Source organism: Mytilus californianus, unplaced genomic scaffold (genome assembly GCF_021869535.1).
Source record: "Mytilus californianus isolate M0D057914Y unplaced genomic scaffold, xbMytCali1.0.p SCAF_6, whole genome shotgun sequence".
Taxonomy (NCBI): domain Eukaryota; kingdom Metazoa; phylum Mollusca; class Bivalvia; order Mytilida; family Mytilidae; genus Mytilus; species Mytilus californianus.
The window spans coordinates 12,187,947-12,260,035 of NW_026262712.1; the positions used below are offsets into that span (position 1 = coordinate 12,187,947).

Consider the following 72,089-nt stretch of genomic DNA (forward strand, 5'->3'; position numbering starts at 1 on the left):
GCCTGAACAGACATGGATAAATAGATATGCCTGATATACTTTTATTATGTTTTTATATGCTATCCTCTTGTACACGTTGAAGTGTAATAATTAAATCAATGAAGTACTATGCATATATACAAAAATTGGTTTAGTGGAATTCATGACATCTATTTTATGTTTTATCTCCTTGTTTTCTAGATCTGATGAACAGGAACCACCACAAAAAAACAGCTGATGATGTCTACAGTTTGCAGTGTCAAGTTTTGGAGAGAAAATTAATTAAAACAAACCTCCAAATTCAGTTGTACGAAAGACTACACATCAAGCTCGATGACAATCTTACTACTGGGTTGCTGTCTTTCATGGAGCAGTAGAATATAAAGATTCTATTTCTAATGTTAACCTGTTGTTTTTTTGTTTTGTTTATCTTAAATATAAATATATATATATTTATATGTTGACTCTTTGTCTGGTTTATTTTTATTTTCCACTGGCAAAAACATTCATAAACAGGAGTGCCCACACTGATATGTTCAACTGGTTTTCGAGGCTGATCACAATTCAATTTATGCAGAAAGTTTTTAAGATAAAATTATAACTACAAATATCACAAACACTTTATAAATGAGTCGACTATACGGTATATGTTTTATTCTTAGGTGAGGTCATGTGAACCATGTATTGGTGGCCTTCGGCTGTTGTCCGCTCTATTGTCGGGTTGTTGTCTCTTTGACACATTTCCCATTTTCATTCTCAATTTTACTTATTGATATGAAACCTAGCAATAATTTAATAGACCAAAAACTGTCTAACCTATAAATAATGATTGAAAAATTCACATGACAGCAAAAAACTAAACTGTTTTAGGCCTTCGCTGAACCATGAAATTGAGGTCGATGAGAAAAGTCATAAGACAGATTGAAACTTCGTAACATAAAGTATCTATATACAATTTATGAAGGAAGCAGAACTTCTTCCTTTTGAAAAATAAAGAGAGACAAAATTAAAAACCAATTGTTCAGAGAACAATTGAAGGTCTTTCCACATCAAAGACATTTTGAAAAGAAGATAGTTAATTTATTTTGATGCGATACATAAGTGGTTTCGATATACTTTTGAGTGAAATAAGGGAGATCATTTGCTACTTCCGGTAAATTAAATGTCACTTCAGGTCTCATATGATAGCCTTTTTCACACTGATTCCAAAAAATATATAGTTAGTATATACTTTTGCCTGTAAACCAGGAGATAATTGGCCACTTCCTGTTTATCGAAAGTCACTTCTAGTCTTTAGTGATACGTTAATGTATCTACAATACAAAATATATGAATTCCGAGTACTTTTTCATGAACAAAGTGCAAAAAATGCTACTTCCGGTTTTCTCAAAGTCATTTCCGGTTGTCATTTTTTAAGGTCATATGTCACCCAACCTTTTGTTAAAGGTCATATGGCTAATAATGAACCAAGTTGAAGTAATAATCAATTAACCTTATAATTAGACATTTCAGGGGCACTTACTCCTATAAGATGTCATTAGATTGTATCAGATCAAATGTAACATATCTTCATTACCATAAAGCAAACATTTTGAACTTGTTCTTATATATATATCTTTAAAAGTGTTTGAGAAAATGCAAAAATAAGCAAAAGTCAAAATTTAGAACTTGACCTTGACATTTGATCTTGACCTCATTTTCTAAGTTAGGACCTAGGGACCTCAAATAAAAAAGGTTCAAGGGTTATACGGTTAAAGGTTTATGAGTTAAAAAAACATACCGACAAATTTATTTCGTAAAGGTAGATAACTCCTATAAAATTTCATCGAATCGCTTCGATCCAAATTAGTAAAAAATTTCTGAGGATGTAACGAACAATTTAGAATAGGAATGTTGTCGATATCTTTTTTGTTACGAAGGAGATGCACACACTTGAAAAGAAAAGTGGAAAGACCAAATAATAATCAGAACAAATACAATAGGTCTTTCCAGAGAAAAGTGGAAAGACCTAATTATAATAATCAGAACAAATACAATAGGTCTTTCCACAGAAAAGTGGAAAGACCTAACAAAGTGGAAAGGTAATTAAGAATTTAATGTGCGAATTTAATGTGTGAAGTACATCTGAGTGATGTGATCCATAATTCTTCTTCCATCATTGGCTTCATTGTACACTGCATCTATATTAGGTATCTCCTCGTCTTGATCTTCTGGCAGTTCAGGCTCATTCATCCACAAAGCTATATTGTGCAGAATGGCACAAGCCATGATAATGCTACATACCCTTTCAGGTTTCATACGAATCTATAAAAGTAAAAAAAAATATTAAATTTATTAAAAACAGTATGAACCTATGACATTAGCAGTCTTATTGACACTCTTCCCAAATCTTTATTAAACCTTTTGTTCAGTGGTTGTCGAGTGTTGATGTTGTTCTTAGGTTTTTCCTTTTTTATTCTTTTTTTTTCTGTAGATTAAACTTGGTTTCCTTTTTGAACTGATTTACACTAGTCATTTTGGTCCCTTAACAGCTTGCTGTTCAGTGTTATACAAGGCTCCGTGTTGAATGACGTATAATTGACCTATACTTCTTAACTTTTTATACAGTGGCGGATCCAGAAATTTTCATAAGTCGGTGCCCATTGACTGCCTAAGAGGGAGCCCGCTCCGGTCATGCTTCAGTGATTTGCTATATAATCAACCATTTTTTTCCAGAAAAGGGGAGGCCTGGGCCCGCTAGCCCCCTCTAAATCCGCCTCTGTTATACATTGTGACTTGGTTGCAGAGTTGTCTCATTGGCAATCATACCACATCTTCTTATTTATATGGTCTTATATACATGCATTTTTTTAAATTTTAGTTTTTAGTTTTTTGACACTATATAATGAATCAAATTATTTTTTCTTCAAAATTTAACACGTTAAGTCATGGAGGGAATCTGCTTTTAAAATAAAAAAAAAATTGTCATCTGCTTGAACAGAATTAGTTTAGGAAAAAAAAACATTACCCCCATCGTAGTTAAATGGTTGTTCCCTAACTTGATTATTTTTTTTTAATTTAATTAAATACCTCTGAATGTAGTACATGAAAACGCCTTTTCCATCTCCCAAAGGTCCTTTCTATTACACATCTTGTTGTAGCATGATGCCTGTTAAACCTTGTCTGGTCTTCATTTGCAGGACGGGCATAAGGCGTTATGATGAATGGGCGGCATGGATATCCACTATCCCCAAGTAAGATGCCACTTTCCCAGTTAGGTGTCTTTTCCATGTGTGTACATACCTAAACAATGAAATTGGTATATGTAAAACAAAATCATGTTTCAACTGGACAAATTGTCCTGTAAATTAAGGGATGATAAAAATGAAAATATTTCAAGAAGAATTCCAATATAAAAAAAAGAAGATGTGGTATGAATGCCTATGAGACAACTCTCCACAAGAGGCCAAAATGACACAGAAATTAACAACTAAAGGTCACCGAACGGCCTTCAATAGTGAGCAAAACCCATACGCAATGTCCGCTGCATTGCATATATGTTATCTATTTAAGATATAAGGGCAATAACTAAATAAAACAATTTAAAACAATTTATATATCTCTTAAATTAGAGAAATTAAGGCTTCAGATAATTAAATGTCATTATCAATATAATTGATTGTTCTAAAAGGCATAACTCTTTTAAAAATTAATTGCTCAGTGCTGTTTTTGAAACTCATTAAAAGCATTGATTATAAAACTTACAATATAAACTTCATAAAAATCTGGCAAGATTTGTATACATAATTAAGGGCCCTTATGGGGCAATTTTCCATATTTAATCATTATTTCCAAGAGGCATAACTATATGAAAAATAATTCATCAGCGGTGATTTTTTAACTCGTTCAAGACACATAAACATATTTTTTGTCAAGTTTATGCATAAATTTGTCAATGATAACAATAAAAAAATGGAAGAAAGATTTGAATTAACATATATATACCTGTGAAGATCTGAAGATGTGTGCATCGTGTGCATTTCCGGGCCAGGATGTGTTGATATTTGTAAATTTTCCTGTAAAAGAAAATAGTGAATTCATTTTAGAGCACATGCAATTCTCAACTAGCAAAACCAGTTAAACAAAAAAATAAGGACATGTTTTTCTTCCCATTGAATTCAAATTCAAATTAAAATCTCTTTATTCCTAATAAAGAGCATATAAATCAACACAAATCACAAAGTTCATACAATATCCACACAAACAACACATGCAATATAACATACAAACTGATTGTTAATAATTAGATATGATTTAGAACAAATATGGAAACATGATAATACAAAAATAAGTACATGATAGGAGAAAGCCAGTACAAAGAGGAATAACTCTATCTATTTATCTTAACTTTGAATTGGCATGGATCAAAAACACACAAACACAAGTTCATCTGCAACTTAGTTTATGAGACAGTCCCACTTAATATGCTATAGAATTGCCAATTCCATTGAACATGGAGAAACTATTATCAATATACCAACATTCGTATATATGCGTATATCTTGTACTCGTATTTTGAATGGTTCGAGTATACAATGGTTCAAATTAGGTACGAGTTGTCAAGGAAGTAGTTGACTTACTTCCCTTTAATTTTTGTTTTTGCTATAAGGGACATTACACTTTTGTAAACATACCATCTGCATCACACACGGCCTGCACATTGATGATATGGTACCCTTTCCTGTTAACATATGATGCCTCATCAGTGGTAGGTGCCTGTATTCGTACATGCGTACCATCAATGGCTCCAATTACATTGGGAAACCCTCCAATTCTGAAATTCCCAGCCTTTATTTTTTTCTACATCACTTCTTGGCCATTTAATAAACTCGTTCTGCCTCCTACACAATGCAGCTGTGGTGTCCTTTACAACCCTTGACACTGTGCCTTTGTCCAACCCTTTAAAAAGAAATTTTTATTAAAACCATGATGACATAAGAAGAATTTGGCAACTTAGATATTGAGGGTAAATTCGGCAATATATTAACATTAAAAACAAATAAATGAATGAATACAAATATAATAATAAAATAAATTAAATTCTTACCAAGTGTGTCTCCAACAACTTGTAGGAAACTCCACTGGCCAAAAATCTTAGTGTAACCATGACTTGCTGTTCCACAGTAAGTGCATGGTTTCTGTGTGTCCTTCTCTGTAAGTCATCCCTAACAAGGTCTGAGAGCACCAAAATACTACGTCTGCTGAATCGATATCGTGTCTTTAACTCCTTATCAGTGAAATTCAAAGATAAGCCATCCCTGTTGCGAAAATGTCGCGGTCTTCTTTGTTGAGGAACATTGTATAATGCTAAGCCAGCCATGTTTAACGCAGTCGTTAGTATTTAATCATGGGTAAAAATATGATTAAAGTTAGCGAGAGTTTAACACAAAAGTTAACGATAATATTTTTGAACAACACTTAACATTATCGTTATATCATAACGACACGTTAACGGCAGTTTAACGCAGTCGTTAGCCTAACGACACTTTTGAACAAATGGGCCCAGATTGAAATTGAACTTGTTATTGTTTATATTATCTTTATTGCAAAACTTCACAAGGGTCAAAGCAATACAAACAAACACTACAGTTAAATGCAATACATTGGAATACAATAGAATATCTTTCAAGAAACAGTTCAATTAACAAATTTATGAAAAAAAAACACAATTATGATCTTGTCGGACACGGGTCTGACCCCCTCAGTTTTAAAAACTGCTCAATGAAAACTCCAATATGACAAACAAGTTCAGAGGTTGGGTTAAGACTGTGTTTATATACAATTCAATAAATATACGAATAGCACGTTCGAACCTAACATGAAGTACTGTAACCGTATACGATAATATTGTACTATTTTAATGACCTAAAGACACATAATGGAACATTTACAGGTCACCATATGGCAATCTGAAAATCCTATAACAATGGGCCTTCAACATTTTTTTATATTCTATAAAAATAAAGATAAATCCTGAACATAAAACTTAATAAATGATTAATACTGCAACATTCAACGGAAACAAATAAAGGGAGAGAGCAAACAACGACAATCACTGGATATCAGGTTTCCATCGTGTGCACAGACACATATATGTTGTGGATGGGTGCAATATATTGTTGTTTTTTTTGAAATTTTTTTAACGATATTATATATTGTTTTACCAAATATGCTTGTTACATTGTTACTTCAAGAAACCAAGCTTTTCTTAACGTATCCTGTAATATTCCACTGATTACCGAGGTTAGTAGTCAGCTGCTGCTATATTTGTATGTACACATTTCTTGAAATACAATTGTACAAACGTTTTATGCATCATGTTTTATCAATTCAGTCGTGTTGACTTCTTTTAAGTGACTTCAGTATCGAATTTAGTTTCATCATTCTGTTTTCGTTATATCGTTTTATGTATTCTTGAACAAAACATTGATAAACATTTACATTTGTCAACTTCTGTTAAGATACATGATATGATTTGTATATAGAAAAACCTAAAATTGTAATTAAATAATTCAGACCAATTCCTTCATCAAAATTTGCACTTATCATTGATTTACCAGTATAGCCATCTCACTTTTTTATAATACAGTTGTTCACACTGTCAAAACGAAATGCTTTAGATATAATTGGCAATGATACCGTGTCTGTCAAACAAAATTTTAATAATTGACCAATAATGGCAGAGTACTTAGGAAATATTGGATTTTGGAATAACATACACAGATTTCTTTCCCTTTTTGAAGTCTGTTTTGAGTTAATAATGCAACGTTGTTCATTTTACAAATAATGCGCTGAGGTATATACTCCTAGCTAAGCATCACACTTTCAAACCAATAAAATAGTGTTGATGATAGTTAAAGAATATTTTAACCATGTTAAATATGCTGTGTTCATTTTGTTCATTTTAGTAGATATAACTAGAATTGGAAATTTTTTTTTATATGTACCTGACCAATGCATTTTTATATAGAAAATACATTACCAGTGAATAAATATATATATATATATTTCATCGAATCTTGCAATGCATTTAAGAAGGATATACACGACCACTGGTAACGAGAAAAGTTATATTTCCCGTCAATGTTGACTCAAAAACCCTCTAGAACTACTGATAAAGTTTGAATTCAGGTCTGATTTTCTGTATCCTTTAAATGTGATGAATGTGACCATTCTTACTGGACTTTAAGGGGGTAGGCCTCAGTAACCCTAAAATTTTCCCATCGTTTAATATTTTTTAAATTTACACCATTGAATAGGTATGCCTCAATACATGTTCTGGCAAAGTTTTAACAAAATTGACCGTCTTGTTCTAATTTTAGAATTGATTGAATATGGTCAATTTCGGCCATCATTTAAGCCAGTCCAAAATACCAATAGGTATATATATTCGTTTATTTAAGAAAATGCACGGCATAGAATATGACGGTTACTATTTGATTGTATAATGGTATCATATTCTAAAGTAAATATGAACTATAATTGGTATATGTGATATTTTTAAATGAAATGCAAGGTGAGAACTAACGGATACATATAAAACTTGGGTAAGTCTCATTTGGCACTTTCTATATATAAATACACGTGGAAAAATAATTTGTCGTTTAATTTGCATATAAAAATGCTGGAACAAATATCAGTCATATAATTTTCAAATGACAACTTTTTTTTAATTTTCACCGTTTAAATTTTACAAAAACTTTGATCAAAGTGACCTAACGCCCCCCCCCCCCCCCCCCCCAAAAAAAAAAATAGGGTCTTTAGAAGAAAATAATCAAAATTGACATCTATAAACCCTCATAGCTACAATTTACGGTATGAAAGTGCATTGCTGTGTTCATTGAAACAGCAATTATCTTCAATATGCGGATCCCGGGCGGAAAAAAGGGGGGGGGGGGCTAATAAAGAAACGTAAGGAGTGGAACTTGGATATAGTCTATGCATTCCTCCATAAGTGGTTGCTGGTTCGTGACACATCCTTCTCCCACCTATGTAACTATAGCCCCCCCCCCCCCCCCCACATAAATATAGGGCAAAATGACATTTCATCACTATGACATTGGTTACATTCCCCTGGACTACAACATGTACAACCGCTCCGTCAGTTTTTTTACATGTACGTTGGAAGGCTGTGGTAGCAACAAGGACAAAATCCTTCACTTTCTAATTACTTTCTGTGCTAATGCGAGTAAATTGTTAGCTTTAGCTTGTATTTTGATAGTAGTTGAGATCTTATCTCCAAGAGCACAACATGCAGTAGGCTGCTGATCAGGCTGATAATTACTAGGTTTCAGATTTTAATCTGACAAGCCTCATTGACTCCTGATATATTATCATAAGATCTTGGTAAGACTACTGACATTTGTAAATCATTATATCATATTGCAAACGCCAGTTTTTTCTGGTCTGCATGTCCCTCTTTGCATTATTTTTAAAAATATTCATGTCGACCGGTCTGCATGAGATCTGATCTACATGTGTCATAAAACACTTACCAAGAGAAAGATAAAATGCAAATATTTCAACATTTCTATTATCATGATTGTATGTAGTTTGAAAGTTGAGTCATGGTCTCAGTAGAACTAGTATGTCCAAAAATAACAGTTTGTTATATATCTGATCTATAGACTATAGTCACTGATAGATAGTTATGGGGTATATTTTATTTAACCTATAGCTGTACTATGTAACCTATGGGAATGCAACAAGAGTATAAATATCAATAACCGAAAATTATACCATAGCTATCTATGGTATAATGTTTACAATTATACCATGGTTTTGTTGTATTTGGTATTCGAAAAGAAAAAAAGAAAGATAGCAAGGCCTATCCGAGGCCGCCTGAATTTTTTGAAATAGGAACAACAGAGTCAGTGTGGGGCCACTAAGCTAAACTGCCCGTTTTGCACCAGTCGATATAAATGAATGCCTAGGGTGGGAATCGAACCCACATACACCAACTCCGTTGTCCTATATTTTTAAATGAATGAAAATTCGATTCAAGAACAAAGTTAAAAAAAAAGTATATATAAATATATTATTATTATATTATACTTGAAAATATAATTCGATTTTCGGTTATTGAGATGTATACTTGGATTGTAGTCCCTTAGGCTCAACTGTATAGCTACATGTAAAGGTTGAAATTTGCCGTGGTGGCTTTTTTAAGGGGGAGGGAGGGAGAAGGCATGCCCCTTTCAAGAAGCTTTATATATGGTAAATGCATAGATAATTCGTATTATTACTCCAAATGTTGGATGGCTAGACCCCCCCCCCCCCTCTCCTTTTTAAAATCCTGGATCCGTATCCGATTTTATATACATCTTAATTTAACGATTTGCTTAAGTAATAACTATAATGTTGGGCCGTTAAGAATCGAAAGCGTCTGGTTACTCTAAATAAAGGTGATCTTTTTGTTTAAATTATCTATAGTCTACATGTGATTTTTAATGATCTTTAATCGTAATCATTTTGAAATCCCTTTGAATTAAATTAAATTAAATGTACAACTTGGGCTTCTGGTACAAATTAAAACATGGAATGATTCACCCAAACTCTCAGAAAAATTCTGGTGAATTAAATTTCCACAGAATAATAAATTAATACCAAAAACTTAAAAACATTTCAAATATTTTGATAAAATAAAAAAAAAAAAAAACTAACCCTTTGCAGTTCAACTTTAAATTTGGAAATTTTTCAAACTATATCTTGCGTTCCTGTGCAGAACATATAATTCCTTCAACAGTTTTTAGTCTGTAACGTTACCCGTCATCAATGTAGATATGCATCCATCGCTGTCGAAAAATCCTGTCCAACTGATTTTCCCGCTGTTTCAGAAGCCCGTGCGTATTTTAGAAAGTAGGCGGAGCTTAATGTGTAAGGTCCTAAAAGGGTAATTTGACCGAATTATTTTTAAAGTTAATAAACAAAAATATATGAAATACACATTTTTAAACAACAACATATGCAATAGGTTAAAACAGATATTTTATATATTTTGGTTAGTTTTGTGGTGTTTCGTAAATTATACCATACTTTTTTGTTGAAATCCCTCGGCAACCTCACTCGACTTCGTCTCGTGAGGTTATTGCCGGGGGTTTCAACAAAAGCTGTGGTATAATTTACGAAACACCACAAAACTATTCAAAATATATGAAATATCTATAACATAACAAATGTATTCATAAGATATTGTGACCTGATAAGTGATATCTGTCACATTGTGGACATGCATGCAAATTTCATTGAATTTTCTTAGGAACTACAAACCAAGGCTTTGTGGTTTTTTTTTTAAGATTTTTTTGGAAATGAAATCTCATCTGTATTATACTGTTTGATGCATTTTCACTTCCATCACATTCCAACTTCTTGTTTATCAAATATTTAGAACTGGGATATTTTAGTGATCAACAGCTCACAGTTCCAACTTGTTAAACATTTTTAGATTGCTGTCTCATTGATAGGCACCCTGTTATTTCTTCCATCTATACATGCATTCCGCTGAACAAGTATACATTATCAATGTTATTGTTAAGGGGTCAGATGAAGATAGCCTCAGGATCAGGATTTTCTCGCTGCGTTGAAGACCCATTGGTGGCTTTGCATGGGCTGTTTTGTTCTCTTAGGTCGGGTTGTTGTCTCTTTGACACATTACCTGTTTCCATTTTCAATTCAACATAAAAAACAACAGAAATAAAGCTTGAAGGAAGTATGTATGTTTTTTCAGGTTTCCAAAATAAAGAAAATAGGGTACAGAGTGTAGCTATATTTTTCCCCCTAAAATATCAAATCATTTAGTACCAAAATAGTCAAATGACACTTTCATTTAAAAATAAACCAAGGTATATTAGGGAAACCTGAAAGTCATGCATTTTATTTGAATCTTAGTCATTTGTAGTAAAATTGTACACTGTTTCATAACAAGGTGATATATAATAATGCAATATAAATGGGTCAGTAGCCTATTACTTTAAAAAAAAATACAAATGAAAGCCAAAGTCATAATATTAGGAGTAAATGGTGATAAATCTAATCACACTTCTTATCAGCTTCTAAAATAACACAGCCCTTACTATCACAATTATGTTGACTGTCAGAATAAAGAATCCATACGTCTTTACCAAATTAATCCTTCATAACAGTTCTTGAATTAATCTTTTGTATCTAAATGCACAAATTTCTACAATTTTTTACCGTGTTTTCACATACTTAACATATTACGTTAATGCTGAACATGTATATTGATAATATTGACTTTCTAACATTAGAACTCGTCGTTTGCAATGTCTTATATTTCTGCCTATCTTTGCACTAAGACAGAGAATTTCAAACAACAATATAACAAAGATTACAACTAATTGTTGTGTAGGTAGTTCCATTGGCTTCATTTAACAATAAGATAATCAATGTTTTCAGTTTTCTACAATTTGAACTTGTAGGTAAATAGAAATAAGAAGATGTTGTACATGTACGATTGCCAATGAGACAACTATCAAGACCAGAGTTCAAATGAATTGGATGTAAGCAATTATAGGCCACAGTGCGGCCTTTCACAATGAGAAAAACCCATAATGTATTATAGTTACCTAACTGTACTAAAGGCCCAGCCATGAAAAATGTGAAATTTATATATATATATTATTTGGCCAAACACCCAATAGATATAAGAAGATGTGGTATGAGTGCCAATGAGACAACTCTCCATCCAAGTCACAATTTGTAAAACTAAACCAGGGTTTCACACTAAGGCAAGTCCATGAGTCCTGGACTCATAAAAGTCTGTTTGGACTCACCATGTTCAAACCTGGTGAGTCCAAAGATGCTTCAAGATTGAAATATTTTGTATAAACTGAACACACATATCATCATTTTATAGCAAAAGTTTAAAAGAAATCTGAATTTAATGTAATTTCATTGCTCTATTAGGTCATGGAGGCTAAAATAATAAATTGTATTGCAATAAAATATCTTCTTCTTACTGTTGGACTCACCATGGCCAAAAATGATGAGTCCCTGGACACGCCTTCAAAAATCCTTAGTGAGAACCCTGGTCAACCATTATAGGTCAAAGTACGGTCTTCAACACGGAGATTTGGCTAACACCGAACAGCAAGCTATAAAGGGCCCCCAAAATGACTAGTGTAAAACCATTCAAACGGGAAAACCAACTGTCTAATCTATAATAAAAAACAAGAAACGAGAAGCACTTATGAACCACATCAACAAACGACAACTACTGAACATCAGATTCCTGACTTAGGACAGGTGCAAACAAATGCAACGGGTTTAAACGTTTTAATAGGTACCAACTTTCACCCTTATCTGAAACAATAGTGTAACATCACAACATAGAAAGACACACTATAAAATATCAATTGAAATAGCTTAACTCAATCAAAAGACATATTAACACAAGTGAACATACACTGAATGAATAAATTTGATCTATGATACAAGTCTTAATGTTTTTTTTAAAAGTAATCCCTACGCAATAAAGATATATACATGTATAACCAGGATGGTTTTCCAAAAAGAGAGAGAAAAATCTTACTAGATTAATGGTGTCCTTTCACAATGAATTCTAGTTACTGATGCTTTAACCAAATCAGCTGAATGGCAAAATTGTATGTGCATATTTCTCCGATAGATCTTTTTTTTTAAATATGTATGCTTGGTTACTAGTTAAAAGCTGAATCAAGTCAGATATTTAGCTCCAATTTTTGCATTTATCGTAAAATGTTCCAAATATTAAAGTTTCATTCTTAAATCAGAAAAGGTAACTGTTATAAAATCCATAAAATAGAATTACCAATATCTTTCCAAGACAAAACACAATATAAATACATTGTATACTTGATGGTGTACAATTTGACAAGATAAAACATTATGTGCATTTTAATCTAAGAACAGCATTCCTGCAACGGAAATTTCTTTTGTCATGACTATAAAATTTACTGTTCACTTGCAAAAGCAGCAACGAATACAGAGGCAGTTTTGGAAGGAATGTTAAACTCTTGTAACAATAATCGTATTATATTTTCATCTCTTCTGTTAGTTATCTGTAAGTGTGATAAAGATATGCCATTTTTTGCAAGTCTAATGCAAGTGTCTCTGCTTACAGTTTTGTTTTGAACTAAATTATCATAGGAAGATTTGCAACTACAATAGCAAATGCTATGAATATCATTATCTTTACATTTATTCTTCATTTCTTGGTGAAAGAGATGTTGAAGAGACTGTACATCTTCTATGGCATTGTGTGCACTGTATTCCAACCCAACATACTTTAAAATAAGAGTTGATTGTTTGTAATTGTCTACCTCATTTCGAGGGAAAATTCTTTTAGCTATTTTAAGTGTGTCGATAAATCAAGAAGTAACATTACAAAAAGAAGAAAATAAGCTGAATTCTTTCAATTTGTTTGACAGTATTGCTATGTCAAAATTACAGATGTTATGTCCAACAAGGAGTGGATTTTGAATTGTTTTTAAAAATTCATTAAAATCTAACAATGCTTCATACTGGGATTTGGTTTCCACTTCCTTCCCATGAACATACATTTTATTCATAGCCAAACAGCAGGTAATTCCTGTTACTTTTGAGGCTTCAACAGAAATATCACATCTTGGTCAAATGTAAGATTGATATAGTGTCTTATCATAAACAGCTGCTATCTGAGTAATATCACTAACTCTGCTTAAACCTGTCGTTTCAAGATCAAAAAATGTAAATGATTCTGTTCCGTCCAGTTTCAATGGCGATGGAATAGTTACGGCCTCAGTATCTGATAAGCCTATCGTTGCAATTTCTGGTTGATATGAAACAGAATCATGGATAGTGAATCGCCTTTCTTTCTTATTCCTTTTTTTCTTAAGTTCAGTTCTTTTTTTCTTTAACTCACGACTTCGCCTTTTAATCCTTCTTTTCAGTTTCGCTGTATCCAGTTTCTTTGCAATACTTTTTGTGTATTCTCCTGGAGATAGAAGTGCAGCTTCATTCATCTGAAGTATTTTGATGTAAAATTTAACACAGAGATATGTCTCGCCTTTTTCGTAATTTTGGTAATGCAAATGTTGAAATTAAAAAAGCAATACTTTATCATGTAAGTTACGATGAGGGGGTGGGGCTATATAATCTCCATGGAAACGAGACTTGCAAATGTCAGTAAATTTGCATACCAAATATCATTGACTTGGCATTAGGGATTCACCTTAAACTGATCACAAACTAATACATGTAAACTAAGTCAAAGTATTAAAGTCAATAGACCATGAATGAGGGGGCAGGGCCAAATATTCCCCATGGAAATGAGATGAGCTAATCCTTATACAACTTCAGACCAATTAACATTGGCCTACCACAAATGGTTCCCCTTGAACTGACCTAATCACAAACTAATACATGTAAACTAAGCAAAAGTTTCAAAGTTAATAGACCATGACTGAGGAGGCAGGGCAAAATAATGTCTGTGATAAGAAGATGTGCCAATGCTAATACAACCGCATACCAAATATCATTGAAATATCACAAATATTTATGTCAATTCTATAATTAAAAACAAAAAGAAACATTCAACTGTTAAAATTTCATTTACAAGTATCCTAAGTTACCATAATTCAATTTTATTTATGGAGTTTTTGAAATTTGGATTTACACTTCTGAAGAGCCAAAAATTTCTAGAATTAAACTTGTTTTCTTAACCTGATTTTTGGGTTTATAGGACTGTAAAAAAAAAAAAATTGGTGAAGAAAAAATCATATGGTGGTGCACTTCTTTTTTTGATATGGCCATTTGAAAGTACCCAATTCTGATGATTTTCCCATTTTTCATCAATTTTTACCCATTTTTGGGCTGTTATCATGGAAGAAATCAGTTGCACACTTAAACTTTTTTTAATACTTTCAATAAAGATGAAGGGGACCAATCTGAATAAATTTAACTTAAAAAAACTGTAGGTAGGTGTTAATATAAGAAAGTTTTTATAAAATTTTGTTGCTTTTTCGTGTAAAATTTTGACAAAAAGCATAATATTTCAACTTCTTTGTTATAAATGATTGAACAAATACACATCTAAGAAATTTGAAAAGAACAAAATTATATGGAATGTACATGTTTATGGTAAAATCATTTCTTGTATCCCTCACCCATTTTCCCAACATTTTGGCTGATGAGACTGACTTGATTGGTATTAAAATTTGCAAATTCAATTACCCAAAAACTACTTTCTGTGGATTCATTAGTATTCGTTGGAAACAAATTTTCGTGGATTTCGTTGGTACAGGTGTACCACGAAATTAAATGTTGAACAAATAACAAATTTTCTATAGGCTTGTATGCAGACTTCAACAAAACCACGACATTAAATATCCACGAACATGTTAGTTTTCCTTAATCCACGAAAATAAATGAATCCACAGTATTGTAAATACACATTTTTTTCAAAGAGTTAATTTTGATAATAATATTTTTTAAATGCATTGTTTTCCATTTGTATCACCTGTGAAAATTAGGAGATGTGGTATGATTGCCAATGAGACAACTATCCACCAAAGTTCAAATGAAGTGGATGTAAGCAATTATAGGCAACCTTACGGTTGTCAACAATGAGAACAACACATTCTGTATAGTCGGCTATAAAAGGACCTAATGGCTGTTCTTAAATTACTGACATATTGACATACCATAATCTAATTGTATTAAGGATTATCAAAACCTCCAAAAATTCACATTAACCTGTTCTAAGTAATTGTAACCCTCATTCTTTTGAAGCACAGCCGATGACACTCTACTTGCTAGGGATTGTGAACCACCATAGTGTCTGAAATATAAGTAACCTATATGTTTTCTTACAGTCAAACATGTTATGTTTGTACACATAAATTTTTGAGATAACATGTATTATTGAAAGGATAAAAAATTTAAACCTTTCCTTTGTCCCAATCATACAATATATAATTAGTACACAAATGCATTGATGACTTCCTTCCTACTTTATCTACCTATTGACCATGGGAGACCCTCATGGGTAGTCAAAGTTGTTAAACAACCCCTATTAGTAGTTTATCTGCTCAGCACAGCAGGCAATGTGTGGTGTAAGTAAATAATGTTAATGGCTGAAAATGAAAAATATTATAAAGTCTATATACAATATCGTAGTTCTTTTTTATTGTTGAAGGCTGTATTGTTGCTTATTTTCGCTTACATCAACCTCATTAGAGCTTTGGTGGATAGTTGTTTCATTGGCAATCATAGCACATCTCCTTATTTTAATAGAGTCATTATACCAAATGTAAAAAAGTAAAACAATAAAAGCTATAAAGTTTATGGGTGTTTACTTCATAGATTTGATCTAATGTTCCATTCAAGATTACAAAGAAATCTGGTGTAATTTTTGCTGCACACAGTTAGTTTTCAAAATAGGAACATTTTGTTTTCTTCCTGTCATAATCAGACTCATAATGGAAACATAACACAAATGTATAATGTTGATTTTCAACTTAAGGTAGATTCGTTGTATACCGCCATCTTGGATTGTACAGTAGCAGTACACTATCAGTGTAGTTCTTTGTCTTAATCTGCTAATTTTGAGACAGATTTGCAATTCATGTGTAAGGCTGTTTATTTTAAATGTTAAAACAAATGACAAATATTTGTGTTTTTTAGAATTGATTTTTCAACTTAGCCATTTAAGGGGAGATACCTGTTATAGCAAAAATGTTAGACTGGAATGATAGTGAAATATTTGTTTTTTACTTCTAGCAAGAAAACAAGTTCGGTGACCCCATTTTTATTTTCTTAAAGCATTTTATAAAGCCTATCTCCTCATATTTCATTTCAAAATTCTCTCTCATAGATTTCTTTTTATATACATAAATATGTTTTTTTATGAACTATCTTTACAAATTTGGGCAATTTACCACGACTTGTAGCTTGAAAAATAGCACGGTGACCGATACTTTTTATTATATTTTTGAAAAAAGCATAGTAAAATCTTCATCTTGGCAAAGTATAAGAAAATTCTATCTTAGGAAATATATACCGATGATCCACTTTAACAATATTGTAGAAATTTTACTCACTTGGACTTCGGAGCCTTTCTTGCTGCAGAATGGTTGAAGCTCTCATAAGCCTGTGTGGATCCTAAATTTCTTAGTGAAGATGCCTTGCTTTCATATTTCTCTATAAGATTCTCTAGATCTCTCCTCAGATCTTCACTAATCAGAGGCTTTCCATTAGAATGGCTTTTATATCTACATGAACAAAAAATCTTGGAATTTTAAACTAATTTAATTAAGCTATACAATTACTAAATTATTACTGTTAACCTTTAATGTGTTCAACATGGTTTATATTCATGAATATAAACTTTTTATTGCATTGGATATCTGCCCTTATATTAACAGATTAAGCTGACATTTGTCATTTTAAAGTAACATTGATAGTTGAAGAATATATATACATTTTAGCTCACCTGGCCCAAAGGGCCAAGTGAGCTTTTCTCATCACTTGGCGTCCGTCGTCCTTAACTTTTACAAAAATATTCTCCTCTGACAAATTTAACCAAACTTGTTATAAATAGGGAAAATCTGAAAGGAGCAAAAATGTTCAGAATAATGAGCTCTACCAATTGTCCATATACGTCAAAACTGTTAAACAAATTTTTATAGGGGTTATTGCCCATAAATGACAAATTTTACCATTTTTTTCATTTTTGTCTTTTATCATGAAAACTATGATATTTAGAGAGAAACATTTTTTTTCTGTTATGCCTTTATATGATTTTAATTATAATAGATAAATAAACACTTTAAATCACAAAAATTTGTTTACAAGGGTTCCGCGGAACCCAGTATCTCGCCTACTTTTGCTGTTAGTCGCAGGCTCAACAAAAATGGGGAAAAAATTATTAAAAATTTTCCTCTAGATACTATCTTTTGACTGTAAGAAGCTTCTATCCAAGTTTGGTAAAAATCCAGGATGGGTTATGAATCTAATAAATGTTTTATAAACTTTAACCGCAGACTGTATGTAATGTAATGTTAACTGGAAGTAAAACTAAGTCCATTTATAAGTAATATACGGAAAAACAGGAAATATATGTTTACAAAATTTTCTTCTAGATACTAGCTTTTGATCATAAACAAGCTTCTGTCCAAGTTTGGTATAAATCCAGGATAGTTTAAGAAAGTAATTAAAATTTTAAAAACTTTAACCACAGAGTGAATGTATTGTTAACTGGCAGAAAAACTAAGTCCATTTAAAAGTAAAATACGGATAAACAGGATTTTTTTTTTACAAAATTTTCTTCTAGATACTAGCTTATGATCATTAACAAGCTTCTGTCCAAGTTTGGTAGAACTCCAGGATAGTTTAAGAAAGTTATTAAAATTTCAAAAACTTTAACCACAGTGTGAATATTTGTGGACGCCGCCGTCGACGGAATGTAGGATCGCTATGTCTCGCTTTTGCGACAAAAGTCGCAGGCTCGACAAAAATGATCAGCAAGGCAAGATCTATTAAAAAGTCAAATTTTGCCGATGTAGGTAGTAGACTCAGTCACTCTTCATAGGAGCGATTGCCCTTAAATGAGGATTTGTTTTACCCTCTTTTGTGTTATGAGCAAAAACTAAAGAGGATAGAGAGAAACTAAAACAGACTAAAAGATCAGTAATACAAGATCAACAAAATAGAGATTTTTGTCATGAAGTCTATTCTCGTCTACAATGTCTGAGAGTGTTCTTTGTTTGAAATGCATATAGACCAAGGTGAGCGACACAGGCTCTTTAGAGCCTCTAGTTATGTGTTATTGCTGACCAGAATATAAGTTTCTTTTTTTTATTACATATGACTAGGTAAAAATGAGCTTACAATGACAGTTTCAATATTTATCAATATTAGCATTGTTTCTTGTACAATTGAACTATAATTATATATTAATATAGTATTCATGAACTTATTTTTGTTTATCATCTTCTTTGATTTGTCTCAATGTTTTCCGGAAAAGGGAAATGTGGTTAGATATGAATGAGACAGCAAAGTTACAATTTAAAAAGAACCATAAAAAATATCTTTAGGTCATGCATACTTGAAAGATATAGGATCATCTTTAAATGTACACCAGTCTACTGCACCACACAATCCATGATCTCCAAAGACATGGGGAACAATTCTCGAAAGACCCTCATCAATTTTAAGATCACTGCTGCTGTTCTGTGTAATTGCATACATGAAACATCTGTTCAGATAGGGAATTACTTCTCCTGGCTTCAGCTCCTTGTGCCTACAAAATTATATTTTTTATCATTACATAAGTTGAAACTGAAAATCAGGGTCTAAACTTTGACTTTGTACATCATTTAAAAAGTTCAAATCATAATTGGTACTAAGTTTCAAGTTAATCTGACTATAGCTGCATGGGGATGTTAAATCTATCTTTGAGTGAACCTAAATAGACCCCCCCCCCCCCCCAAAAAAAAAAATAAAAAATAAAAAAAGGTGCTCTGGTTTATTAAGCAGTTCCTGATCCACTTTTGGAACCTGTTGTGTTGCTTATTCAAGACAATCAAGGACCAATCCAGTAAACATTAACAATTATGCATGAAGTTCTCAACAATATATGTTATAATGTTATTTGCTTGACATAGGTGAGGGTGTTGAAGAGGGTTTACAGAATAGAAAATTATGGGCAAAAAAAAAAAAGAATAGGGAATAATGAGGTGCTAAAATATAAAGATTGGAGAAAAATGGACATAAGTTTAAAGAATAGAGAAAATAGCATACAACATTAAAGAATACAGAAACGAAGAACCCCCCATCTAGATCCTCATAGGTAAGACAAGAGCCAAAAAACAATTATGACTGAAAACATAATTTGTATTACCTTTTAGACAATTCAATCAGTGATTTTGTTATTCCCTTTGTAGTGTGATTTTGGTCATCCTTTTTTTTCAAGTTTTCAAAGTCCATTTTCAGTTTCAACATGGTAGTTGAATCATTGTCAGCATGAATGACGTCAATCGGGCATTCATTATCAGTCATCTTATGTGCCATGGAAACAGCCATATCTGGTTCCATAGACTTACTAGACCCATACCAATTTCTACAACAGTCATGAACTTTCATTCTTTCCCTCATGATGCTCACAAAATTTACAGCTTTTGCTTCTTATATCATAGCAGGTCACTTTCCCTGTTTGCTTTCCTATCATTGAAGCATGTCCTGAAATTCAATATGAAATTACAAATTTTGGTGGAAAAAGAAAATATTACAATTCCATATACAAAAATATAGTGTGTTTGTATGCATACATATATATATCTTGTAATGTCTGATTATTTTATTAGTTCACAATTAACAAAATATTTGTTTGAAATATGAATAGAAAATTATTGAGGATTAGATCAGTCAGCAAGAAACTCCAAAACTCAATAAATCTAGAATAGTATAGAAAGTCCCTGATCTTAAAGTAGAAATATTTTTCAACGTGAATTAATTGTAAAAATTTGTTTATTACATCTGGTTAGGTATTATATATTCTTAACTTGAATTCAGGTGCATGTAAGTTAGTAGGTCTCAATAAATCTAAAATAGTATAGAAAGTCCCTGATCTAACATTCATTACATTATTTTTAGCTCACCTGGCCCAAAGGGCCAAGTGAGCTTTTCTCATCACTTGGCGTCCGTCGTCCGTCGTCGTCGTTCGTCGTCGTCCGTCGTCGTCGTTAACTTTTACAAAAATCTTCTTCTCTGAAACTACTTGGCCAAATTAAACCAAACTTGGCGACAATCATCATTGGGGTATCAAGTTTAAAAAATGTGTCCGGTGACCCGGCCTACCAACCAAGATGGCCGCCATGACTAAAAATATAACATAGGGGTAAAATGTAGATTTTGGCTTATATCTCTGAAACCAAAGCATTTAGAGCAAATCTGACAAGAGGTAAAATTGTTTATCAGGTCAAGATCTATCTGCCCTGACATTTTCAGATGAATCTGACAACACGTTGTTGGGTTGCTGCCCCTGAATTGGTAATTTTAAGGAAATTTTGCGGTTTTTGGTTATTATCTTGAATATTATTATAGATAGAGATAAACTGTAAACAGCAATAATGTTCAGCAAAGTAAGATCTACAAATAAGTTAACTTGATCAAAATGGTCAGTTGACCCCTTAAGGAGTTATTGCCCTTTAAAGTCAATTTTTAACGTTTTTTCGTAAATTTTTGTAATCTTTTACAAAAATCTTCTTCTCTGAAACTACTAAGGCAAATTTAATCAAACTTGTACACAATCATCATTAGGGTATCTAGTTTAAAAAATGTGTCCGGTGACCCGGCCAACCAACCAAGATGGCCGCCATGGCTAAAAATAGAACATAGGGGTAAAATGTAGATTTTGGCTTATATCTCTGAAACCAAAGCCTTTAGAGCAAACCTGACAGGATAAAATTGTTCATTAGGTCAAGATCTATCTGCCCTAACATTTTCAGACCAATCAGGCAACATGTTGTTGGGTTGCTGCCCCTGAATTGGTAATTTTAAGAAAATTTGGCAGCTTTTGGTTATTATCTTGAATATAAATATAGATAGAGATAAACTGTAAACAGCAATAATGTACAGCAAAGTAAGATCTACAAATAAGTCAACATGACCAAAATTATCAATTGACCCCTTAAGGAGTTATTGCCCTTTATAGTCAATTTTTTTACAATTTTCATAAATTTTGTAAATTTTTGTAAATTTTTACAAAATATTTTCCACTGTAACTACTGGGCCAAGTTCATTATAGATAGAGATAATTGTAAGCAGCAAGAATGTTCAGTAAAGTAAGATCTACAAACACATCATCATCACCAAAACACAATTTTGTCATGAATCCATTTGTGTCCTTTGTTTAATATGCACATAGACCAAGGTGAGAGACACAGGCTCTTTAGAGCCTCTAGTTAGTTTTACCAGCTATTAATACTATACTGACATTGGCTGAAGTTTTCATCAATCTTCAAATTTTGTGTATCTGTCACTATTGAGTTTATAAAAATCAGAAAAAGGACCTTTGGCTTGAATTATTAAGCTTGTTCACATTTAAGTGAGATTCTCATACATGAACAGTCTTATGTGAAACATTAAACATGTAGACATCACATGCAGTTCTGATTGGTATGCATATTAATTAATTGTAATTTATATAGTACTGTAGTTGTACATGCATGTATAGCTAGATTATTAAGGTTTTGATCTTATTATACAAAACTATAGTTGCAAATTCACCATTAAAATTGTACCAACAAAAATAAATATGTTTGCACATTTATAAAGTGCAGGTTTACCTGTTACGATATTGTAATTGAATCCTGTCCCACGTTTTTGCCAACCTGCATCAAAACTGACCTCAAGCTCCAACTCCTAAATTACATTAATTTGATAAAAATAAGACATCGCAATAAGGTAGTAAACAAATTATGAATAATTTGAAAATTTATATTGTCTATTTAAATTCTTAAAGAATTATAAAAGACGTAACATAAAAAAGATTAACTTATTTTATTAATCATTTTGAAATTAATTTATTGATCTGTTTTAACACAATATAAATAAAATATATATATATATGTTGTGTACAAGATGTACAGGTTTTTTTTTACACATACCTTTTTGCACCAGGTGATAAAAGTTTATCCTCAAAAATTTATCAACTTAATGTTTTAAATTCAAATCTATATACTTCAACCTGAAATTTAGTGCTATTCTCCTTGTTCTAAAGCTGGAAATAAGAACACCTGAATGGTTTAAATTCTATTTTTTTCCCTCTGTATACTGAAATCATATCCATAAAAAGTATTTCTGTGTTCTTATGTTTTTTTGTAACAATGCTCAGTATAACTATTAGATTGTATCATGTAGTCATGGAAATATGACAGAAGTATGTGAAACAAAAGACTGTGATTGTATCATCCATTTGCATTAAGCAGTTCAATGAAACACTAATAATTTGTACAAAGTTCTATGCAAATTATAATTGGTATACAACACATATATATGTTGTGTACAAATTGTAATGTTGTACAAATTATAATTTGTACAGAATTTTTGTACAAGTTATTAGTGTTTTATGAACCGCTTAACACAAATGGATGATGCAAGCACACAGTCTTTTGTTTCGCATATTTCTTCTGTCATATTTCCATGACTACATGATACAGTTTAATACTGAGCATTGATACACAAAACATTATAAGAACACAAAAAGACTTTTCATGGATATGATTTTGGTATAAGGAGAAAAATAAAAATAGAATTTAAACCATTCAGGTGTCCTTATTTCCAGTTTGAGGACAAAGAGAATAACACTAAATTTTAGGTTGGAGTATATAAATTTGAATTGAAGACATTAAACTGATACATTTTAGAAGATAAACTTTTATCACCTGGTGCAAAAAGGTATGTGTCAAAAAACTTATAAATTGTTCAAAAACCCTGTACAAATTATAATTTGTACAACAATTACATCTTGTACACAACATATATATATATATATAATTCTATTGATTTTTTTTTATTTTGATTTATAGATGGACATATATAAGATTGTTCTTTTGACTTCTTATGTTTTTAATTGTTGGAGAAGTTATATTTTTAATTGTAAATGTAAATTACTTTTCATTCAATTCAGAAAATGATGCTTTTTCCATGTTTATGTAGCCCTAATTACAAATTGTGTGTTATATTTTATCTGTACCTTTAGGACAAGTTTTGTGATTTTGGGGCCTTTTATAGCTGACTATGCAGTTTAGGCTTTGCTCATTGTTGAAGGCCGTTGGGTGACCCATAGTTGTTAATTTCTGTGTAATTTGGTCTCTTGCAGGGCCCCCTTTTTGTGTGAAAAAATTGGTTGATTATATAGGGAATCACTGAAGCATGACTGCAGCAGGCCACCTCTTTGGCAGTCAGTTGGTCCCCACTTATGAAAATTTCTGGATTCGCCACTACATGTACTAAGTTTTCACAACCAAATAAAACCATTGGTTTTATAGAGTGATAAAAGAAAAGGTGCAGTAATATATTTTAAAATATGTTGAAACTGGCAAATATTTTTTGGTAAATTTGGAAAGTGACCTAAATTCCTGGTACTCTCTTTAATCTTCTTTCATTTTACTCACTACTTAAGGATTGTCTAGCTATATAGAGACATACATGTAAGGACAATAATCACCATGTGGAGAATATATATATCTGCCTACCATAGTCTACCCTTTTCTTTTTTTAATTTCTATCCTACCACAGTGGTATTTTTACATTATCTGCATTAAGATATCTTTTATCTTTACCACATTGGTATTAGATTAGAAAACTGTGTATATAGTTTCTCAATGTACATGAATCATATTATGTTATCATTTGTCAATAAACATTTTGCAGAACTGTAGATTTTTAACATTTATTGCAATTAATGTTTTTTGTATAAACTTTGAATATCCATTTTATATTTTTGATACTTGAAAATATCTGTCCTTTCAGTTCAGTAGTTGTAAATGTCTTTTTTGAAACAAAACAAAATTTGGAAGACAATTTCAAAAGGGGAAAACACAGGGGAAGTAACTCTACACACAATTATATCCAATAGATGCATTTAAAAAGAATAGTCAATCTCATCATCTCTAAAATATTATCTACAAAGACATTTCTGAATATACATGTATGTTATTGTCTTCTTTTGTTGGGTGAGATATGAAGTGTACCCAATATTGGCAATAAAGGTAAAACTTTTCAAAGGAAATAGGTGGATATGCTTAACACGAACATTGTTTACATTTTACATAAAATTAAAAAAGTAAATTTTGATAAAATACGTAAATGCAATTGATATTTATTAAAGTATTTACCTATGACTATCTTAGCAGCGATGTCGAATGATCCAGTTGGACCCACTTTTCCCGTTGGCACGTCTGTTACCGTTCTGCATTCTGAGTTGGTGCATAAAATTTGAAGATAACTGCCGAATCCGGTCGTCTGTTCATGGAGGGTATCATGCAGGTGCAACGGAACATTGCACCTGCAACAATACATTTTATCTGCCAGTACGCCTAATTCTACTATACGTCTCCCCATCTTCCAATTGCTGTCAATCATTCCTTCATTCCCGGCCACTTCCTCCTCCGCCCCGATATCCATGTAATTATGTTGCACATATGTGTGATCATTTGTTTCTTCAATACTAATTTGTTTGAACGATTTGTTCAAAGTTTTGAAACAGTTAGAACGCTAAGACTTCTTTTTGGATTCAAATAAACCTCTCATTGTGGTTATCGTCTGCCACTGTCAGTATCCAAGGTAAACGATCTGTGTACACAGATGCTTGAAATTGAGTGCCTTAATAAAAAGCATCAATGACTTCAAGTAGATGTGTACGAGTTATTTCCCTTACCCCAGGTCTACCACCTTAAGTCTAAACAGAAACATAAATCGCCAAGAAGCTTTTTTTTACTGTGATATCACGATGACACTGTTGTTCAACAAATTTCAATAAATCTTTTTGGCTCTATGTCATCAACATTTAGCTTTACATGAGTTATGTTGTTTATCGAATGAACATGTTATCTAAAAGAAGTGTATAAAATCGAATAATTAAATACAATAGATCCAAAGGATCATTATTAGCGCTTCTTCGCACATTATAATGTACCTTCTTAACCATCATTGATAGGTTATAAATAATTCTTAGACATTTGTATTAATCTTCAATTATTATAGCTCATATCATTATCAAAGAGATATTAATTGTCGAAAGCGCATCTGTAGTAATAGAATTGATTTCGCTAATTGTATTATTTCGTTTTATTGTTTATCATCACTTTGGTCTACTTTTAAGATGTGATACTTGTTATATGTGGCCTTGCTAGCCCTGTCTAGTATATGTTTTAGTAAACTTTGTCGTTATCAATGTTTAAAGTATCCCATTGTCATTTGATTTCCTTTTAATTTGATTTTCGGGAAATTCCCTCTTTATAAAAGACATTGCTCTTTCCTACGAACAAAGGTTTCTGTAATTTGTTTTATTTTTCGATTTTGTCAAGTCATATTTTCTACGGTATTAATTTTAATTCCATCTGATTTAGTCAACCTTTACAACTTTTCTTTCTGATGAAATACACTTCGCTTTGAGTTTGTATAAAACAACAAAAATACGTCTGTACTTATTCGAGACAATGTATTGATACAGAGAGTAATCATGAGCATAGGTTATATATTCGACAAATGCCCTGACGAATACAATAGGGTAACGACGACATGTCATGGACATTGTCTAAAGAAAAAACATATTCGTAATTGAATATCTGTTTTATAAATTGGATATTTGAAATGCAGTACGACCTGTTTCAAAGCAATACTTCAATTTTGAAGTGTTTGTTATAAATATAACGCAATGCCAACATTGATTAGTCCAAAACATGTACTATATGTAAGGAGGTTGATATCTTAGATTGTACCTGTCTTGGGAAAATATCAAGGTATCATGTTACGAGGGCCGTCATATTGTTTATACATTGAATCACCATGTTTAATTGCATTATTAATACAATGTAGCTTTTAGTGAACGTATTTTTTTTACAATAAGTCATTGCAACATTTACCTTTGAGGTTAGAAAATGGTCTATTGCTAAATACTAGTTCCGTCCAGTATACCAGTATACCAGTGTAATCGTTAAAAGTATTTTTTGTTAGATATAAATTTTTTATCCCAGTCGATTGACTTTGCAGAACCTACATGTACCTATCGGTTTATAGTAAAACATTATATGATGTAACCAATTTAAGGTGTAATCAAATGCTTTTTTTTTAAATAATCCTCGTGTAGTATCGTCCGCCTCTATCTTAATTGTGACAAAAAATAATGTAACAATACATATATACTCAAACACATACTGAATTTGCAATTTTAATTTTCTTTAGTCACATTTTGGTTTGTCTTTCAGGTGGATGTATATTGTTGAACGGACTGTAGGAATATCGAAGTCAAGATTCGATTTAGCGGAACAACAGACGATTGTTAACTTTACATCACCATTAGTTGAATGCATGGATATAGGTAAGTTGTCATCAGTTGTACTTGTTAAAATGTTCCATAAAATGTGACAATTGACCTTTTTTGTTTCATTATAAGATTCGATAATTATAATCCTATTTTTGTATAAATGTGTTAATGTAAATGTATGCATGTACCAACAATAAAATAAAATACTGCAAAAGATATATAAAGACTTTATAAATGTTCTCATGAAAAACGTCGCCGTCTATCTGGCATTACCATCAAGAGTGATATCCTAATGAGCAGTTCAGTAACATAACTATAGCAGCAGAATACTGTCTTAGAATTTCTATCTTATTGCTTATTAATAGTCAATAGTGCTGTCATCTTAACAAATAAGAAAGATTGCTTCACAATTAGGACATACACTTTTCATAACGCATGGAAACGCTTTCTTATATAAAAACATGTAAGCCTCAAAAACTATAAAGCTTAAGGTAGATCTAATGTTAAGGTTGAAGATGGAATAGTATAATTCTTAAGAAACTATCAATATTGTGAAAAAATGACTTCCCAGAAAAAATGTCAGATTTATCCATATTTGCACATGTTTAGGTTTTAAATATAAGATTTAAGATATGCTATTTTGTGGTCCTTTTTTAAGTTCAAACTGCAAGCCAAAAACTTTGTTCATGTCCATTTGTCTGCAAACGTATCAATTTGACATGTGGATTCTTTAATTAGACGTGTTAGGAAAGTCAATACGATTTTAACGCTGATGTTAAATACCAATACCACTACAGGCTATAGTGTGGACCATCTCAAAAAGTACAGCTAATCATTCATTAATAAAAGTTACTTGCATGAGTTTGTTTGATAATACTGAAATGAGTTTAAAACAATTAAATAATAACAATTTATTTTGCAATACATGGACGAGGATCCAGCAAAACAACACGATCATTATGAGTATTATCATCATAAACTGCATTGTTTCATAGTAGTGATCGATTCGGTTTAAGATCGTTGTTCCACAATTTCTTACTATTTTGCTGAACAACTACAAGGAAAATCTGCAAAGTGATCAAAATAAATGAATAAAAAACCCCACTGCAATCAAATCACATCCGAATCAGATTTTTTACTCTACATCAATCTTTGTTCAAAATGTTCGTTCATTTGAAATTTATTTAAAATATACTTTTCATGTCGGGGCCTTTCATAGCTTTTACGCGGGATGGGTGTTGTTCCTTGTTGGGGGCTATTCGGTGACCTATAATTGTAAACATTTACGTCATTTATTCTCTGGTAGAAAGTTGTCTATTTTGGCAATCATACCAAATTTCCTTATTTTATATCATTTTCTAGAATAGAGAATGTGTAAGTTAAAATTCTAATAAAAAAATTATGGGTTAAACATATATCCTAAGGGTTAAACAAAATCCTAAGGGTTAAAAAAATCCTAAGGGATAACAAAAAAATTGTGAACTTAACAATTAAAAAAAATAAAAAGAATGAAACAGAAGAGTATTGAATGTGATTATGTTTATCTTTATTTTATCTAGAAAGGTCATTCTGGAAATTTAATGTATTGCTAAAAAGGGACAATACCTAAAAAAAATTAACTGACATTTTCTTTCTATCAACTTTTGTCAATTAGTGCACAAAATAGGTTATCGAATTAAGTTTTAAAAGAATACCACATTTGGGCATTATTCAAGCATTTTAAATTAACGTTTCATTGAAGGGTCGGAAGTTTTTTTCTTCGTTGTATCACGGCTTCCTCTACCAACAAAACAGAACACCACGACTAAATTGAGATACTGTTGAAAGTGGCGTTAAACTTTCATATCGAGAAGTAAATTTTATTATCTTTGGGTCAGGAGGATATTTTGAGAATGGAATATTCATTTTCACCTCTTGCAAATCCTGCTAATTTATAAATCGGGCAATTGTTTTCCGATTTCCGCCTAATATTCACTATACACTCCGCTTTCTAAATTGGACAGTATATAGTGATGGTCGGATGGGTCCATTGGTCCGTTCTTTTGTCTGTCTGTCTATTCATTGCATTCATACCCAGATAGTTCTAGACAATACGAATCACATACGGCTCGTGAAAAATGGTTTTCTTGAAAATTAAAACGATGCGCAGCAAGACAACCTTCTTCCAAGAATTGGCACCAACTTGGAATTGGATTTTCCTCCAAACTGTGTTAATTTATGTGATAAGATTTATGCGAACCTTAAACCGATTGATACGCCATAAAGGAGACACCAAGTAAGACAAAATCGAAAAGGAAAAAAATAAAATGCAAAAAACTAAATAGAAGAATTTCTGAATGTCAAGTTTATGTTGAACACGCTATCAGAGTTTAAAACATTTAGGGTTGTCGGTACTTTGAGGAGACATCCAAGACACGAATCAAATCAAATTGCAAAACAGTTCCATTCAGATCATATCATTAACAAAACATACTTTTCTATACCATGATAAGATAGTGAATTGTCATGGGTATTTTTTCTCTTACAAAAGCTTAACATTGATAAATGATTTTTGTTTGCCTAAATTTCAGTGCCAAATATTTTGCATTATCCACATCTCGTGTATTGTCAGGACGAATGAATATGATTAGTTTATACGTAAACCATAGAGCTACGAACAGCACAAAACAAAACAACATTCTATACAGATAAATATACGGTTTTCAACCATTTGAAGGTGTTAAAAATACACAGAAAGAATTGAAAAACACGAACCAAACCAAAAGACGGTGAGAAATCAGGTCTTCCAGATAAATAAGTAGATCCTGCTGATAGTTCGTGGCAAGTTGTTCACGTGAAAGTCGCGTAATATCACAATAAAGAAAAAGAGGAAGGGAATGTGGTTACTTTTTAGGTTCCATTTGTTCATATATCTCTTCACGTATTCAGGTATTCATTCATCTATGATTTTCAAATACTTTTGTTAATGTGTTTGTCATTTCGTTGATTTTTGTTTTGCTATAGTGTTGAATGTTTTTATTAGACAAATGATTTTTGATTGCCTCCTTGGTATTTTTTCCCTTCTTTTATAAGAAGTCTTATGAAGACAAAACATGATTCTGATTGACTAAAGTATCCATCTTCTTTTCCACCAAAAAAAAAAAATAATAGAATAAACCCCTATTCAAAATTCAAATTGTGTTCTGGACTTGTGGAGAGGCAAACTGAGTTATTTGACTATTAAACATATTTTACACATATCATTTAATATATATATTTGAACTTGTGGTCGTAAGATCGTCATACCCATTCTTGACCCTTACATATATTTTTTTAAGTTTTGTTTTGCACTCCTAAATCAAACAAATACAAATGAATGTATTAAGATCTACGTAAGGCCATGCACGTCTTAAAATTTGGAGTCGATGTTAACCGTTTGCTTCGAATTGTATCAAACCCATCGCAAAGCTAAACTATAATACGCCGGGATACTTTTCAATTCAATTGCATTTTGAGAAAGTCCACACTTAAATCTTGTATCGGTATTGGTATTCAACATCAGCGCAGTATTTAAATCCCTTTCCTAACACGTCTATTACTATATGTATTGATCATATGCATCAAAGTTAACTAATCCATGAATCAAGTAAGCTAAATGTTTGAACTTAATTATAATCTGTTTTTTAAAAGTTGAACACAAACTATTTTAGAAAGCCTGTGGTATAGCAGCTTTTATAAGGCAGAATAGGTTTTGAGCTTATAGAAAAGGCAATCGTTAGTCAGTTTTCTTCTTTAGTCTGACTCATTAGCATCATATACACGCCATGTATATTGAACGTCTGGTCATGTGGTTATGTTATGTTTGTTTGCTGATGCTTTTTAAGAAGTTATAGTTTATTAGAACATGTAGAATGAACTTTGAAAATATGATTACGTCAGTATTGTAATCCTAGATAAAACAAATACTTTCTAAACAGAGTCCTACAAAACAGCCTTTTTAGAGTATTTTGTTAAAATGGAGTTAAGGACTAATTAGAATAGGATGTCAGAAAGACGAGTGTTTGTATGCAATAAACTTCTTTTGAAATCGATGATTTGGTACATTGTAAGACTTTTTTTCTTTTAAAATATTGATAGAAAGTCCAATTACGGTAAATGTTACTGTTTATAAAAATATAATCCAGTTTCTTGTCAAACAACCGGATACTTAAAACAATAAGTTTAGCGAACTGTTTTGTATATGGTTGATTCTGATTTCATTTTATTGAATTAGAAATACAAGAAACACAGATATATTCAGAATAGGGTATTGTCTATTTTGTAAAGTTGGCTGATTTAGTTTGGTAGGAATGGCCTATTGTATCTTGAATATAAGTGATCGTTTAATATAATACATTTGTCTATGATGCTATGGTTTCTGGTTCTGACAAAAAAAAATGGCATTCGGCTCTTGGCTCGCAATTCAATCATTAGAACAAAACATTACGATGATTAACCAGTTGATCCGTCTCTGTTCAGTTTAGATAGTGGTATTAGGTCCAGCAATAGTAGCTAGCAACTTTTCACTAAGAAGAGAAAAACAAGATTCTAAATTTCATAACCCGTGTTCACCGGCAGCTTTGATGAACATAGGCCGGTATCGTACTCTTTGATAAACAGAGGGCGGCATCTTTCTCTTTGAAAAACAGAGGGCGACATCTTTCTCTTTGATAAACAGAGAGCAGCATCTTACTCTTTGATAAACAGAGGGTGGTGTATTAAGGTAAGGGATACGAGGATTCATCCTGCAAAGAGGATTCAACCACACATCTTAGTTCGGTTTCGGTTGAGCAGACATACATTTAGATGGGAAGATTTAATTACTAGAATAGGAACATAATAAATTATTGTATATTGACTTTGGAGTACATTCAGGTTATTTAGTTAAATTTAATGGTCTGAAAGTGCTTCATTTTTTATGAATCATATTTATTTCACGTATTACAAAGTCGGAATAATTGTAACAACTCATTTCCAACATTTCCTTTGCCGCTAAGGGATGATTATTCGTACAAACATATAGACATCTAAGTATCAATATCAATAAGCATTTTAAGATAAACGTGTATTGCAACAGCTATGTTTTGGATTAGAATGTTGCACCAAGAAAGTTCACTAGACCTAGGAAGTTTATTTGTTCCTGAAAAAAAAATAAAAGATTTATGTTGTAGATTAAATATACTGTTATTATGGATCAGAAGTTGTATTTCAAATACGGAATAGCTGTATAGATACTTGATGCATTTGTTTTAATAATTCATTAATTTGGTTTTGTGCACTGTATAACAATTGTGTTTTTCAAAATGTAAACCGGTCAACAAATATCAATTCTAAACAACGTGTTTAGTTATTAGCTGAGATTCAAAATTGCTATTCCTGCCACTTTCCTTTTCTCGAATTATATGTAAAGTAGACTTAAGAAGGAATCGTCGAAATTCTCTCAATACATTGTTAAACCAATTTCTGTAAATCTGTGTAACTACATGCGTGCCTTTTTAGATATGAAATATGTAGAATTAGTGGCAAGTGTTTTCCCAATTTAGATTTCTTGTTAGTTACTGAAAACAATATGATATTGATATACGATCAGACATAACACATGCAATATCGCATATTAATGAATTTGAAGACATGTCCTCACCGTCATTTGAATACTTTCTGCAGATAGTTGGTCTTAGTATTCAAAAACATTTGTTGTTCACGGCTAAGTGTACAGAACATTCGAAATGCTGATCATATGTTTTTACCTATGGGTTGGAGAAATAAAACATGATAACATTTGTTAAAATTGATACTATTGATTTCTTTACTTCGTGGCATCTTAGTGAACCAATTGTAAAGTTTGCATCAGATTTTAAAATCAAATAATTATATATATATATATATTAGTCTGGAAAATTCACCCAACAGTGTAAGAATAAAATTTTGATGCCGACAACATTTTGTCCCTCAATGGGATTCGAACTCACAGTTTTAATACACTACATCACCAATCGCTTAGCCTCATGTCCAGCACTCTATACCATACGACCACGTCCGCTATATAAAAATATAACTTCAATAATCGAAGGGTTACCTTTTACACGGAAGGCGAATCTAGAGATAGACATAAGATGTGTGTTTTAAGCGTGTGAAGATGTTATATTATTATTTTATACACAATGTATTTTTATTTGTCAGCAATCTAACTCAATAATTTTTATATACCGTATGGAATACTGATTCAATTTATTATACAATCACAAGAAATAAGTATATCATATAATCAAGTGTAAGCAAGTGACAACAATATATACATATATTACATTAATAAACATGAATTATAATTGATCCACCTCTTGTTTCCATATATTGCAGACACTGCCGAACAAAGACTGTATTGGATTAATTACGATGGTGACATGAAATCAGCTACAGACGATGGCTTTGATGTTAAAACAATACTTTCAACAAATAAAAACAGAAACTACTATGCTATCGGTGTCGTCGGTAATTACATATATTATGCTAATTACAATCAGTTGTTTATGGTAAATAAAACATCAGGATCCACGCCGACTGTTCTGTACAATGATGTCAATCCTATTCACAGTATATTTGTTTTTAATTCATCAGGTATGTTAATAACCATCTATAATCATGTATAACGATAACATACGTCATAAATTGACACAAGTTAACACTTTTTTACAATATCTTATAACATTATCATACACATATGCATAGACCTGTTAGAATAGTAGTTATTGTTAAATTATCTTACGAACTACTCGATATTTAAGCATGAATACCAACAATGAAAGTGAAGGTTATGCGACATACACGGAAATCGTATACATACACAATACTGACCATTTTTTCAAAAGAATTGAAAAATGGTCGTTTTGTGTGAAAATAAAATCAGTTTTGATTTAAAAGTGCACATTCTGATTAATTTTTGATAATTAATACAGAACGAATGATTCTTTGTTTGGATGATGTCTTAAATGGGAAAAAAACGTCAATGAAAGCAGTGCAGCATCAAACAAGACAAAGAAAGCTATTTGAAAGAACAAATCTGTGGGGACTCGGTTAAGAAACTAAATAACCAGTCCTTAGAATTATTATTAAAGTTAATCTTGCAAATATGTTAAAACATTGTATTTTGTTTTCATACGTTTGAAGACAGCTCATGATGTATTATTGTCTTACATGTGTTTATATTGTTTATTTCGAATTTCTAGTTGCTTCCTAACTTTTCATATTCAGTTTTTGCTTAGTATATACATATCGAGTTATTCTGATTAACCAAATGCACATGTGTAGTTTCTTCCTAACGTTGGCTTCAATGCGTTCCATGCAAACTGCTTCTGCAATGTTTTTATTATATAAGTTAAAACTATATTTGTATTCTTAAGGTTTTGTATTGTCTTCACTGATAACATGTACTAATGTTGATTTTGTATTGCTGTTGAATGAACTTAATTGTATTCCTTCAATCTCGTTAATCTATTTACATTTGTATTGACAATTTTATGGAATAAGACGATGATTCTGTTATTATCTTTTATCGAAACAACTTTGACAATTATAATTATCAAATAACTTTAATTTTTACGACTGAAATTCCTATTCATGAAATTGTACGACACAAACAAGAGGTAAGTAATTTTACCTGAAGTTTTTAATCTTAATCAAATCAATATACTACTTTGCCCTATAAACATCTAAATATAAAAATGTGGTATCATTGTAAACTGAGACATATCTTCACTGTTTTAATCGAATATAGTTCCGTTTTTAATCATGTTAATCTTAATCAAAGAAGTATACTACTTTGCCCTCTTAGTATAAACATGCACAAAATGTGGTATCATTGTAAACAGAGACAACTCTACATTTCATTTTAATTGAATAGCATTATAATGATTATGTTTATAAAATCAATTTAGCCCACCAACAGTCGTTGATCGAAAACAAAATGTACTTTATACAAATGAAAGTGTTTCTAAGTCGTAAAACACGCGAAAAAAATGAAAATAAAAAACAAACTCTAGGAACTTTTATAAAATATGTTAGTGCAATTTTGTATTTCTGATAATTGTTGCTGTTACATTTTCTGTTTTGTCTAATACAATAACTTTTCGAGATAATAAAGACAACACGGAACTTGGTAACCAGCTTCGTCGTGTAAGGGCAACAACTGTTATCGATGCGTCTGATAGTTTTGGTTAAATTTAAAACAAGGCAGTTGCTAACAATTGTAGCAATGCTCTGGCGTTTGTTTTCTGTTTTTAAATGCTGTAAGTTTCTTATTTTAACCTCTATGCGTTGTTTCTAGTTGCATCAAAATGATGGTGACAACTCACATGGCTAACATGACTACGCATACGTGCAGTAATACTGAATGTTATCTTTTTAAATTGGTTATTGTAAACAATGACAAACATCAAAACATACAACATTATAAATTAAATACATAGTTTTTTTATTCAATTCCGCGAATTACAATTCATCACTTGGCATGGACGCGTATATGTACCAGCCATCTGTACATATGTTTGTGTAAATGCTATTGACAACGCTACTTTGAGTCATTCGACATGTTCCATGTAGGGTTCATTGATATTTCACATTTCTTTATCGACATGTAGATAGTGTGTTGTGCTAATTGCAGTAGGAAATCGTTAAGTCTAAGAATATGTTATTGTAAAAAAAGAGTTTAATGTCATATCTTTTTGGTTTTATGAACTGATTTTAATTTCATAGAGTGCAGAAAATATATACATAACTATCTACTTCATTGATTCACAGATTGACCTACAGTGCTGCACAATTATTCAATTGTCAATCAAAACTGAAATGTAATATCAAAAGGTAAGCATTACGTGATGATCTGATTATTTTATCAAATAGTTCATACATATATATAGCTGAATATCCGAGGTGTGTTGTATATATTGGAGTTCATTATTTTTGTCATATTATTTTTTTCTAAGACATTTGAATAAGTTACTATTTGAATGCATGTACATTCATTTGTAAAGTTGGGTAATCATTCTGATAGTATATTATGCGTATAAGCATTTAGATTCGGAAAATGCACCTAACTACATTAAAATATAAACTAAAAGAATATGAACTTCATACATATTGAAAAAATTATGTTAGTAATGTTCTGTTCAATGCAATAAATATTTTGAATACATCTGTGCATTTAATTGTATATACCTTGTTTTAAATGCCTGTGACTATATTTTAGGACGATTCACTATACCGTATAAATTATTGATAATGTTTGCTGATATCAATCTATCGAAATATTGTCAGAATTTTGCCAAACTTTACATGGTAAGGTGATATCATTATATCAATTATAATTAAAGAAACCAGCCCAGATTCATTCGTATTTTACAAATCTTGTAATGGGTACATGTAGATTGTATCACTAAATCAATCATTATTATTTGAGAAAAAAAAAATCCGCGGGAAATAGACGTAATTGAGTTATTTCATATTTTTGGAAGTATCTTTATGTATAAGCTCGTTTGCCTGAAGTTTTACTTTCCCCAAACACGTGTTAAATCATATACATTCCCAGAAAACACCCATCTGATTTTTTATGATTCATTAATACATTTTTTGAAAGTAAACACAAAAATCCATATTATCGTATGAATGCAACACATTTTAAAAATAAAAAACAAAATTTGATTTTGTATGTTATTCTTTTTTTGCGAAATGGTACATGAAGCAAACATGTACACTACAAATTCTTTTTAGTCTTACTGAAATGCGTGTAGTTCTATAAAATGTTATAAGCATAAATAAATCCGATTGCCACACATATCATGTATACTTTGCATAAGACTTTTATCCAAAATCATGTGAATATTTGTTGTTCAATTTATCTCACGTCTTAGAGAATTAACGTTAGTACTTTTAAACAATTTGTGTACAATCTAAATAAACTAGTTACGCTTATCTAATACTACGGAAATGACAATAACATTGAATTTCAATTATGTTTTATCTTTTATTCAAGGTCAGACTGACTTATTAAAATGCTGCAAAACGTAGTTGATAAATCCATTGAATTATACGGGAGACATTTCAAAGAATTGAAATTGACTCTATCAATTTGAAAAAAAGCAAATATAAAATTAGAAAAAAACATAAGACGTTTTAAAACATATGTAATTCAAATCAAGAGATAAATGAAGATGCATGAATTATACAACCATAAAGAGTGCGGATAATATACCCTATATACTTACGCGGACAGGGATTATAATATCATGCATATTGCGCCAAGAGATATAATATGTTTCCCACCATGACAATTTCTGGATTCTTTACGGGATTTGTATATATCGACAAACTACTGTCACCTCAAACTATCATTCCATTGCTAGAACATCTACCGATGAACAGTTCTTTCCTCGGAGATTAACCGATAGAACGTTCTTTTCTCGAGGATTTACCGATGGACAATTCCTTCCTCGAAGTATTAACCAGGTCAGTTATATGCATTTCAAATATAAAAAAAGAACCGACAAACTAGATGAAATGGAGTGAATGGATTTTTGTCAAGGACACAACAATTCCGAAAGAGCAAGCAGGATGACCCTAGGATTGTTTTAAAAATAATTCATGAAAACAAACTTGTTGAGTTATCGAATTTATCTTTATACTCCAAAAAAATCAAACAAGTTCATGTATAGTTATTCAAGTGCTGTATAACTTTCGGATAAATTAGAGCCATACATTTTCTAGTCATGTAACATGTACATACTTTTGAATGTATTTAGCTTGAATACTAATGTTTTAAAAAGCGAATGGAACAGCTGTCCGATAGTAATGAAAATGTTTGAAAAAAATGTGTAGAGGAGAAAAAAATGGCTTAACGAATACCATGGTCTATTTTAGTTTTCTTTAGAAAACGATATTGTTGATAACATTGCAATCCATATATACACTAAAAAGTAAAATTACAAAAATACTAAACTCCGAGGAAAACTCAAAACGGAAAGTCTTTAATCAAATGGCAAAATCAAAAGGTCAAACACATCAAACGAATGGATAACAACTGTCATATTCCTGACTTGGGACAGGCATTTTCTTATGTAGAAAATAGTGGCTTAAACCTGGTTTTAAAGTTAGCTTAACCTCTCACTTGTATAACATATTATATATAATTCTTATTGGTATATTCTTGAAGCTATGTTGAAACGCCATTTGAAGATGAACTTCATTTTCTTTTAAAATGTCCTTTTCTGAAAGATATCAGATCACAATAGTTATCAAAGGTACCAGGCTTATAATTTAATATGCCAGACGTGCGTTTCGTCTACATAAGACTTATCAGTGACGCTCACATCAAAATAGTTAGAAAGCCAAACAAGTACAAAGTTGAAGAGCATTGATGACCCAAAATTGTAAAAAGTTATGCCAAATCCGGCTAAGGTATTATCGGTCTTCAAATTATGAATTGAAACAAAAAAAGTATCCTTATGAGATGACATTTTTGGGATTCTTTCATCTGCAGATTTGTTTGCTATGTCAAACGTATCGTATTTATTTCACTCACTTTTTTTTAGAACCAAAGAAAGTCCTAGAAATATCAATGAAGTTTGATAACTTGAAAAATAAAAAGTTGATCAAGAGTTGTCTCTCATAGTACTAAGTGTACACATTGTATCAGAAACCCGTTTTCTCCAGGTCGCAGTTGCTTCCAAATGATTTAATATTTTGTCAATGACTTTATTTATAATTTTGTTAATTTGTTTAAAGGTACTTTATTCACTTATATCATTCCAATGAAACACTGTGCTTTATTTTGTAATTCATTTTATTGTATAGCTCAAACTTTGGGCACCATGATTTGTTAATAAAATATCTTGTAATTATATTTTTATCTTGTACGGTTTACTTATCTTCATGATTATAAAACGTATAACTGCATTCCTTTTATTAAGTTGTACTGCTCATTGGTTATCTTTTAACAGTGGAAATTTCGAAATGGTTCACAGACATGTTTGCAGCAAGTCAATTCTAGATAAACAAAAATACTGTCAAAGATAAATGCATCTAGAGAATACCAAGAATCAAACATCAGTAAATTATAATAAAATACACTTCTCATAGTCAATTTTACTTTTTTCGGACACAACACTTGAGTGTGTTATTGAATCACAAATATCGCAGGGGTCCTCGTCAGTCACGTCTAAAATGTTTTTTTCTCTGAAAGAATCATTCTTTATATTTTGCACTTTATAGAAAAAGAATGCATATTGTCCGGTATTATGGAAGATTAAACATATAAAAATATACTAAATGGCCGTTGTTTGCCTTTAAGTGTTTGCAGAACCACTAATTCGGGCCCGGTCAGAAAGAAAATACAAGAAATCAGTACATATTTTAAGCATAATAGTTCCTACGCATCACTCTAGATTTGTCAACAGGTGAATTATTTGGGCAGTCTTGGTATCAAATGAAAGCTTGTGGACCTTGGGTCGCTGGAAAGCACTTGTTAAAATGTTCTTTTGAATAATAATAAAAAGTATATAAAATTACAATAGGAGGGCACATTTACCATACTTACCCTGTTGTTCATACTATCAAACTTCCGGAAAACAGTACGCTCTAATATGCAATTAAAGGTATTTTGATTTTTTTAGCACAAGTCAGGATAAGGTATAGTTTTTACATGAAATGACTGCCACTTTATTTGAACTCTAGACAAAGTAACCATACATTTTCAGAATTCAACAAAGAAAGCAATTTGGCTATGAATTAGTGATTGTTTACGTAAAGGATATAAGCCGATTACTGGTCCATTCTGTATAAATAATGTAAAGAAATGTATAGGTCTGACGCCGCAGGTGAGGATGGACCTACCGTGCGTGTGGCTGTTCTGTTTTATACCTTGTTATATAAAGCTAAATAGTCCACGTAAAACTATAGATTGCATGAATTATTTCTTATATAACCGTTAAACAATGTGTGTTTAATTCTTTTAATTCTCAACCCTAACATTTGTCATATTTAATTCTAATTTACATTTATTTCTCATAAGCTACATTCAAATCCACAGTTGACATTTCGTAACTAATGAGCCGCAATGTTGACATGCTGAAATCAGAATTTGTTTTCGACAAATAGAGAATAAAGCAACACCTACCTCAAAACTGCTTTTAAATGCAATATTATCCGAATTTTGAGTGTTCACGTACCAATAAAAATATTCAGCTTTAACGTGTTGTTTAAAAATGAACTTAAGGTAGCACAATACAAAGATGTTTTTCCCCCATCAGACAACTTTAAACTGATGTAATTTCTTTCATCCAGCTTTAAATTTTATAAATGAGGTACCAAAAGAAAGAAGAAAGATTAATCTTTCAAATGGTGAAAACGTCAATTTGACATAAGTATTACATAATTAATTATTATGTAATTAGTTGCTATATTGAGATATCCACACTTGAATGAAAATAACTTCTTTGTTATTCATAGCATCCCAACATATTTTATAGATTCTTGTATAACACAGTTTGACCTCCAAAAGCGTGTCTCAGATTTTTCCTATTGTATTTCATTCTCTCATAAACCTTCAATGAAGTTTGCAACCTAAATTAATAAGAGATCACTAAATTTAATTGGGTATAAAATTTGTCCTATTGATGTTTTTGGAAATCTGAGACATCCTTTTGAAGATAACTGGTCAAGGAACAACATGTGTGAAAATATAGACATACAGGGGCACCCATCTAGGAGCTAAATTCATTTAAAACTACATTTTCATGACAAAAATGAATGTGTCACAATTGAATAAATAAGGATTTTCCTACTTGTACCCATTAACTTCAATATAATTCACACATGTTCCATTGGGATATTTCAGGATTGGCCTTCAGTCATAAATCAATTAGGTTTTGACCAGTAAGAAAGCATTCAATTTCAGCAATTCTAAATATATAGAGAAAATGCACACCCTATGCATCAAAAACCAGATCTGGCGGGAGATGTTATATCATTATTGACCTTGTTGTAAGTCAGTTGCTACTGATATGGTCAAAACTCCGCCCACCATGATAAACTTTTACTACTAATGATCTCAAAAGTTTAATTACACATTGCATTTACTTTTTTTTTAATATGGATTTTATTCATTTAGTACATAACATAATATATTTTGTTTTTTATTGTTACAAAAAGTAAGTTATGCATGTGTACACAAAATGATCAGTTGGTCAGTTTAGGGGATCCTTATGGGGGAGTTTTAGAATTGTAATTGTATACAAGGACAATATGGTGTTTTACACAAAGTAGATTTTGTTCAATTTTTGCAGTTTGAAAATGAAATATTTAATTTGTATTTTCTATTAAAAAGAATTCACATCTAAACATTCTCCCCCAAGAAATTCCAGTACATTATTTGTTATACAATTACATTTGTTTAATTTCTGTACATTTATATTTTGATTCCCTCTATATCTCCAAATTGTTACTTTGTTTTTTTTTTCTCCTGGCAGCTCCATTAATGAAATGTATTTTCATTTGGAATTCATTATCTTCATTTTTCCATTAATCCCTAATCCACCTCTTTTTTCGTAACTGTTTTGTGTATTGCTGGTCAGTGGTCATAAAGCTATAAAATGATTCTATTGATTAACCACAAAGTACTGCCCACATGTTCTTATCTTGTATCAGTTAGACACGTGAATTTGTTTATAAAACTAATTATCATCAAAACTCATTAACAGTTAAAGATATGTAAATGAATTTTTTTTCTGTGGTTTTGGAATATTAAGAAGTAACAGAAACAGCTGAAAAAGAAATTTTGATAAAATTTAGTTGCTTTTATATTGCGCTACCTTAATGCGTCAAGAGCACTTAAAGAAAATCGTGGAATTTTATTTCAAATTGATTTTGTACATTTTCTCAAGCTATATTGCATGAACTATCTTGTTTTGCATCACATAGGTATACATGTTCTGCAAAGCTATTTTTACAACTGCGAAATCGGCATACCTTTTGCAAGTATGATGCAATACATGTGGATTTACCTTGGAGGTATATTGTGACAGTCATTCCTACGTACATCTATGAGTCTGCGCTTAGTATAGATAAATTTAGAATTTTTCAATATTTTCACAGTGTTGTACCAAAGAGAAAAAGCATGTATTATTATAATTCACATTAACTATCTGTTTTTTTTCTACACACGAAAGGTCCCAATAACGAACAGGAGAAATTCGTGATACTGTTTTTCTACGATTCGGTAGGGTTTTCAGTCAAACGATGATTTCTTGATAGGAATTTTGTATTAAATAATGTTTCTGTGTACCGTTCCTCATGACGTGCTGTTTTGCCTATTGTAGTTATTTGTAAATTGTATTTCCTATTTTAAATCAAAGAGTTGGATTTCCTAAAACATGGCAATAATCTGGTGTATGAGTGCTTGTCTACCTTACAGGAGAAAGTCACGTGTGTTGTCTCTATATTCAATATTGCCATGTCGAAGTATACTTTTCTATTTTTGAATGAAAATTCTACGTATAGGTTTTTTTTACGAAATAAAGTTGAAACGAACATAAACATCAGCATACAAAAGTATATATTGTAGCGAAATTTATGTTTTGGGGTAAAACTATAGCTGATTTAAAAAAGAAATAAAGACTCGATTTATAGGGTTTGTAAAATATAATAATTTTGAAGACCTTTTGAAAATATATAAAACCGAATCCAAAGAACAAATCGCTATGTCCAACAAAAGCATATATAATGAACACCGGAACGATGTTGTTTGATAGATTTATACTAATTTTCGATTTTCAAATTCAAAGGGCAAAAACATAACCTTTCCAGTTTTTCGTTTTATAGACAGGTGTTACCATTATAAGTAGGCGTATTGTTAAGAACTGCTATGTTTTGTAAGTTTATGAATCGTCAATCAGCATGTCACTACTGATGAATGGGAAGTTGACAATTGGGGCAGAAAGAGTTTTCAACACCTTTTAGTTGTTCGTAGAAACCTTTATATTCAAATATCTAAAATGCAATGAGACATTAATGATTGACGAGAGTATCCTTATAAAAACGCTAAAATTCTGATAATGAAACATATATCGAATGTTATTTTTTGCCGATGATCGGTAGTTCTCTCTATATACGCAAGCTTTCAAAATCTTAAAAATATTGGTTGCATTGCTACTGTTTATTCCATTTAGAATGTTCGTTAAATGTAAAAAACGAAACACAAATGCAAACAAAGTAAATCATTGAAATATGTGTCAGATTAAGGTAACATCATAATAGGTTCATTTCTACGCATGGTAATGTACCGACTATGTTATACTCCCAATCGCTATATTTTGATTGCGTTTGAGATGCAGACTTAGGTAATTCGAAAATCAATAACCTAATGTCACATCTTTGTACAGACATTTGTTAATATCACATATCTGAAATTAATGAATGACAGTCCTGAGGTTCAATAGTTACAGTTGTTGAAGGGAATTTTACAATAACAAATGTAGTTTTGCTAGTGACGCAGTCCCCGACAAATCTATAATGTACGGCAGCTCCTTTACAACTATATTATAATTATTCCTTATTAAATGCATTACACAAAGAGCAAAATCGTTGTTTCATTTTGGACAAACTTGTATCAATCAATAAACATTTGTGAATATCACCAAGTAAATATGGCGGCTTACTACATTATTCCGACAGTCAATTATAGCTGTGACAGTGAAACAGGGTGTATATACAAAATGCATTTAGGGGTATCGTTTGTCTAGGCTACGAGAGATAATCCAAATTGAATCATGACGTTTAAATGTATTGTCTATTACAGACTCCTGATACGTCCGACACTTACTGTTAGTTTAAGTCATGTTTAAATGATGTCGCATTCATGAACTTATTCATGCAGTTTTTTTCTTATATCAGTTTATAGGACTTTGAATCAATGACATTAGCAGTGTGACCTACACTCAACATTTCAGTTAATGGTATACATTTCATTTTATATGTTTTATTAGATTCATATCAATGCAAAGGATTTGAATAGTCGTGATAAAGGTATGTGAACAACTAATTTCTTTTCATTCATCATATTACTGGATTATTTCCGAATTTTAAAAGCATACAATTACCTAATCGTATACTACACCCCTTTTTAAAATTTTTAAACATGTCAAGTGTTTTTCCTTTGAACAATTGTCAGTTAATAAGGACTTCCAAGTCTCCTCAGGGATCAATGCCACAAAGCCACTTCCATTAAACGTATGATCCGTTGCACTAGAAATTAATAGTTTTTAAAAGACACACCAATGGGCATTAATGAGGTCAATATCTAACGAACACATTATTTTGTTTTTTCAATGTTAATAGATAAAAGATACATCATGAATTATTTAGAGCGTTGTATTACGTTCATAAATGGCGGTCATGTTAATTATCATAGGAAAAAAAGCAGTGGTTTTATTAAACGCATGGTGTTGAATTTTGGTGGAAAATAATAACTACTACATCGAGTTCAAATGGAAATCACATATGATTTAATTGTGTGGACACGTACATGAACAATAAAAAGTTTTCTCACGAAAAGGATATTTTCAAAACAAGTGTGAAATTGACAAACGATGAACAATTCGGGGAGTTTTCAATTTAAAATTGTTGCCACATGCATCAAGAAATCTTTCCATGAACAATAAGAGCTGTTTTTTTTATCAATTTGAAAACGTTTGTTTATAACAAATCGACATACATAACTCTACAAACATAACAGTTTTCATTTGCGCTTGGTCTTAGATACATTTGAGAACCCCTCGTAAACACCTTATTGAATGAATCTTAAATCTTATTGCAATGCAAATTACTCTACTTATTGATAATGTGTTGATCTCGTAAATACAAATTTGTTTAATAATCAATGTGGCCATAAAACGAAAAAAAAAAATCGTACAAAACTTATATTTCAATTTTCGTACTTATATATTCATTAATTAAGATGACATTTGACTTTTACAATACCAATACGTAGAGAAACAGTCGTTGACTGCTATCGGTTACGGTACTTGGTCTGACAAATTTTTATATAAATCTACAATGCGTCCACACGGGGAAACATGAATTGAAAAAGTGTGCAAAATTGAAAACAATGTGTGAATCGGACGAAAAATTCAAAGTAAAATCATCACATAATGTTTCTCTGTTTCATTTCTATTGTTGTACTATATGTATGAAAGAAACAAAAATATAGTTTAAATAAAAAAATAATGAAGATCTTTACGATTTGTACATTTATCATTGTTTATGGCAAAACCTGTTTTTATATAAAAAAAAATCACCAAGGCAATAGAATTTAAAGTAACATAAATATCAGTAATTTATAGAACATTCGAATATTATAAAAAGTAGAAAGATATTATTTACAGATGAATTATTTGCAAATTATTGTCCGTTTAAGACACAAACATCGGACACTAGAAACCACTTCAGAATTAAAGCTTTTTTTTTCGTCTTTTAAAAATAATTCATTTCTACTTAAAACAAACGCTAATTTACCCTTTTATAAGGAGTGGCTATATCTAATGGTATGTATAGTTCACTTTAAAGTAATTGTTTTAAGACAAATTTTACAAAGACGGAAATATGTCGTGTCCCGAAATATGTTGATCAGTATCGTAAGTGTATTCAAATATGGTATACCACGGAGTGAAAAGTAAAAACTTCCTGTTAAAATGAAGTGCACAGGATATCTCCTTTCAACCTATTTATTCAAATAAAACAAATAGATAATGCAAACCGAACAAAGTCATATAGCAATGTATTCAACAGAAAATATAATGACTGATATTGTTAAAACATTTTTAACATTGTTTAATTGTATCAAAACTATTTCAAGTTATAGCCTTTACACAGAAGAATTTTTATTATTTTGTCCATTTATTTGAAACAAATATTGCGTATGTCATAAACTGGGCATCAATGAAATGCTCATAAAATACAGTTTCAAGTCCACATATAATTCAACTGCACTTTAAATACAATATAAAATACAATAATACAATATAACAAGCGGTTTTTGAGATCAAAAGTGTCGTAATTTCAAATGAATTTATATTCCTGCCTTTCTACGCACGCCATATTAGTGAATTAAAAGTCTGTATTATTGGTACGAATGATGCAGATGCGAATTGTCCAAACATAAAACTCTTCCAAAAATACAATGTATAATACATATATTCAAAAATAAACAATACGAACTACATTTATATCCGTTTTTAAATTCGCATATTCCAAAGGTTCTTCAAAATGTTAAGAGAAAATCTTACTGACCATAACGCGTCAGAAAAGATAAATCTGAAGACTAATCAGCATGTTTCGTTAACTCTTATGTTAGCATTTATTTTCTCAAACTTGTTTGATAGATTAAATAATATTAAGAACGTGATGCTCTAAGTACATCAGACAAATGTTAAGTTTATTTCGCTATTTATTTTAGATCTCTGTTGGTCACACAGCTTCGCCAATATTCAAGTATTGACGCATATTTGGTTATCTTTATGTTAGTAATCTATATACTCACGTACTGTAAATATAGAAATTTAGGCTTGCCTAATATGTTGAATGTTGAAAAAATGCAAAATCTAATTAAACCTATTTAACAAAAAGAGTAAAATCAGTATTGAAATGACAAATACGACAAACATCATTCAAACCTGTTACAACTTTATTTCGCAATAATAAAACCATCAAATATTTTTGAACGTACATGATTCAATTATTTACACATGGCGTTTTATCTATTGGTCATATAGCTTCTCCTACATTCATAGAATTGCACATCCTTGGTTTTCTTATTTTCGGTCATCAAATTTTTCAAGTATTCAAAAACTTAGACATCAATGATTTGATCGTTTGGTCATATAGCCTTTCAAGTATCTAAGTATTTTAACATTGTCAGTTTTCACTTATTTGTCATGTTATTTCTCCAGATTTTAAATATTTACATGTCCTAGGTATTTGCCATTTTAAAAATATGGCTTCTCAAGTATTCGAGTAATGCAACAATTCTTAATCACTTTTCATGGCAGACTTGTCATATATGTAATATATTGGTCAAACTAAATCTTGTTTATTCTTTAATATAGACACTTTAGCACATTGTTCCTCCTTCCATAATATACTTGATGTAATGCCATTCATAAAGGTACCAGATGAAGGAATTATATTGCAATCTTTCTTTTAGTTGACAACTGTCTTTTTAAATGTAACAAGTATAATGTTCTTATGTATCATTGTTTCTGGTATTAATCAATGTCATCTTTTTGCATCTCCCGTATAACTATCAAAAGTTGCTCAACTTTTTTTTTTGACCGACCTACCGTGCGCGGGCTGTATAGCCAGTCAAGGTGGTACACACTACCGTCATCAACATTTATTTTGATCGTCTTAATATCATGTTCTGTCATCCTTGTAAAAACTCTATATCTATGCATTTAATATAAGACAATGTATTTGGTTTTAGTTTATGTTCATTTATTATTGCAATATCACAGTTAGTAATTTTACGCATGTTTGCAAGGCATAAGGTAGATAACTATAATATATCTGACATTTCAATGCTAAGACTCGTCGTATTTGTTATGTATGTGAAGTTAGCGGCCGGTTAGTTATTCGATATTCGATATTCAATACCCAACCGGCTGCTAGCAGTCGGTTCGATATTCAAATTTAGAAAATCATAGAAAATAAGAACATTTGATAACATTTAAAACATGATTTTTATAGTTGAGAGGAGTGAACAGATACGTAGGAAATCGTTTTAGGACCCCTTCAAGCAGTTGTAAATTCTCGTTGTCCTCGAATATAAACCCTTTATGTGAGTTCCATATTTCTCTTTATGTAATATAGATTTTTATCAATAAGACGACATCAAAGATGTAATTTTATATATAATATTTCTTAAAACAAAAACAAAAACCGACCACTCTAGAAACATTAAAAAAAAAATAGAAATAGAAATATCTATGGAAAGCCCAATTTAAAGAAATGTATAGTGAAAACCTACCGGAGACCGCTTAACTGACGGTGAGACCCCGCTGGTCTGTCAATGTCCATTCGACGAAATCATAGACTCTGTATATATAAAGGTTGTATCAAAAGGATTTCCCAGAATAAGGTCATCTTCGATATCTACGGAGCGCTTAAATTGTCACTTTTCAGCTAAAAATTGTCAAAATGTCAGGACAAAGAGCATGGGGCAATGGTGAGTTCCCCCTGATCTATCAATCTTCCTAATATTATGCAAACAGTTAGGTAATGTGTAGATACAAACGTGAATAAAAGGAAATTGAAAAAAAAATCCTGTCTTCTATGTTTAAGGAGGGCCAAAAGTGCCAGTTGGATATTCAGCATATGTTTTTAGAGTGATTTGTTTTTGTTTTTGTTTTGAGAAATACTATATAAAAAATTACATCTTTGATATCGTTTTATTGATAACAATCTATATTACATAAAGAGAAATATGCAACTTGCATAAAGGTTTATATTCGAGGACAACGAGAATTTACGATAGCTTGAAAGGTTTATTAAACGATTTCCTATGTATCTTTTCACTCCTCTTAACAATGAAAATCATGCTTTTGATGTTATCAAATATTTTTATTTTTAATGATTTTCAACTAAATTTGAATATCGAACAGATTGCTAGCAGCCAGTTGGATAGTGAATATCGAATATGGAATAAACGAACCGGCTGCTAACTTTACATACATGTATTTGTTACCTTCTCTGTAACCTCTGTATCTTTTTTGTCATAAAGTTTTGTTTTAAACCGACCCTCATTGTCAATTTCTAGATGTTAGTCAAGATATGAGGCAGACTTATCTGTATCTGTTGTATCTTTTATCTCAAGTTCGATGGCCTAGTTGAGTCTAACATAGTAACCACATTTTTAATTATTGAGTGATAGGACATCATTTATGAAGCGGAAAGTAAAGTTAAAGGATACTGCTAGCTTCTTTTCGTTTTTTCTAAGCAGTTACTGTATGAATTAAGGAACACGTCAGCAAGAAGAGAGGCACAGTTGGTTCCCCAGGGGAATGCATATTGTTTGTTGCAAAAACACGTCCTCCAAAAGTAACAAATATGTTGTCAATCAAGAAATTAAGCATCTTGATAATGTCAGTTTCAGAGAATTTTTTGTTAGAATCAGAGAGATTTTGTATAAAGGATTTATCTCTGCCTAAGTCAAGATACTTGTATCTACGTTGGCTATTCTGTGTTATGAAACAAGCAGAACCAACTCTTTCAATTTTTCTTTTAATTTGGAATGGTGAATACTCGTTTAAACTGTAGAAAAGTCAAATGTTTTAATACTTTACAAGATAAAAACGTCTTAGATTGTATGTATTCTAAAAGATCTTGGAATTTTTTAGTACCACATCAGATTCACGCCACCTCTAGAATAGGTAGTTTCACAATAACTCAGAAGCCCGGCTTTGATTAGTACGAAAGTCAAATTATATGAAGCAGGGTATAACTGTTTTGAAATTCTGTATGTTGGCTAACGTAAACGTAATGTTATTCGGATATATGTTCACTGCGAAATAATCAGGACAGTTTTGCCCCGCACGATATAAATTTGTGCATGTCAACATCTTTAATCATAATAAAACACTGATGTTAATTTGAAGGCTGTACATAAGTTATAGTTACACTTAGATGTTTGGCTTATGATAGTTGATAAACATGCTACATATAAATGTGTTGTCATTTTGGCGATATATTTTTTAACATTGCCATATAAGCGGGAGTTTTTGCTAACCATAAAACCAGGTTCAACCCACCATTTCTGCCTAAAATGTCCCGCACTAAGTCAGGAATATGGGAGTTCTCATCAAATAGTCCGTTTCTTTGTATGTTGGCGTTTGTTTTTGTAGCAGTTCAGTGTTTCTGTTGTTCCGTTGTTTTCCTCTTATAGTTGATGTGTTTCCCTTGATTTTGGTTTGTGACCTAGATTTGTTTTCGCTTAATCGATTTTTGAACATTGAACAGCGGTATACTTCTCTCGCTACAAGTATGATCTTGTGTTCAGTGTAGATGTATTGCAACTAGTAGAGATAAAACTTTTTTTTTTCCAGATTAGATGAATTAATCCGTTCTGTACACCAAAGCGGAACTTATTCCTTTACAACAATAGACTGCACTAGTGCAGACTGTTATATACAGGTTTGTGTTGAGCGGAATATCTTTTATCACAAAATCTACACCATGTAGAAGTAACCCATAAAACACAAGGTATTCTCGATTGTCTAACAGTATAAGTATAGACATATGGTATTATTGGATACGTGAGGATCTAAACAATTATCGGTTACTCCAATATATTCAGTAAATGTAAGATATTTTTTGAATGTCTTATAAAACAAAACTACAGTGACACATGGATTATATAGTACGGTGAAAAGAGTGAAAAATATGCTTCACAAGAATACTGTTAAACCGGGACTTATATCGTAAGTTTCGTTTTTAAAGACATTTGCTCTAAACGACAAACAGATACCAACAAAACCCCAAAATAAAAAATAAAAGTCAATACTGGCAATCTATTAGTAAAAACAAAATATACTTATTGTGTATACATGTATGTTCCTGACCATATGAGTATTTGGACCGTACGCGTATGATCATGACCATCTGCCTATATACTTATATGGTCCGGGTAAATAATACGATGAACGTTGAAAAGGTGAAAAATAAATTAAAAGTTTCAAAAAATTAAGTTTTGACTTATTCAATCATATTGTAGCCACTGTTTTATGATTAATTTAATAAAGTGAATATTACTTAAAAGTAACAATTATAGTTAAATAATGTATATGGTCATTAAAGATTGTACCTACGAAACGCAATCTGTCAACTTTGGTAAATTACTTCAAGAAATATCTAAATGAACTGGTAAACATTAAGTAACTCACATACATGCACGTTGGTCATTAAACCCTCTTTCTTTATAATAATAAATTCTTTATTTATCGAAGGTAACTCAATTAGAACTAGTCTAATTTTCATTGAGGCCCTCAAGCAAAATACATGTATACAGTAAACATTCTTTCATTAAAAGTAAACATATAGTACTAGTATATACACAATTTAATCATTCAAGCATACAAATAGCAATAATTGATAATGTTTAAATTACGTTTTCATATTTTAACCACAAAAGAAAGAAAAACAAATTATTCGACTTGCATAGAATTTTCAAGAAAATGATTATAACAATGTTTCTTAAATAATTCCACAGTACGACATTTTTTTATTGTGACTGGTAAATTAATAATGAAAAGATTTTTTATAAAAAATTGTATTTGTTTTTGGAACAAATAGATCATTATTAGAGACAGATCGTAAGTTGTAGTGGTGGAAATCATTAATATTTAGCATTGCTAAATAATCAGGTGTTAGTCCATTTACAATTTTGTACATTAGCATTGATTGTTGGTATTTTATTCTTTTTGTAAAAGAAGAAAACATAACAGTAGATGGAACAGAAATATCACATTCAAGTATTACTCGTGTTATTCTTTTTTGAAGTATTATGATTCTATTTGAATCTTTTTGAAATAAATTTCCCCAAACTGAACTATAATGGTCTATATACTTCTTAAAATTTCTTTTGGTGTTTATTTTTTTTTTTTAATTATCATTTCTTCAAAATATCTTAATGTTTTAGTTAATTTGTTCATGTATTCAAGTTCCTATTTAGTCAATCTTACAATGACAGTAAATTAGTATGAATAAAAGCAAGAATACATCAATGTAATGAAAACAAGCAGACAAAAGAAGAAATTGCGTTTCTGAAATAGTAATTTAAAGGAGATATGACACGATTTTCAATTTGTGTTTCAAAATGTTTATCTATACTTAACTTTCCCAAAAAATACATCGATAGCAATATAGAGAGTTGTCTCATTGGCACTCATACCACATCGTCCTATATCTATTTATAACGGATGCATTTTTTAATTGAATTCTTCTTGAGATGGAAAAGTAATATTCCTGTATGCTTGCAAGTCTATAACTTCATAAGAAACTGTTAGACTAAAGGCATAAAAAGCCAACAAGGAAATGATACGAGAATGTGAATTATAAGTCTTTACATTCTTATATTGAACATCGAATATAATTATTGACAACTATCTAAGTGGTAAAGAATCAGATACTAGTAATGAAAAACATTTCTTTTTAAAACGAAAACTTAATAATAAATAAACCAATTATTTAGTATAACCGTACGGCGTCCACAATGAGAAAACCCCATACCGAATATTCGGCTATAAAAGGTTTCAACATGAAAATGTGAAACAATTTAAACGAGAAAACTAACGACCTTATTTACAACAAAATAATTTTCCGAAGAAACAAAATGACAGACACGAACCAACGACAACCACTAATCTACATGCACCTGATTTAAGACAGGCACATTCAAAATGTGTCGGGGGTAAATGTTTTTGAGCGCCTCCCCCCACGTGTGACTGTGGTCATACAGCAGTACATAAGAACTATAAAAACCAGTCGAACTCAAAAGATCGGTACGAAGTACAGAAACCACTTACGTAAAAACAATAGAGACAAAGCACAAATAATGTAAGCTAGATCAAATCTTAGAACAACTAACACATAACTCATGTTAACTGACGTATGTTACATGTAAAAATGTTCATGCTCAGTCCGATTGAAAATTTAACATTTTTTCAAATGACCCCTATTTGAAGAAATGTTTTGAAAAAGAACATTATGTTTTGTGAATATTTTTCTGGATTCAAGCATTTTGCTGGTAGCAATAAACAAATTGATTGCTAAATGATATTTGGAAGAGAGGGATGGAAATAACATGTACATTTGAAAATTACTTAGTGAAATTCCTTAAATTTGAAGTCAGGTTTATTAGGGTCTGGATGGAATTGCATACTTAAGAAGTGTAGTATAACTATATTAATTATTTCAACATAAGATATTTTTTTCTTCAAAATGTATGGTTTTAAAAGGTAAAAAACATAACACGTGACTTAATCACACTACAGGTGCCTTCTTACCTTTCACCTGGTCAAGTATTATATAGGTGTCAAAATTTAATTACTTAAACAACAGCCTCCAGTAAATGTTTACAACAAAGGGGAAAATACAATTGTTAATGGAACATTCTTATCGAAATAAAGTGATCAAAGACTTGTCACTATTCAAATCTTTGATGTGATGTATGGTTTCCAACCAACCAAAAAAATATATATATAAGCACAACTTTTGGTAATAATTTATACCTAAGAAAAGTCTCTACGTAATAAAAAAAAAAAAAAAGAAAAAAAAACGTACCCTTTGCGAACGTCTAATTTGACTATTACTATCGTTTTTTTTTTCTTTCTGCTTCTGGCTCACAATAAGTATAACGTAACCGTAACAGAAAAAAAAGGACAATTTGATCATCAATTATAAAAAGATTAAAGGTCATTAAAAAAGATGCAAAAAGCGGTGAATTACATTTATTCATCAGACAGACCCATATGGTATATGGAGAATTAGGCAGATTTCCATTAGAAATAAAAATTAAAATAAGAATGACATCATTTTGGAGAAGTATAGTGCATGGTGAAAAATTAAGTAGTAAATTATGTAAAGATTATTATTAAGTTTAAGGCAAAATAGCAGTCATACATTCAAATGACTGAATTTTATAGAATCAATATTTAATGATACAGGAGAAGGATATGTGTTTGTCAATCAAGATAGTACTGACTACAAACATCTGATAAAACAGGTTTTACAAGACCAATATATACAAAAATGGCATCAAGATGTTCAATTATCTTCCCGAGGTGTATTTTACTCTAGTTATAAAACATATTTTGGTTTTGAAAATTATTTCATGAAAATCCAGGAAAATGCAAGAATCTGGATGACAAAATTAAAAACGTCTAATTTAAAAATTACCATTGAAACTGGGCGTTGGTATAATACTCCGGCGGAGGACCGAAAATGTCACATATGTAAAGAAAATGTAGGAGACGAATTTCACTATCTTTTTATATGCAAGTCTCCTCAACTGGTTATGTTTAGAGAAAAACATATCCCTAGTTATTATACAAAGCATCCAAGCAAGCAGAAATTATCTGTTATGTTATCTTATTGCAATGTTAATTTATATAGACAGGTGTCATCTTTTATTAGAAAGCTAAATAACTTATTGTGATATGTATATTGATTTGTATGAATTTTTATTTGTTTTTGTTTTTAAATGTTACCATTGTATTATAAATCATGCTTATTATTGTATATTTACCTCATGTTGCACATATATGTGTCTGAGCGTTGCTTTACAATAAATAGTTAAAAATAGTTAAATAGTTGTATGGTGACAATCCAATCGGAAAAATCGTCGTTGTTAGTCTACTCGCATGAAAAATTAATATCTTTTTCTTGGTCGTTTTCCACACACAATGGCTCAATTGAATGAGGTCACTCGCCTTTGTTGTTTGTCAGTAATCGGGGAAAAGTGCTGTCAATACCGTCCATAGTGTATCGACATCCTCCAGTTTGATACATTTTCCCAGCTTGTAACCACTGACATAAGCACGATCACGTAATCGTTATCTCATTAAAAAATCATTCATTATGACAAGCGCTGGATTCTTTGACCTAAAAAATTGATCAGGTTTTGACATCAAAATTGTACAAAACATGTTTTAAGACTGATATTTATTAATTTAATAAAAAGAATATTAATAAAATCGTGTCATGTCTCCATTAAAAACTCAGAAAACCGAAAAAAGACTAATGCTCCAAATGCATGTGTTTTCACTTACGGACGAATATGGCCAGTATACATAAGGTTATTTGAATTATCTATAAGTGAATGAAAGATACAAGATACACAGCAAAATTCAAATATTCAAAAATTCAGATAGTAATGTGTGCCGTTTTTTGTTTTGTTCAGAGACTGAGCTGTGTAATCTTGCAAAGGAAGTTAGAATTATTCGAAAAATACCTATATAGTCTAAATACTCATATGGTCCGGCCCGTTAATAACCGAAAGAGCATAATGCTCATATGGTCCGGAACATATATGCATTCCACATGACAGGTATAGTTCTAACATGCTATAATAACTCTTCTACAGTCTGAGTTGTAAATAGAGATGATCAAACCAATGAACTTTAATTATTTGAAATTATAAATGGTGGTATTTCGGTAGTAGTTTTTCGGTCCTATGTTTAATTCCTGATTCTAAAGGTGCATTTCAAGTTTACTTTTAGTAAATAAAACATCAACTAATTTTACAACGGGTTTATAATTTTGGAAAACAATAAATAAACAAAACAACTTTTTATGAAATGTCAGTATCTTCGATAGCAATCTAGCCTTGACTTACAACACAAATTTTATGAAAAAGGGTTTAAACAAGTGATCATTGATATACCAGAAAAATGACGCCTGCAAGAAAAGAACGCTTACATAAACACAATATTTTGTTGATATAAAAGCCGAAAGATTCACGGTAACAGCAGTAATCAAATACTGTTTGTTGAAATCCTGGTTCTGACGGAAATGGAAGTACAAATTTGGTTGTTTATGTGTCTTATACTTAATTGCACACTACATGCATCATGTGAGTATTATTTTCGTAATGTATTGTATTGTATTGCCAAGCTTTACAGATATCAAGTTAGTTTTCGATAGAGAGCTGTCTACTTTTCAGTTTTTCTTTTACAAACCCCATCATTTTGGACGTTGGTAGATAATTGTGTCTTTGGCCATCATACCAAATGTCCATATTTCATGTTTGATAAATATAGAAAGTAAAGGGTTAAATTGATTATAAATACGTATACTTTTTATGTATTATATACAACTTGAGGGCGTTAGCCCAAATGGGTGTATCTAATTTACATCAATGTATGATTGCTAATGCAACTTGATCTTTTGCTATTAAAAGGCAGGATAAATGAATGGTATTCAATTTTCGTATTTTATAATCATTGCATCACGCGATTGTGTTCTTCACCAATAATACTGGCGACCCTCACAATGTTATAAATGCACCTAAATGCAATACAAAAATGTGAACCGTAAACATTAGGTACAAAATAGTTGTCTCGGGCCTTTAAGGCAGTATTTTATCAATAAATCCTGTGCTACTGTGTTGTTATAATGAGTTTTTATTTACAACCACTGGGTCAATGCCACTGCAGAGGGTATGACCAGTCCAGTAGTCTGCATTTCAGTGTTATTCAATTATCATTAATGTGGCCATAATTATAGATAAACTGTTTACAAATATTTTTTTCTCTCAAAATACTATGGATTGTTTACCCCAGGAATAGATCACCTTAGCTTTATTTGACAAAATCTTTCGGGATTTTTGGTGTTCTATGCTCTCAAACCTCTCAAAAAACTTTATTTTGCCTTTACTTTTTTGGGTTCGAGCTTTACTGGTGAGTGTATTGTTGACTAAACGTACGTCTGGTGTACAACCTTTTAATCCTGGTATCTATGATGAGCTTATTTTATGTTATCAAGATGAAAATCTGTTGCTCCAATTCACCAATGGTGGTGGCCATTTCATTAAAATTATATGATAATTGAGATTGTTTAATGTACAAATGTACCGTTTTGGTAATTGATTGATTGATTGATTGATTGCTTGGTGTTCAACGATATTTTCTACACAATTGTGCTTTTCGTGGCTGTCAATTTCTTTTGGCGGAGGAAGCCGGAGTGCACGGAGAGAACCACCGACCTGAGGTAGGAAAACTGACAATCCTAGTCAATTAAGATTGGCGTCGAGTGCACCTTACCCGTATGGGATTCGAACTGGCAACCTCACTGTTGACTGGCAACGGAAGTTAACTTTGAAACCAGTCATGTAAAAATTAACTTCGTTCTGGATAACTCTTGATTGCATTAGACCTGTTTTACTGCTAACTCTTGAATAGTCTGCTCCAAAATAAGTTAAATTATAACAAATGTTTCTCCAATATACATAAAACAATTGATATCCAGAACATGATTAGAAACAAATATTGTCTGATTTGCCATTAAAAAATCGAAAAGTATATCGATATCCAGGTAACCCCTAAAAAACCAGTTAACGTACATTGTATACATTTGGTTATTGTAGCATCGATTAATAAGTAAAACAAACAGTAATATTAGTGTTCACATGCTAGCAATTCTGGTCTGTTTATTTTCAAAGTGCCAACAGCTCTCCTGTATATTCATAAGATTTAATTGACGATTAGTAGTCTTCATTCTTGTATCACACGTTAGTTTGTGCAACTAAATCGAATGCCCACAGCAATTAACGCTTGCCATAGTTGTCCGTTTTAATGATAATCATATGTCAATATCATAAACCATAAAATTGAGTAAAACGGGAAGGATTGTATGATGAAGATTACAACAGTATTTATACTACACCATAGTGTCGGCTTTAACTAAGAGTACCAACATGTCCTCTTCTTATTCAACATACTTAGCTTATTTTATTCTTGATATCAGTAACATTTTGTATGTATCCAAAAAGTGTGTTTCAAGTGGAGTCAATAGCGTGTTATCTGTTAAAAGTGCCATACTTGTTTTTTTATTATGTATCGCTATGTTGCTAGTTATTCTCCATATATTCCAATGTATTTTGATTTGGTTGCCATTCATTATACCAGTTAAGATAAATTGACCCAATTTGACATTATAGAAACTTTATTCTTGTAGATATAGCAAATATCACAGATTTGCACTACAGAGAAAATAATTGTATACGCGTAATGTTTTTACTTGTGTTAAAATCTAAACCTTTTTATATGCAATCGTGTACTGCCTGAAAAATATATATAAAAATGACACTATTTGCTAACATGACTATTTTAAAAAATGTTGTATTGTCCATTATTTATGCGTTTAATTTCTTAATGAAATGTAAGCAGTAGGTATTACATAACATTTTATCTTTGTGCGTGGCGTTCATTATTTTTTTTAAAAATTATTTACATGTATGCATATTTGTTAGTCGTATTATGTTTATTCAGTTTAACCATTTGCATTAAATAAAAAGATAGTAAGTTACGTAAATTTGTAAGCTATTGTCATATCTAATGAATTGTGGTATAGATTTTTATAGAATAGTTAGGATACTTATAGTATTTTTGTTTGTTTCAGCTTATTCAGGAAAACTTTTGTACTCAACGTACTCTTTAATTATTGAAATCGATGTTGATACACGCAGTGTGACTGTACTGGTAGACGTTGGAAGTAGTTATGTGTTTGCCATGGACTATGATTACAAAAACAGATTCATGTATTTTACAAGATACAGTATCCATGACATCGTTCGGTATGTAAACGTGTATTCTAATGAAGTCAATAGTAAGGAAAACATCGATTGAAAATGGTAAAATCATGTTTATAGAAAAAGACACAATTTCTATCATTGTAATATGACTTTTTTAAATGATGTACATAGACATCTCTGTTTTCATTTACCACAACTTTAAACGAACATACAAGATTTATTTTCAAAGTATGAAAAATTAAAATTCTACAAATCATAATGGGGTTTGAATAGTGCATGCACCATCTTTTGTTTATCTCTTGCTTTAATTTTCTATACATATTATCAACCATTCAATAAATTCGGTAGTAAACTAACATTAGATAAAAAAGTCTTTCGAATAAAACCATATTCAGATTCACCTCATAAATTATTCACGTACAGACTAACACATGTCAACGCGATATAAGCATTCATTATTTACCGTACACTAATTAACGCTTAGAATATCCAACCTTTAATACTAAATATTTGACAAATTCACATTATAAATGTTGTAGTTCCGTCGCGCTATTGACTTTTATCAATTACTTTTCAATATCCTTTGAAAGAGAATTAATAATAATTACATTTACTAGTTCCGGAATAATGTCGAAGCTTTTACGGTGAATCGTTTTGCTCTCATATTTTTTTTTAGAAAAATGTATATAATTTTATTAGCATGAATGTTTTGGATGTTATTATTCAATAATGATATAACTTATTTATATTCGACAGATTTATACTTAATTCATAACAGCATGATGTTTTATTCAGGAAATTCAAAAAAATAGTTAATATTATTTTGAAGAAACCAAATGTTTACATGGTTATTTAAAACTAATCAACACGTAATTTTTCAATCTTGTTTTTGTTTTGTTGTAAAATTCTAAAAGTTAAGCGCTTAAAAATGACAAACAATCAATTCTGCAAACCAGGCCAGTTGTGTCACCTTAGGTATACAATGTAGCAATGAAGCCACACAATAGGCTTTCTTAAAGATACAATTAAGAGCACTTACAATGCAGTTCTATTTACAATTGACATTTCTGAGAAACAATTCCTGTACACATATGTAGTTAGTGTTGTTGTTAGAAGTCGTCCCAGGCATCACTTAATCAAATCTTCAATATAAGTTTCATCATAGTCCTATAATTGATGTAAACGTGAGAGCACTTACGACAAAATTCTCGATATAACTATATTTGCAAGTGGAGTAGTTGCTAGACAATATTTGGTTGGCGCTGACTTTCTAACATGTCTAATCTCTCAAAGACATTACTTATACAAATATGATTTCGAAGAAAAATCTTGTAAAGAATTGTTCGCGTAATAGCGATAACAAGACCAGATTCACGAACGGCAGCCCGGTATTTTTATGTCCACCGCATGAGTTATTGTAGGACACAATAAAAAGTGAATTGAAAAAAAAGTTAAATTTGCTTTGATGACATAAAGTTAAAACATCATATACAGAATAACTTTTTTTTTCATTTTTGACGTATCACCATAAAAGCAACAACCAGAAGACATTTTGTGCAACTGTTGAAATGATGCAAACCTTTTAAATACAGAATTCAAGACATTACACGCAATCATTCATGAATGATGCGAATAGATTTGTATTACTAGGTATACTCAACAATGTCAAACAATACATCTCTTCTAAAATGTTAATCAAACGTTTCATACTCCTAAGTCTATAAAATGTTTATCTGACGGGCAAAACATATTTGCATTAAAAATAAACACATGTGTTTTGAATAGGGCCTTTATAGCTTGTTGCTCGGTGTGAGCCAATGCTCCGTGTTGAAGGCCTTTCTTTGACCTATAATGGTTTACTTTTACAAATTGTGACTGGGATGGAGATTTGTCTCATTGGTACATTATTAATATCAGATATGTTCCTTATGTCGTAACTACAATACCGTTCCCTTTTCACAATTGTGACCTATCGAGTTAGACTACTACTACCACTACTACTACTACTAGTATCACTACTACTACTATTACTACTACTACTACTACTACAACTACTACTACTACAACTACTACTACTACTTCTACTACTACTACTACTACTACTACTACTACTACTACTTCTTCTACTACTACTACTACTACTACTACTACTGCTACTACTACTACTACTTCTTCTACTACTACTACTACTACTACTACTACTACTACTACTACTACTACTACTTCTTCTACTACTACTACTACTACTACTACTACTGCTACTACTACTACTACTTCTTCTACTACTACTACTACTACTACTACTACTACTACTACTACTTCTTCTACTACTACTACTACTACTACTACTACTACTACTACTACTTCTTCTACTACTACTACTACTACTACTACTACTACTACTACTACTACTACTACTACTACTGTCACTTTTACTACTGCAACTACTACTACAACAAAAAACCGTTTCCTCAAATATGACAACTTGTATTTATAGTTTTTAAAGAGCGAAGTTTGGATGGCCACAAAACCATGTTCAACCAACCATTTTTTCTTAAAATGTCCTGTACTACATTTGTAAGTCAGGAACGGCAGTTGTTATCTAATAGTTCGTTTCTATGTATGTTCCAATGTCGTTTTTTTTTTTTGTTGAACTTCATTTTTTTTGTTGTTTCGTTGTTTTCCTTTTATAGTTGATGTGTTTTCCTCTGTTTTAGTTTGTAACCCGGATTTGTTTTCTCTCAATCGATTTATGACTCTTGAACAGCGATATGCTACTGTTGCTTTTATTTACATAAGTTTTGATTTAAAAAATTAAATTAGTTTAGTAGATTTTGAGTAAAAGGAAAACAATGAGATAATAAGTCTCAATAAGCTTATGATGTTCATGTTGTACAAGAACTGGACATTTTCTCGTAAATAATGTGCAGCGTTAATTGATATGTACATGTTTTAATAGGTATGTCTAAATAATGGTTAGTGGCTCAAATTCAAAGTACTTGTTTAAAAAAAGATAAAGATTCTTCATTGCATATAATTTACACTAGTCTGCCATCATAATATAACAGATTTAATTTAGTGTGAATGTAATATGACCAGACAGTGTAACTTTTTTGGTATAAGATACAAGATAAGTATAGTTAACGAATCTATTTAATGTCAATAACTTTTTTATTTTTATATAGATTTGCATATCCTTCAAAGATTATAACATTGCAGACAATTGTCAAGACAAGTTCATATCCATCAGGAATAGCTGTTGATTCAGCAACTGATCATATCTACTGGACTGAAATTCATGGTATACTCTCAAAATGCAATCTAGTTGGAATTAATGTAGCAACTGTTGTATCTTCACTAAACAATCCTTGGGTGATACGACTTGATATTACAAACAGGTATGCTGTTTTAGCGAGAACTGAATATTTGTGTTAACTGAACAATACACTTGTGTTTCTTTTCAGGCATCATCAAGAAAGAAATGCCATTTCATATAATTTATAAATATTCGAATGGTTATTTATACATTGTTCGTGTTGTTTTATATAACCATTTACAAACACTATAGACCAACAGTTTTAATTTCTTTTGTAAATTTATCATTGACAAGTTTTACGAATATTTTGTCTCTTATGGATTCTTCTGCACATTTTTCACATGTAGTGAATGCTTCATTCGCGTTATTTGCAAAGCCTAAACTAAATTTTTCTGAAAGGATACACATTTGTTGATTTGCAAAGGTCGAAAGACGACACGATTTTATGTTCGATTAAAAGACGACAAAAAGACATAATTGGCAGTCGGAAGTATACACCAAATAAGACTTATTTATATTAAACAAACACTAATATTACACGTTAAGATGTGTACGAACTAAATATAGTATAATATTTTACCTAAATACTCTTTTTTGTATAAATCACATAATGTTTTAGTTGTCTTCAGTCATTTGGTTATGACTATACCGAATTCGATAAATAATATCCGGAAAAGCCAAAGGTGTGGCAAGGTTTAAGATAAACCAGAAGGCTAGTTTAAAACAAAGTATATGCACGTCATGTGAAGCGCTTTAAACGTTCAAATCTGTTTGCTTCTTTTGCTGTACACATATCGAAGGCATATCTAGGCCGAATATAAACATTATTCATTGTTTTAAAAGCAATTTGATACAAATCATGAATTTAAGGTAGTATTACTACATGTTACTATGAACAACGGTTGTTTATGGATTATAGTCACATGTTATTTCCAACTGGTATTACTCTGAAAATTTAGACCAAGGGATATCCGTTTACCTCTTTAATTTTGATCTTACTCAATTTAAAAACAAAATACGTAAGCTGATGTATCTTCGGTCTAATCAAACTGTTTTTTTCTTCTTATTCATGTGACAGACCAATTTTCAGTTCATATTTTGATCCTCCAAATAGCATCAACACGTAATCTGATCATTGCATATTTTATTCATATATAACATGATGCTAAATTGTTTATATAAGAAAGATCATCTTATAAAATACGAATATTTTGTTTATTTACACGTAAAACGTAATCTGGGGTTTAACCCAGAGGAGCTAAAACAGTTGCATGTAATTTTAATAATAGACATTGAACAAGCTGTCAGAACCTTTGAATACTATTAAATAGGTTTTTTGTGTATTCAATTTTGAGTTAGCTCTATTTTATTTGTGTTGTGTTTCTCTGATTAGCTTATGCTTACATTTGTTCTTATATTGCTATGAAACCTTCATCAACAAAACAAATGTATATACAACATATTCTAAACAATTTATACTGAAGTCTTAGGCAAAAAAGGTCTATTCTGATGAAAACATGCGTTGCGTTAAACCAACAAGATCACAAGCATATCTGTAAACATCCAGACGACCTGATCTAAACAAATATTATTACAAATGTGTTTTGTTTAATGGATCAAAATCAAGATCAATCATCATTTCAGTCATTTGAGGAACAATGTTTAAAAGTGATTTTCAAATTCTACTCTAATAAATCAACAACTGTCCTTTGTAAGTACATTGGAAGATTTTGTTTGTATTATGTGTATTGTAACATATAGATTATTCAACATGTTCGTCAGAGCCAATATGTGAATCTGATTGACTGAAATGTTACCAAAGAATTTAACGATGATAAAAACAGTATATGTTGAGGTTATAAAATGTGTTTTTAAATAATAGTTATCATGTAGCATTGTCCGCCTCTCTTGTTATCGTTTATAAAAAAAGTAACAACACATAAATACTCAAACATACACTGATCATTCAACTTTGATTTTTTTATGTTGTCACACTTTGATTTGTCTTTCAGGTGGATGTATATAGTTGCACAGCATATAGGAATATTGAAGTCTACGTTCGATTTATCTGAAAAGCGGACGATCGTTAACCTCACATCAACACCTGTTTATTGCATGGATATAGGTAGGAGGCCATTGTAAAAATGTTGCCTAAAATGTGACAGCTGGCATTTATCTGGATTTTAAGATTTGATATTTATATTCAGATTTTTGTATAGTTATGTTAATGTTAATGTGGACATTGTGTCATGGATGGATACCCCATATCCTGTGTTTTTCTATTATTATATGTACCATCAATGAACGTGTAAGCCATCCAATTAATTTGTACAACAAAAAGAACTATTGGAAAAGATATATCAGGACATTATAAATGTTCTAATGAAAAACTTTGCAGTCTATCTGTCATCACTATTATGAGTGATATCCAAATAAGAAGTTTAGTAACATAACCATAGAAGCAGAATAATGTCTGAACAATTCAATCTCATTGCTTATAACTGGTGCTTTCATCTAAACATATTAAACACTTGCTTCACAAGTTGAACACTTTTTTATAACTCACGGATAATATTTTAATTATCTTCAACTTCGTATTTTATTTAGCCTTTTAAACTTTTTTTGATTCGAGCGTCACTAATGAGAGACGAAGTGCGCGTTTGGCGTAAATACACAGTTTTAATCCTGGTATCTATGATGAGTTTATTAATATAAAAACGTATAAGCTTTACAAAAACTATAAAACTTTTGCATGTTTAGGTTAATTTAACCTTAAGGTACGAATTGAAAAAAAAAAATAAAACAGTACAATTCGAAAGAACCTATCAATATTGTGAAACAAGATCTTCTCAGAAAAAAATTCAAATGTATATACATTTAAATATTTTAAGGTTATAAGTATATGTAATTTGGATATGGTACTCAATGGTCCTTTCTTAAGTTCAAACTGCAAGCCAAAGACTTTGTTCATAAAATTGAGAATGGAAATGGGGAATATGTCAAAGAGACAACTACCCGACCAAAGAGCAGAAAACAGCCGAAGGCCACCAATGCATCTTCAACACAGCGAGAAAATCCCGCGCCCGGAGGACGGCGCTGCCCCCTAAATAAAGATGTGTACTAAAATTAAAAAAACGCACAAGACTAACAAAGGCAAGAGGCTCCTGTCTTGGGACAAGCGCAAAAATGCGGCGTAGTTAAAAATGTTTTGTGAGATCTCAACCCTTCCCTATACCTATAGCCATTGTAGAATAAACAAACACACAGAAATACGCACTGTGAAACTCAGTTTAAAAGAAGTCCGAGTCGAATGTCAGAATAGGTAACAAAAGGAACTAAGCAAAATGACAATGATACATAAATGAACAAAGGACTACTAGCAGTTACTGACATGCCAACTCCAGACTAAAATTAAACTGATTTGAAAATTCTGTCTTCATCATATGAAAATCAACCACAACACCTCCAGGTAGGGGTTTAGTATCATACAATCATAAAATATATGAGAAGAACATCACCCGTATCACGCCAACAACTGGTTTCAGAACAAATATTTTTTTTCCGATGCAAAGACCATAAGAGTGAATGCCGAAATGTGTGTGCTTTGTAAAGAATATTGCTATTAAAGATTGAATGTGAAATACCTGAACGGATAAAATGACTGCATGTTAATGTCCTTGTATTGATGATTTAATTTAGAAAATGTTTTGACTAGTTTCTGATATTGAAAACCCTGGTGCAATAATATTTCAGTAATACAGAGATTTATTTCGTTAAAATCAAATACGTTGTTACATACACAAGCGAATCGAACAAGTTGAGATATATACACACCATCAGATGGTGACAAGGGAACGTCACCATACAAAAAATGGATAGCTAACAATAGAAAAGGAAAAATCATCTCTATTACCATTAAGTTTGGTATTAATTTTCCCGTTAAAGATATAGATATCAAGATCCAGGAAAGGACAGTTTTCATTGTTAGTATTAGTTTTCTTTAAAGTAAGTTTCAGCAGGATAAATATCTATAGTGTACATACTGAAGTCGTAATTATTGAGAGCCAATATATCATCCAAATATATAAAAGTGCTATTAAATTTGTGTATCAGATGTTGTTTTGATGGGTCTTTGCTGATTTTAGTCATAAATTGTAACTCATAACAATACAGAAACAGGTCCGCAATAAGTGGTGCACAGTTAGTCCCCGTTGGAATTCTGATAACTTGACGATATACGGAATCTCTATAGCAAACAAAAATGATATCTAGTAAAAATTCAAGGGGAGTTATAGTATTAAGGCAGGTCCCATTGACATAGTTCTTTTGTTTGTTGTTACTAAAAATGTCCTAAAATAGTTTGAACATATATATATTCGCATTCTGACTTTTTAATTGCGCATTTAATTAGGTGTGTGATTTTTTTCTTTATAAGATAATGACATAAAGTGGTAGCTAGGGTAAACAAATCTAAATTTTGAACAGATTCGAAATCACCAATATAGGCATGCAATTTATCAAGTATTTCCAAAGAATTTTTGACAGTCCAAAAGTAATTAGTTCCACTATTTTCAAAGGCTTTTTTTGAACAATTTATTACCAGATTTTTTTTTATTGTACTCAGTGTACTTGTAAGTAAAATAGACAGTTTAGTAGTGGAACAATGGCTTGAAGACGAAATATATTTATATGTGTAAGGTGTTTTGTGCAGCTTCGAAAGCGAGTACTTAGTTTGAACTTTTAATGTATTTTGTTCTGCTTGTAAAGAGGCAGCTAAAAGTTGATGTTTGTTACAGATGTCATTTTCTGAATATGGAGTCAGTTGAAATGTTGGTGAATTCGTTATTTCCTTTTGCAGAACAGTGTTTTAACTTATGTCAATTTAGCTGGTAACATAATAATTTGACAATTGGACGAGTTCTTGAATTACTATATTTATTGATCATATGCATCAAAGTCAAGTAATCCATGAATCGAGAAGGCTAAATGTTTGAAGTTCATTATAATCTGGTTTTTAAACTAACGAACTTTGCATAGTTTAGTAGAATGAACTTTGAAAATATGATAACGTCAGTATCATAATCCTAGATAAAACAAATACTTTATAACCAGAGTCCTACAAAGGAGCCTGTTTAAAGTATTTTGTTAAAGTAAAATATGGAGTAAACAGGCATTTAGATAGCAATACATTGTTTAACAAATTTCTTTAAATCTGTGTAACTGCATGCGTGCCTTTTTATATATGAAACATGGAGAATTATTGGTAAGTGAATTCCCAATTTATAATTCTTGTTAGTTACAGAAAACAATATCATATTGATATACGATCAGACAAACACATGCAATATCGTATATTAATGAACTTGTAGATATGTCCTCATCGTCATTTGACATACTTTCTGCAGATATTTGGTCTAAGTGTTTATAAAACATTTATTTTGTTCACGGCTTAGTGTTCAGAACATTTGAAATGCTGATCAAATATTTTTTACCTACACGTTGGAGGAACAAAAAGTGATAGAATTTGTAAACATTCATGTCATTGAAATGTTTACTTCGTCGTTACTCTAGGTGAACCAATCGTGACGTTTACACCAGATTTATAAATAAAATAACTGAACAACATTTATATATTATTGTTGTAAGAATGAATTATAATTGATCCACCACTTGTTTCAACATATTGTAGACACTGAAGAGAACAGACTGTATTGGATTAATTACGATGGTGACATGAAATCATGTAAAGACGATGGCTCTGATGTTAAAACAATACTTTCAACAAACATAAGTAGAAGCTACGTAGCTATCAGTGTCGTCGGTAGTAACATATATTATGCAAATGACAATCAGTTGTTAATGGTAACTAAAACACCAGGATCCACGCCGACTATTCTGTATAACGATACCAACAGGATTGACAGTATATTTGTGTTCGATTCATCAGGTATGTAAATAACCATCTATAATTACGTATATGTTCACAATAACTGAAAATGGTCGTTAGCGTTTGAAAATAGAATTAATGTTGATTTTACAGTGCGCAATCTGATTAACGTTAAATGTGCATATATCGTTTGTCTCCATATTTTAAAGAATAACACTACATCTGTTAGTTTTTTTTTTATCTGTATTTTAATTCACCTAACTGGTCAGAGCAGTCCTAAATCCTGTCACAGGTTAACTTTGACCAATCCAAATGACTGGTTATCAAGTTAACTTGTTGTACAGGTTAGTACTGCACCCATCTGTACAGCACGAATGATACATTGTTTTGATGATGTTTTGATAAAATTGAATAAACGTCTATCAAAGCAACCAAGCATTACATAAGAAATAGAATGATATTTGAAAGAACCAATCCGTTTTCACTCAGTTGGGAATTGTCATAAGTAGATCACTACTACTTAGAAGTCAATCTTGCTAATATTGTAAACTATTACTAGTTCATAGGTTTAAAGGCATTTTATTATTGTTCTACATGTTTATATCGTTTAATTCGAATTGCTTGTTTGTTGCTTTCTAATTTCTATATACAGCTTTTACTTAGTATTTACATTTCTTATTATTCTGGTTAACTAAATGTGCATTTGTAGTTTCTTCTTAACGTTGGCTTCAATGCGTTCCATGTAAATTGCTTATTCAATGTTTTATCATTTAAGTTAAAGGAATATTTGTATTCTATAACTTTTGCATTGTCTTGACTGATAAAAAGTATTAATATTAATGTTTTGTTGTTAATTGAAATAACTGAATTTAATTTCTTCCATCTCGTGCATCTATTTACAATTGTTGATAATTTCATGGGAACAGGTTATGTGACGTCTGTTATTGTTTAAGTCTGCATTTTTAATGAATGAAATTGTGCGAAACAAACAAAAGGTAAGTAATTTTAACCTAATTTTTAAATCTTAGTCAAATCAATATACTTCTTTTACCTGTGAGTATTATAATACAAAAATGTGGTAGCATCGGCAACGAAGACAATTCTTAGCATCTGTTTTAACTGAATAGCATCACGTTTTCAATATTAAACAAAGAAACATTCTTCTTTGCACTATCAGTACCAATATGAAACATTGGATAATCCTCAACTGAGACAACTATGTATTTGCTTCAATTGAATAGAAATATCAAGCTTATGTTTGTAAAGTCAATTTAATTTACCAAGTCTCGTTTTTCGTATAAATTGATTATTTTCCATATTTTATACACATGAACTTTTACATTGCAGTACTACACGCAAAAAAAGAAGGAAAAAATCACAAAAACTCTTTAAGCTATATCCACATTTTCACTGTTCATTTTAATACATCTCACCTGAGTGTGATGCAGCGCTGCCAGTACATGTTTGACGCCAGGGAGAGATGACTAGATCACATAATCAGTAATTAAGCATTCTAAAAGTAGAAACTTAAAACAGGATAAATTGTGTTATATTTACGTCTTGCATAGTGCTGAATTTGTGTGAATGTTATCAACATGTCAACCTTTTTTGATAAAATGTCTATGATAACAGTAAATTGGTTATATTACTCGGATAAAGAAGTTGATACTAAATAATACATCAAAGTTGTGCTATTCTGTAGTAGTCATTTATCTAAATGAAGGTTCCTTATTTGCATATTCATGTACAGATTCAAATAAATAGAAAAATGCTTTAACAAATATGTCTGAAGTCATTTGATAAAGAACATCCAACATGAAATTTTGCAAAATGCATGACATATATAAAGAATACAGGTGCGCTTATCATAATAGATATTTACTTCATCCTTTTCTTTACAGATTGAACTAGAGCGATGGAATATAATTCAATTGTCAAACCAAACTGAAATGGTATATGGAAAGGTAAGCAAAGCGTGTTGATTTGTTTATTTGAACAAATATGTCATTGTCGGCCGAATATCCGGTGGTTGTTTTTATAAAATTATAATACATTTGAACAAGAAACTATTTGCATGTGATATTTGGGTAATTATTCTCATATTATATTATTCTTGATCAAAATTATGGATTTGAAAAATGTACTTCTTTGAATTTAAAATGAAACTAAAAGAATATTATCTTCATTAATGATAAACGAATAAGGTTAGACATGGTAAGTTCAATACATTATATATTTTGAATGAAGCTATGCATTTTGTTTTTATATAATTATTCTGAATGCCTGTCACTATATTTTAGGACGATTAACTATACCGTATAAGTTATTGACAATGTTTGCCGACATCAATCTATCGGAAAATTGTAAGAATTTTGTTAAACTGTACATGGTAAGTTGGTTTCACTGTAATAGAAAAAAAAGTGTTGTTATCCAGGTGATCAATTAATTCATATTAAATTATATTTCATTACTAAAAAATGCATTTATCAACTGTAGTATTTAGTTAATTCAATCATTCTTAATTGAGAACATACTCCAAATATTGACGTAAAGTAGACATTGAATCATACAAACTTCCCAAAATACAACCAATAAATAATTGATGGAATGCATTTATAAATTATTGGAATCGAAATAGAAAAAAAACCAACAAGCTTTTGTATGAAGGCAAAAAAAAACAATAACCATTCGTATCTGTATCTTTTGCAAAATAGAGAATGACGGAAACGTACATGCTACATATGATATTTAGTCTTATTTGAGAAAAATACCAAATATCAACAGAAAGTAGACGTAATTGAGTTATATATATATATATTTGTTCACATTATATATGTATATAACTCGTTTGTCTGATTGTCGTATTTTACCAAACAAGGGTTAAGTCAAACAAACTTCCCGAAATACAACCAAGTAAAAATGTTATGAAATGCATTTATAAATAATCGGAATTGAAACAAAAAAAAAAAAACATATCGTCGTATGAATGACCAACATTTTGAAAAATCGCATTAATTATTTGTGTTTGTATTTATCTTATATATATATATATATACCCCTCTTATGCGAAATGGTACATGATGGAAACATATGTAGTACAAATGTCTTACTGAAATGCGTTTAGATATTTCTACGTACATGTAATTCTATAAAAAATCATAATCATAACTAACATGATTAAATCCGAATTCCAAGCATATTATGTATACTTGGCCTTAAGACTTAATATTGTCGATAATCGTTATATTTTTAGTTAAATTTACTTCAGGTCTTAAGAGAGTTAACGTTTGTACTTATACAATGATTGCAGTGACCAAATATGTGATACACTATTGCAGTCCTTGTTTATTTACGGGATTTGAACATCGATAAACTACTGTCTCTTTTATTTTATCATACAATGGTTACAATTATTCCGAGGATTACCAGCCCGCTAGCTTAATTGCATACCATACACCAGAAGAAGAACCTATAAACTGATTCGCACGTCGTCAAGGATAATATGGTGTCAGTTGGATGTTGTAACGGACACATTTTTTGTTTCATTTTCGAATTCCTTTTTGTAGACAAGTTTATGTATATTCGGTCATAAACTGTACAATTTACTAATACATTAAATCAATGCATTTTTTAGTAATTAAATCTGCACATACTAACTTTTAAAATAGCGAATTAAAGGGTTGTCAATCAATAAGATGGTCAATATATTACCAATGTATTTGGGATGAAGTAGTACTATAACTTAGAACAATATAATACAATTGTTTTTATTATCCTGGTCATTTTTTTAAAACTTTTTTTATTAAACAATATTGTTGATAACGTTGAAAAACATTTGTATACTAGTACTACATTGAAATTTGGTTTTGTAGAGGAACAATCTTACACTTAATCATTTTTTAACTAAATTATAATACAAACTAATTTTATCTCTATTCACTTCTCCAAGTTTATTTCAAACTGTGGAAATTTCAAAATGGTTGAAAGAAATTGTTGCAGGTAATCAATTCGAGGTGATTTTTTTTTAAAGTCCATCGAGCGTGTTTAAGTCTCTGGTTTAAAACGTAAACTAGTTATTTAATCACAACTATTCAAAAATGACATACTTTCATCTTACATAGTTTTTCTTCTAGTTGAAAAGGATTGACCTATTCTTAATACACGACAATTGTACGGCCAATTGCGAATACACAGTATCATTATAGTATGTTACTGCATCTGAATACAGATATCATAATATGTCTACCATCGTTTTATTGCAGGTGTATGCACGATTAAATATAGAATTGTTAGGTCTATGAACGGGTCTGAAATAACATCAATTCAACAAGTGTTTACAGGTTGAAAATACTTTTGTTGCGTAATATATTTTCTAAACTGTACCGATTTTACTTTGTTTTTTTATTTATTTTTATTTTTATAGTTGATTTGAATGTAACAATTTCTTAATTTAAACGTTTTTTTTGTCCCGTTTCATCTC

At 31.0% G+C, this 72,089-nt stretch overlaps 1 protein-coding gene and 1 long non-coding RNA gene across 2 annotated transcripts; both read right to left on the reverse strand.

Annotated features, from left to right (window-relative positions):
• Window positions 1-4,621: 4,621 nt before the first annotated feature.
• Window positions 4,622-42,136, reverse strand: LOC127705521 (putative nuclease HARBI1). Its single transcript, XM_052209849.1, has 5 exons — window positions 42,112-42,136; window positions 40,175-40,222; window positions 25,866-25,890; window positions 19,273-19,297; window positions 4,622-4,818 (listed from the first exon to the last, which is right to left on the reverse strand). Exons 1-5 carry the CDS (start codon window positions 42,134-42,136, stop codon window positions 4,633-4,635), a joined length of 309 nt encoding a protein of 102 aa, XP_052065809.1. The 3' UTR covers window positions 4,622-4,632.
• LOC127704922 (uncharacterized) lies at window positions 13,960-17,114 on the reverse strand. Its single transcript, XR_007983579.1, has 3 exons — window positions 17,097-17,114; window positions 15,751-15,835; window positions 13,960-14,018 (listed from the first exon to the last, which is right to left on the reverse strand). It is a non-coding gene; the product is annotated as an uncharacterized LOC127704922 (long non-coding RNA).
• Window positions 42,137-72,089: the final 29,953 nt, after the last annotated feature.

Coding starts and splice junctions, on each gene's coding strand:
- LOC127705521 (XM_052209849.1), bottom strand. CDS start 42,136: ATGACTGTCACAATATACCTCCAAG. Junction 19,298..25,865: donor CATCTTAAAAGTAGACCAAA/GTGATGATAAAC, acceptor ATAATTTTGTAG/GCACAAGGAGCTGAAGCCAG. Junction 4,819..19,272: donor AGGAGCTGAAGCCAGGAGAA/GTAATTCCCTAT, acceptor GAAGTGATGTAG/AAAAAAATAAAGGCTGGGAA.